The sequence below is a fragment of the Arvicanthis niloticus genome, chromosome 27 (genome assembly GCF_011762505.2).
Source record: "Arvicanthis niloticus isolate mArvNil1 chromosome 27, mArvNil1.pat.X, whole genome shotgun sequence".
Lineage (NCBI taxonomy): Eukaryota > Metazoa > Chordata > Mammalia > Rodentia > Muridae > Arvicanthis > Arvicanthis niloticus.
In genome coordinates, this window is record NC_133435.1 from 10,213,285 (window position 1) to 10,284,982 (window position 71,698).

The 71,698-nt window shown below is 40.4% G+C and overlaps 4 protein-coding genes across 4 annotated transcripts in view; 1 reads left to right on the plus strand and 3 right to left on the minus strand.

Annotated features, from left to right (window-relative positions):
- Positions 1–7,923: 7,923 nt before the first annotated feature.
- On the minus strand, positions 7,924–15,880 carry Mmp10 (matrix metallopeptidase 10). The gene is made up of 10 exons (XM_076926133.1): positions 15,677–15,880; positions 14,784–15,028; positions 14,545–14,693; positions 13,980–14,105; positions 12,634–12,798; positions 12,000–12,141; positions 11,052–11,185; positions 10,238–10,397; positions 9,439–9,542; positions 7,924–8,262 (listed from the first exon to the last, which is right to left on the minus strand). The coding sequence occupies exons 1-10, from the start codon at positions 15,779–15,781 to the stop codon at positions 8,162–8,164; spliced, it is 1,431 nt and encodes a 476-aa protein (XP_076782248.1). The 5' UTR covers positions 15,782–15,880; the 3' UTR covers positions 7,924–8,161.
- A 4,868-nt stretch (positions 15,881–20,748) lies between these two features.
- On the minus strand, positions 20,749–31,839 carry LOC143439703 (interstitial collagenase A). Its single transcript, XM_076926134.1, has 10 exons — positions 31,681–31,839; positions 30,812–31,053; positions 30,571–30,719; positions 30,245–30,370; positions 29,000–29,158; positions 28,781–28,898; positions 22,824–22,957; positions 21,628–21,790; positions 21,024–21,127; positions 20,749–20,849 (listed from the first exon to the last, which is right to left on the minus strand). Exons 1-10 carry the CDS (start codon positions 31,777–31,779, stop codon positions 20,749–20,751), a joined length of 1,395 nt encoding a protein of 464 aa, XP_076782249.1. The 5' UTR covers positions 31,780–31,839.
- Positions 31,840–39,241: 7,402 nt separating this feature from the next.
- LOC143439704 (stromelysin-1) lies at positions 39,242–48,715 on the minus strand. The gene is made up of 10 exons (XM_076926135.1): positions 48,558–48,715; positions 47,465–47,709; positions 47,226–47,374; positions 47,012–47,137; positions 45,172–45,336; positions 44,875–45,019; positions 43,666–43,799; positions 43,099–43,258; positions 40,676–40,779; positions 39,242–39,620 (listed from the first exon to the last, which is right to left on the minus strand). Exons 1-10 carry the CDS (start codon positions 48,660–48,662, stop codon positions 39,520–39,522), a joined length of 1,434 nt encoding a protein of 477 aa, XP_076782250.1. The 5' UTR covers positions 48,663–48,715; the 3' UTR covers positions 39,242–39,519.
- A 17,620-nt stretch (positions 48,716–66,335) lies between these two features.
- Positions 66,336–71,698, plus strand: part of LOC143439570 (interstitial collagenase B-like) — an 8,492-nt gene continuing 3,129 nt past the window's right edge. Inside the window, exons 1-6 of the mRNA XM_076925919.1 lie at positions 66,336–66,434; positions 67,054–67,295; positions 67,389–67,537; positions 67,737–67,862; positions 69,127–69,285; positions 69,387–69,501. Coding sequence (XP_076782034.1) covers positions 66,336–66,434; positions 67,054–67,295; positions 67,389–67,537; positions 67,737–67,862; positions 69,127–69,285; positions 69,387–69,501 — 890 coding nt within the window. The remainder of the gene's footprint in view (positions 66,435–67,053; positions 67,296–67,388; positions 67,538–67,736; positions 67,863–69,126; positions 69,286–69,386; positions 69,502–71,698) is intronic.

The following is a 71,698-nucleotide window of genomic DNA, read 5'->3' on the forward strand; positions in this document are numbered from 1 at the left end:
TTGACTAACCAGAACCTCTGTCATCTCTCCTAACTAAAACACTTAGTTTTGAACCTGGCTTTTTTCTTGGGTTTAGAATGAATGTCAGCTGAAAACCATCCACTCAGATCTTTTCTCTCAAAGAAAATATCCAGGTTGGCTATGAGATTATAGGCCTTTAACCCCGTTAGAAATTCAGAATGACTGAGTTAACTGAAATTATGGGAAGCACTAAGCATAGCTTCTAAAACTTATCCAATTTATAGAGACCGCTGAACACCTGGAAAACCCCTATACTACTGAACGTTAGAGCATCGAATCTTCAGCCTTCTGGCCCAGAATCATTGGACAGACCTTAGTGATGCAGAATTATTAAGGGCTGATTACTCTGTCTAGGCAGATATAATCAGTCAACTATTCTGCAAGTGTGTCCTTTTCTGGACAGCAATTTGTCTGTAGATGAGAAGAGGCAATTCTTGCCTAGTGGCTGTCACCACACAACTGGATTAACTCCAAGGATGCTCAATTTCTTCTTAGAATCCATGACAGGAAGCTGTCAGGAGCAGACAGGTCTCTAATCAAAATGAACATTAATATAGAAATATTTGTAACATCAATTCTATGGTCTTCTGACGTTTTGAAAACTAACTATCCATATAAGGTAACCTGGACTGTTGTCTATTAACTCCTCTCAGCTATTTCTAAATAAAATATGGAAAACATCTGAACAATAAACTCAAAGCCATGAATTTGCTATAGTCCCTTAATTCATAGGCTAACAGTCCCAAATCAGTTAAAAAAGTTTAAGAAGGACTGGGTCTAAGCCTTGTATTCCTAAATGTGTTATACAGGTACAATGCCCACGAGAGTATCAATATTCATGTCACTTTTATATCAATAAGAAGCTCATACCGATGAAAACCTTAAATTTGAAATCAAAGTAAATTCTGTACCATTTAAGAAATTATAACTTCATCTTGATATTAATTATACAGATTGTTCTGTCTTTCTAGGGAAAAGTAGTGGTTTTGTTGGAACAGGGAGGATTAGCTAGGACTCATTGCATAGCCACAACCTATTGGTAGAAATCTGTATAATTAATATTATTGGTACTTTCATGGAAAGGGAAAAGCAGTTTCTCTCATTTAATGACACTGGGTATATCAACCACACTCTAGAACAGACCCTATGTGCAAGAGTAGTTGACTAACACAAAATATACTCCATGGTTTTGGTGTTATTTTCATCTGTACAGCAAAGGACACCGTCCTCTGAGAAGAGCAGCAGCCTACAGAATGGGAAAATAGTTTCTTTAACAATTACATATCTGACAGAAAGTCAGTATCTGGAATATATAAAGAACTAAAACACTGAACATCAAGAAAGTAAATAACCCAATTGAAAATGGCCTATAGACCTAAACAGAGTTCTCAAATGATATAATACAAATATTTGAGAAACACTTCAAAAATATTGGCTTGGTTGGGTATTTTCATCTTAGTGGTTTTGTTAGTTGATTCTGTTTTGATTTATATGATTAAGCTTTGTTTTTGTTTTCCCTTTTAGAGAGAGAGAGAGAAGAATCTGAAGGTGTGATTAGGAAGGGGGACACAATCTGAAGAAGGATGAGAGTAGGAAAAGAATTTGACTCACTGCATTGTTTGAAAAATACATTTAATGAAAAAGAACAGCCAATTTTAATAAGAGAATAACCTTGAAACAGTTTTTTTTTTTTTTTTAAAAAGAATGTTCAGTCTGATAGCTCATGCTGTGCCCATGAATTCAAATCACTAATTGTGCCCAATCCTAGCCTGGGTTTCTGCATTTTATCACCATCATCTTCATCATTACGATTGTTGTTATCCAAAATTCTAGAGAGAAACTAATTTTACCATCTTTATGTTTGTTCACACATAGTAAAGAAGGCTTCCACAGTTGTGCAGTACCTTTAACATTCAGAAGAAAACACATTGTAGTTACACTTATTAATAAAATAAATACTTTTGATGCCATTTTTGGTAAAATAAACAATATGTTCTTTAGAATGGCTATAAAAATGAAAATAGTTGAATGACATAGAACAGTATAATGAGAGTTTTAAAAAGTTGATCATGGCTTACTTATATCAGAAAACTTATTTTTACTTGACATTTCATTGGCACTTTGTCATTAACTTGCATGTTAATTTTAAACTTACATTTTAGTACAGGTGGTAATTCCATGCACTATTACTATTGAATGGTTTGTATCTAATCTCATAACACGGTTATAAAGATTATTAAAGGTCTCTGAAACTATAAAAAAATCATCCAAGGGGAGCCGTGGTGACTCCTGCCTCTGTGTGCCATCCATGTGGCTGTTACTGGGATCATCTGTGGCTTTCGCATTAGAAATTGAGTGATGTTTGTTTCTCCCTCAGCTCACTGCAGTAGGGTTTCAAACACACGTACTCACACCTGTGGAAGGAGAGAGTCTTTTGTTTCCCATTGGATACAAGGTCATGTTATGACCTAGACTAGCCTTGAGCGTGAGAGCCTCTCTTTCAGCCTCCTCAGTTTTCATATAACAGGTATGTACAAACACACAGAGAAATATTTTTTAAAGAAAAATAGTGAGAACAAACCCCAAATGTATGCTTACTGCCCTTCCATGTTACACTGTCCATCTCCAGTTGACTCACTCTCTTCCTGCAGGTGATTTTGCTTTCCTACAACATGTATTTTGCTTTCCTATTACATGTGTTTTGTTGTATTCTCCTTTTCTATTACATGTATTCTGTTCCCCACAGAGTTTCCCACCTCTTTTCAAAATGTCATCCTTCTTCCCTGTCATGAACTCCTTTCTAGCTTTGTGGTACACACACACACACACACACACACACACACACACACCCCACAACTCCCCAAAGTCATAGACACACACACACAATATAACACACACATGCACAAATCATATACACCAATATTCCCCAAGCTCCACACACAGACACATACATACCACACACACATTTAAATAATACATATACACACTACCCATCCATGTACTCCACAGATAATACCATATGAACCACACAGACACAGACATACAAACCACACATACATATACACACACCACACAATACTACAAAGACATACCACACATACATAATACATACATACATACATACATACATACATACACACTTAGATACCCCTACACCCTTACATTCAGATGTACACATACATACACTCACACTACACATTGCACAAACACACATACCACACATGACACACAGATACATACTACACATACACAGACACACAATAGTACACATGCACAGACACACACACACACTCTATACACACATGCACACACAGGCACCACATACACCACACATACTCACAGATTCATAAACACACACATACACACACATGCACATACACACACACACACCACAGACACACACACAGAATTCTCTGTCTCTGTCTCTCTCTTAAACCCAGATTTCCCATATAAGAGAGAATATGTTGCATTTGTTTTTCTGATTCTGGTTTATTTAACATGATGATTTCCTGATTTCCAGTTGTGTCTATTTTCTCACAAATGTCATGTATCCATTTCTCAAAGGCTACACTGCATTTTCTTTTCTCATTTGTCTGTTGATGACCATCCAGGCAGACTCTGTTTCCTAGCCACTGTGAACAGTGCAGCTGCAAACATGGGTGTGTATGTGTCTCTGTCATATGGCTCTGGGTAGATTCCCAGGATTGGTATAGCTGGGTCGTATAGAATTCTATTTTCAGTTTGTTTGAGGGACCGCTGTACAGACCTCCATGTAAGCTTCACAAGCTTATGCTTTGAGTTCTTACCTCACATCCTGCCCAGCATTTGTTCTCATCTGATTACTTGATGATAGCCATTCTGACCCAGGTGAGATGGACTCTTTATGCAATGCTAATTTGCATTTTGTAGCTGATAGCTAAGAATGTTGAACATTTTTTAAAAGTATTTATTAGCTATTTGTAGAGATGTTGGGCTTTTTGTTGTTGGTTTGGTTTGCTTTTCTGGTTTTTGTCTTTTGCAAAAAAGCTCTAGATGTGCAATGGTTCACTGCTCTTCCATCTTATTAGATGAAGAGATGAAATTTTTTGGTCCATATCATGTCATTACTGTTTTTTACACCAAAAAAAGGAGCGTTGGAAGACAGTCTAACACTTATGAATAACTCTCCTCCATAGGGAAGGGCAAGCTCAAAATTATGAGGTCCTTCATTAGGATACACAGAGCAGACACCCCAGTAAGATATTTTGGCGCACCTTTAATGATGAGCCACTGAAATTCAAGGGCTGTTCCGTACCACAGTGTAGCTGTAATAATTAATTACTCCACGCAACAGGTGGAGATCCAACGTTTTCGGCAAGAATCCACTAGAAGTTTAAAATTATTAGAGTGAGAGTTAGAGATTTAGTCACTAGCGAGCAGAGCTGAGATGAGTCATGAGACTCAAAGCATGCACAGGATTCTAAACAAAGAAGCAAGGAAAAAAAATACAGACTACTCTGAGGCAGAAAGCCAGAGAGTAAAAGCTGTCTGCTTCCTACAAGCAGGTAATCCTAGGACAGAATTTTAAAGTGTGGTTTATTTGTTTTAAAAGATAGATTAAAATAGAGATTTTGCCTGAGTCACGTGGAGAATTCGGTTCAGAATTCGTACAGGGAAAAATACACTCACCGACTCCAAGCAGAGAGCAGTGATAACTGCCTGCTAATAAGCAGGTATTAATTTAAGTCTGAAGCTCCAGGCAGAGAGCATAACAGCTAGAAACTGCCTGTTTCCTATTGGCAGATATTAGTGGAAGTTTGATTTATTTATTTTATAGATGGTATTAAAAAAAAAGTCTGCAGGATACACATATTCTCTGAATATGGCCTCCACAGAAACTTTTGGTTAATATCCTGGCATGACAAATTAGGAAAGACCTAAGAATGGGCTCATAAAGTATTTGATTAGTTTACTTCATTTGTTTTGAATTGCTTTAATTATCAAAATGGGTGTGATTTTGAGTTCTGTGGTTGTTTTATTAATCCTCTGGGAGGGAAGTCAAGCTAAAAGTTTTCTGGTTAGTGGCTAAAGGACATACTGATTTGGGAAACAGGCTTTGTCTTTGTGTTTTTTAAAAAGGTGATTAGAGTCTGCACGTCTTCCAGAGTTATATGGATCAGATTTGATAGAGGCAGACCATCTGAAAAAGTAGATTCAAGAGAATCAAACAAAAAAGGGCAAAGATTCATTGTGCCATCCCTCACATGACATGAATGAAGACTTACGATTGGTTATTATTAAAACTGGCTCATAAAAAGACTGTCTTTCTAATGCTCAAAAAATTTCCTAACTAGTCTGTACACCCTACACTGATATAGCTCAAGGCCCATATTCAGCAGGAAGGAGTTATAAAGAGTCATCATCCCTGTTCCCTGGGCTCGGGGATCTGGAGGTGCTATTCTAAGGTTGTCTTTCTGGGGAATTTAGAAATGGTCAGAATTTAACAGGGAGGATATAGCTAGAATTGATTGTGTAGCCATAAACTTATATGGTAGAAATCCTTATAATTGTTACTAAGTTGAAGTTATAATTTTTTACATTGGTACAGAATTTATTTTGATATAGAATTAAGGCTTTTATTGGTATAAATTTCTTCTATTGATACAAAATGTTAATAATACAAAGCTTAGACCCAGTCCTTCTCCAACTGCCATTACAAACTAAATTTTAGATGATTAAGCATATGAATTAAGGGCCAGATAACAAATTCATGGCTCTTAGTTGATAGTTAGGGTGTTTTCAAGGTATCTTAATTAGAAATAGTTGAGAGAATTTAAAGGACAACAGTCCAGATTACTTTGCATAGGTAGATAGTTTTCAAAAATGTCTGAAATCCACAGAATGTGACATTTGATGTCACTTAATCATTTTTTTTTTTTTGTTGAGACGCATCTGCTCCTAACAGCTACCCATTTGTGGATTCTAAGAAGAAACTCAGCATCTATACCTTCAGGTGAGGTTGTACATTGTGGCAAGGTAGCCACTGGGCAGAAATTGCCTATTCATCTACAGACATATTACTGTCCAGAAAAAGGACACACTATGCAGAAGAGTCGACTGATTATCCTTCCCAAGAGAGGGTAGTCAATCCTTCATAATTCTGCATTACAAAGTTCTGTCAGATGATACTGGGCAAAATGGCCACTCTGATGCTCCAACTTGTTGAAATACAGGGGACTATATAAGTAGGCAGCCAATTTGACTCCGTTCTGGAAGCTGTATTAGGCTTCCTATAATTTCAGGTAAATTTTATGTCGCCCAGAATTCTGGTGGTATTGAAGACTAACCATAGTCTCTTAGTCAACCCAGGCTATGTAGCATTGAGAGAATATATTTGAGAGGATGGTTTTCAGATAGTATACAAGCTAAACCAGGATATAACAGATATAGAATTATAAGCCTTTTAAAGTTAGGATAGATAACAGAGTGCTTTATTTAATTGACAAAAGTGATGGACTGGATGTTAGGTGTATCTTATACTTTATAAATTACAAAATGGTAATAGTTATACTCAATTTATATGTGAGAGAAAAGGTTTTTTTTTTTTTTATAGGACAGAAAAAGTGAGATGTAGTGCAATTTCCCCCTAATTGATTAAATAATAAAGACAACAAGAAGCCAATCGATGGGTGAGGAGGAAGCGGGCCTTCTTGGTCTGAGAGAGGAAGAGGGAAGGCAGGGAGAAGGGACTTCCTTTTGGATGGGACAAGATATAAGCTGGGGACTGATAGTTCTGGTGGCATAATCCACTAAGATCTGCCACCAGAAGATTTCTAACATAAAATAGTTGGTGAATTTAGGATGATAGATTCCTTGCCCAGTGATTGTGTTATCTGTTGATTCTAAACTAAGATTGTCTGGTGTTTCCCATTTCACCATTTCCCATTTCATGGTGATTCAACTGAGCTCCAGGGAAAGGTGACCTCAGAGGAGTGTGGGTTTTCAAGAGGGCGCCTGAGGAAATCTGGAATTGCTGAGCAGGTTTGGCAGCAGTCAGCTGTGGGGGTTAGATGACTGGGACTGTGAGCGGGTTTCACAGCAAGTGAACTGCAAGAAGTTGGGTGGATGTCACATGGGGTTAGCACGGCAACTAAACTAAAGGGGATGCTTCTCAATGTTATCCTTTCTCCAATATGCCAGTTCTCTAATAACACCCAGCATTTGTGGTTATACAGTAATTTGTGTTTGTTTGCTTGATTTATGTCCAACTGTCCCAAACAAAAGTCACTGAGGTAGCGTTAAATGTTTTATTGACTCATTTCTGTGCCTTGCAACCATAACAGCAACACGCATTATGTGAATCAATAATAAAGTATCTGGTATGGGATATAATACATCTTAGTGGTGACAAAGCTGCCATACAATCGGAATATGCGTGCAAAGCCATCTGACCCAGGAACCTCTGGGTACAGAAGACCAATGAGAAGTTTTGACGAAAGAATGAAATTGTTATGAGAAATCCAGCCTCTGTGACAGGCAGAAATACCAATAAAGGAATGAAGAAGTGCTAAATCCCCAAATTAATTTTGTTTCCTGCATGTAAAGTCATGAAAGGGACTACCTCATATCCGCAGTTTACTGGTTTCAGTGTTCTAGAAAGCTTCTACCCGAGTCTTACAGGACAACTACTGATGCATCTCATTCTTCTTTAGTTATGTAAAGAATACAATATCTATGAGAAAAAGTAAAGTCTTTGTTGGTACAGAGGACTAGAGGGGGTATGAGGCAGCTGCATAGCCCCATTCGTGGAGTATATGACTCCATTATACGTCATAGCAGACCACCTTTCAGACGTTCACAACACAATATGATTAATGTTCTGAGCAGAAATTACTCTAGGAAGCAAGGAATGGTTCAAAAATAAAGCTCTTTATTAAATAATAAAATACCCACAGGCATGCATCCTCTCACGTACTGCAGTGAGAAGGTTTCACTTCTGTGCTCAGGTGCGGCTTTGTGGCTCATTAAGAAAGAGATCTGCTGGGCTCATCTCGAGCCACAGAACATGCAGGAACAATGAATCATTCTGACACATAATAAATTAGGTGAGAAACCATGAGACTCATGTCACAGGGTTATATATGTCTTCTCATCATGATAATCAGCACAACAGCCAGCTGTTGCTCTTCAGTGTGTGTGTCACACTCCTGGCATTGGGATCAAACTCGAACTGTGATGATCCACGGAAGAAATAAAAAAACCCTGTAAACACAGATGAGAAAGATGATGACACGTCCTTAAATCAATCAAGTTTATGATATGACTAAGAAAGGCCACACATGGGCTGAGGCAGGGGCGTGTGTGTAGCAGGTGACTCTGCCTGACTGAGCAGCATAATTTGCATGATTTAACCCACTGACTGTTTCTTACCCAAAATGCTTGCGTAAAGTGAAGGAGGGCAAACTGAAAATTAGGAAAGTTTAAACATTTCCCTCAAGGCAATAGTCCTAGTAAATGGCAGAGTGAGGATTTCATTTCATTTCTCTGCCTTTGAAGACTGGGGTAAAACACCAGAATATACTATTTCTAAAAAGATAGAATCCAAGAGATTTTAATATTAAAGGGTTTCCTTCTTTCTTTCCAACCTTCCTTCAACCTTCCATTCAACTTAAATCACAGGATGGGAGGCGGCGGACCTAAGAGGATGAGACAATGATGAAGCTCATCCAATGTTCACTTCTTTGTTATGCATAACATAAGAGAGTTGCTTTAATAACAATATCAGTGGTGTCCTAAGTATCGTAACCGAAGCCTTGCAGATCCCCCAGGTGTGCCCTCAGAGGGAACAAGTGAATATTTTGTTTTCTCATAAATCATTACCAGCAATCAAATTTTGTCATTTGAGCATGTGAAAGGAACATGTTATATGTTTTCTAGTGAAGAATGTGAATAATTTCAGACTGCAACAGGAGCCCAGACACAGTTGATGGAATAGAAGAGAAGACTTGGTGGAGAATGCCACCAGCCACCAGCCATCAGCCATCAGCCATCAGCCATCAGCCATCAGCCATCAGCCACCAGCCAGGACAATAGGACACCTGCCCCACAGTTGGCTGTATTTCATACTGACACAGTGGTCGGAAAGACAATGGCTTCACTTTGAGTGTATCTCAGTGTTATAGAAGAGAATCTTCAAAATTGTTTAAAAAAAAAACCAAAAAAATTTAGATAAAATTTGCACCAATTACAAAGTTTTATTTTATTTTATGTGTACTTTGGTAAGTTTTAGGGAAAACTAAAATTTTGTGGACAAATGTTTATTGTCACATTTTTATATAGTAGTCTAGGAATACTTCAAACAGCCCAACTTACACTTGACTGTGATAACATAAAATACCCCCCAAACCCTTGCTGTCAATGACATGAAGTGTTTCTTACCAAATGCGTGTAACACAGCATCAACTTGTGGCTCAATTCCTGGAAAGTCATCTGTTATCAACCTTGGAAAGCCTTTATCCATAAGATGTCTTGTCTCATCAAATCTACAGCAAGTGAAAAAAAATTCAGATCGATACTGTGACAAGTCCTATTGTACAGTGTGATGTGCTGCTAACAGTCCTGTGTGGGGTCCTATGACAACTTTTCAAATTGTGCAATGCTAAATATTTTTTGTGTGAGAGGGGTATGGTAACGTTTGAACTTCCTGGACTTGCAAGCATCTCTCATAGAATAATGAGTGATCTCCTGAAACAGGGACATCGTGCTAAAGTCTATAGAGATTCCACATATGCACCTAAGGTCAATTTTCTAAGCCTGGACACACAGACCACATGAATCTATCTGTCATAAATGCATAGAATTTATATAAACAGAAGATGAGAGCTAAGTTACAACACTTGGCTAAAAATAGACTCTTGGTTTGTATCACACTAGGAAGGACCTGGTAGAGCCTCCAGTCTGCTGCACCTGGCTTTGCACAGTAGCCTCATGATGAGGGACAGTGGCATGAAAAGGCAATGTGCCTGTGAACCTCTGGTTCACCGTTCCTCATGGCAAGTGATACACACTGGAAAAGCCCTTGGCATTTGCCATGTTGAACCACCATACTGTCTTTTGCTTAATTTTTGCTCAAAAAATTTGAGGTTTAGGAACATTAAGAGGGTTGGCAGGTATCCTTAAAAAGAGAAAACAAACTTCTGTAATTGTGCTCTAAGCAGAGTTTCCCAATGTAGCTCACCTCCAGTATTTGTCCCCTACAAAGAAGTACGTCTTCTTCTTCTCCTTATCAAAAACGGCTGCATCAATCTTCGTCACGGTGGGAGGAAAGCCGAGAGTGTGGATTCCCTTTGGGTAACCTGCTTGGACCTCATTTCCTCGGACTGCCCAGAACTGACTTCCTGTTAAATAACCACACCCAAGAAATTTTGCTTGTGTGAAGCTAACTGCTTTAGATATGAGAAGAGTGAATTGTTGTGATAAAGATGGCTGAGGACTAAGTTTTTCATAACCGCTAACTCTATACTCAGGCCTAACTTTAATGCTTAGTTCCTGGCTGAATGTGGTACACAGACCTTTAATGCTGGCACTAGGAAGTCAGAGGCAGGTGGAGTCCTGGGAGTTTGAGGCCAGCCTAGCCTACACAGTGAGTTTGAGACCAGCCATGGCTACATAGTGAAAACTTGCCTCAAAAAATAATATTTCCTGAATGAGTAAATAGTAAATGAACAAATATATGAACAGATTCACTGTCCTTTCTGTATTCATTTTATGTATTTATTCTGTATTTATATCATTTACTTATTTTCTATGAGTTATCTTAAGCAGCTTTAGTCATTTCTTATAATGACCTCTTGGGCTACACTTCTAAGACTTCCCTCATAAGATTTCACCTTGGTCAGATTTGTTTAAAATGCTCATTCACAGTTACCAATTCTGATCTGTACTCCTTCCAATAAAACATCTCAAATTCAGTACAATGAAGATACTTCATAGAGCAAAGGCATTGCAATAAGCTTTCTTTCAGCAAAGTTAAACATTTGTACAGTTTTTACCTTTAAAAACCAGAACACTGTCCTTGTTGAGAGCTTCATAGGCGGCATCTAAGTCTGAAGGAAGAGAGGGCCAAAATGCTGAAATCAAATGAAATTCAGGCTCAGGGTTCCAGTGGGATTTGCGCCAGAAGTACCTGTAATATACGAAAACCACAATAGTCTTTCTCGTTAAAAATACTAAGTACAGAGAAACACAGTCTTCTGCTCGATGCTGATTCACCTGTTTGCAGCACTGTGCACTGGATTGTCCTACATGTGATTCCAGGCAATGGATACAGCCTGGGGTGACAGGAATGTTCACCCTGTTCCAATAAGATTGCTCAGCTTGATTCCCTTCAAAAGTATGCAAAATATTACATATTTTAATAGTCCACTAATATTTTTTAAAATGTCATGTATCTTTTAAAATGTGAGCACCTTGGAAGATGGGACAAAAAAACTGGTGGCAGGAGGTACACATGGGCAGGGCTCTGGGGCAGCACAAAGGAAATATAAATTTCTTATATTCTTTGTTACTACTTGAGTATTGTGAATGCACATGTATCACTTTTTCTAAAATGAATTAATTGAAATAGTAGCACTTTCTAGCAAGGATAAAGATACATGTCTAGTTCTAAAGATAGCCAATACTTTTAGAAGCTCTATGAATTATGATATATAAAAATAGAAAAATAAGAGACAAACTTTCCTGATTATATGGATCTTATATTCTACTGACCAAAAATTATCTTCTGGGAGTCTAAAAGAAATATTCTGGACAATGCCAAGGGGATCTTTAAAAATACACTTTAAACCAGAGCTGAATAATCTTAAAACATGCCAGAAATGCACTATTTATTGTATTATGTTACATTTATTATATACATCCACTATATATAATCTCGAGTTTATTTTTCTTTCTGAACATTGAACATCAAAAGAGTAGCTAGGAAAATGTTTTTTTCTAACCTGCCTTTGAAGAATAGGAATTCCCCTCTCAGGGTGCTGACTGCATCAAAGGACAAAGCAGGATCACATCTTGCTGGGGTCTCAGGTCTTGGAGAGACAGGGGCCACAGGAACCACTATGGCATCAGAGGAGGGACGGGCTCCTGAAGAGAGCAGTTTAGGAGAAGCGAATGTTAGTAGGTCAGGGATGCATATAACAATTTACAAACTATCCAAACTTTTTCATGGTGTTTTGAGACAAACCAGTGTGTAGAATTAAATCCCGGGGTCAGGGAGGAGGCTTAGCTGGTAGTAAAGAAACCAGCTGCAGGCCTAACGACTTGGGATGTCTCATATCATCAGCATGCAAGACAAACATGGTGAAAGGAGAGAACCCTATTCCACAGGTTGACCTCTGAGCTTCACATGTATGCCATAGTGTGCATGCACAGGCATACATAGCTCTCTCTCTCTCTCTCTCTCTCTCTCTCTCTCTCTCTCTCTCTCTCACACACACACACACACACACACACACACACACACACACACACACTGCAATAAAAACAAAGCTTTCCTGAAGACTCACTGTAAAGAGCACTGACTCAAGCAAGCAAGCAAACAAAAACCACCCTAGGCCTCTTTTTCTTCATGCTCACCGTAGAGGGACTGAATGCCCTCTATATCATCTTGAGAAAGGTGGAAGTGGGCTGGGCTTGTGGAGAACTTGTAGACTGGATACATCAGAGATTCTTTGTTGTCTGAGTGAAAGAGACCCAAGGAGTGGCCAAGTTCGTGCGCGGCAACCAGGAATAAATTGGTCCCTGTTTGAGAAACCACAAATGTTCAGAGTGTAACAGTTACTATTCTACAAACAAGCACATATTGCTCATGTCAACCACACAGGGCATCCTTTGGATTACACACGGTGTTTTCCTTCTTTTGGGGCTCACTGGCTGGCATACTGCCTACCAGTCACATGTTCACAGTTGATTTGAAGTCAGCGTATAAGACAGTGCTTCACTAACTGCTTTTTACTAGTCCTCTTGTCTAAGATAGCTCTTCCTGTATCCACAATGCTAAGTCCTATTTGCAAAGAGATTTCTTTGGCTGGGCTAAAATGATTCTCATGCCAAGAAACAGTAATTTTTATTGTCTGGAAACCAGAAACTATTGTTAAGATTTAGTAATAAACTGGGTTTAACCACAGTTTAAATCAACCACCAACTGTTTATATATTCTTCAACCTCTGAAATAACAAAACCATGGAGAATTTCACCACTATTGTCAATGTTTTGATTGTTATAAAAAAACTTCCTAAGAGCCTAAGAGCAGTTAATAGAACAAATAAATTCACAGGACATCACATGCATTTATGAAACTCTCAAAACCTCAATTTTAGAGAAAAAAAAAACCACCCCCTACTGCCATAGGAAGACTACACGCCTCAGTATGAACAGAAACATTCATTACTGGTTTCTGCCATGAACACAGCTGGACTCAGTTGCTTCTCATTCCAAAGGGTTCTGCTGGCATTGAATATCAAATAGGGGTTCATGCAATTAAAGAGAAGAAATGTTCAAACAAAATCAGATCGTATCACACGGCACATGCTGCAGGCCTGCCCAGTTAGAAAAGACTGACTTTAGTTAATGTTTGCTTCTCTGAGAGTCCAGGGCAACTTGTAGGGTCTCAACTTACTCAATGGCTTTCATTAAACATTACTCTTCTATTATGGGAGTGGCAAACAGTGGTGAACAGCAGTGAACAGTGGTGCCCAGGTTACACTCAAACCCTGTATGAGATCCTGAATTGTGGAAAGAATGTCTGATGGCACTCAATATATTGTACTTGGGCCTTACATGGTTCGTTAGTAATGATTAGATGAATAGGACTTCAGGTTGCCACACAGCTAATCAGAAAGTGCAGCTAGCAGAACATTACATTTGAGACTTGCTTTAGACAATCAAGTTATTCTTGGACAACTCATCTGGTCTCATCCTACCTGAGGGTTGTAGTGTCCATTTCTCATCATCATCGAAGTGAACATCTCCATAAAATCCAGGGCCAGGTGGGTAGGCATGAGCCAGACTCTGTCCCGGGCCATCAAAAGGATAAAAGTCTCCATGTTCTGATGGAAAACAAATGTACAGAAATATAAGTATTAGAATTTCCTCTAATCCCTTTTTAGAAAGACAGCACAAGGGCTGAGTGGTTTGACTATTGATTTCTCTTGACAACCAGATGTCTAATGTAATCTTCAGTCTCATGGGAATGCTAGGCGGCCATCACCTTAGAAGATGGTCAGGGCGTAAGTCTCTATGGATGCTTAGTGCCCAGATGAAAGAAGTTGGAGGGACTTCTTGGCTGCTTTTGCCATAGGAGGTAACACAGGTGCTGCCTAAGAACACACCAGCCTGAGTCTGCTTACCTCTTTATTTTATATTTCTCAGCTTCTGGAAGACTGAATGATACTTTTGTGTTGTTTACAGATTTCCCAATGTGAGGTATTTTGTTTGAGTAGCCTGAACAACCCAAACACCAGATGAATGACTATACAACTGCATTACCTCCAACTGCAAAGGAGATCATTATGTCAGCCTCTCCTTCAGAGATCCTGGAGAATGTGAGTGGGGTCACATCCTCCCAGACCTTCAAAGCTTTCTTAATGGCGGAATCCACACTCTCTCTTGGCAAATCCAATGTATAATTCACAATCCTGAATGAGAGAAATCAAAGAAGGGAATCTTTGTTTCTGTGATGCTTCTGACACATTTTTAATGGCCTGTGAATACTCTGGAGGCGTTACCTGTAGGTGATGTGGTTTTTCCTCCATTTGGGTGAACCTGGAAAGGTACTGAAGCCACCAACATCGGGAACGCCACATCTGGGCTTGTGCATTAGCTCCACAGTGTTGGAGTCCAGCTTCCCTGTCATCTCCAGCCCGAGAAACTTCTGCATTTCTTGAATTTTTTGGACAACAGGACTACTGTCCTTTCTTTTGAAAATTTGTTTCTCGTTTTTTCTGAAGTCATAGTATTTTTCTAGGTATTGCTAGCGGAGCAACAAGCATAGTTTTAAAGAGGTTACTATGAAATGTAAACACACAAATCTCAAGATCTATGTTAATTATTCCCAGTTTAGTGAAACACAAGTAGATTTAGTGCTTCATTTGATTTTTTTTTCCTGCTAAGATGCCTCATTTTATTATTTCATTGCAATTTAATTTGCTACCAAAGTAAGGAAGTTGGCATAAATGTATGAGCTCATTAAGTGGATGTATCTAAGTTTTCTGTTTCCATTATTAACACAAACCCGTCAATGTTGAGTGCTGTTGAATAAATTCATTTTTCACAAGTGAAAAATTAGAGTATGCTTTGCTTCTTGAAGTTATAGGAGATAAATATTATCGTGCCCTCCCTCCTAAAGTATTTTAAGTAATATAATTCTAACACAGGAGTGGTCTCATCCACTTCCCAGTCTCCCCATGCATGCTGCTGCTGCTGTTATCCACCCTGAGTAACTGTGCTTGCTTCCTCGCCTCTTCATAGTTCTGTGAAGATGCAGTTTCTACTCTTACACTTTGATATTTTCCAAGACAATTTGTAATTAACTCAACTACTCCTGTTGGAGGACCAAGGGTATGGTTGTGCCTCCCCTTTGGCTCAAGTGGATCCCCCTTTGGCTCAACTGACTGATTACCTGAGCAAGATCCATGGTTGGATGGCTTTGTGGCACTGCCTCGTGCAGAGGATACGCTGAGCAGATGGGCAGGCACAGCAGCACCAGGATGGCCAGCGACTCCATACAGACAGCCTTTCCTTTAGAAAATGATCCTTCTCTAGCACTTGGCTTCTATATCTTCCCTTTATCGGCTCCTCTTTTATAGGGAGTCGGTGTTTAGGCCACGAATCATGACTCACGTGGGTGCTATTTTTAATCTGAATGACTGCAAGTGCATTCATAAGATGAAGAGAGAACCGCTTACATCAGTGAATCCCTCAACCTACTAAACTTGAAAGAATGCTTAATCTCAAGGATGTGGCTTCTGTGTTTATAAAGAGGAAAAGGAACTGGCTGGGTAATTAATGTTTGTAAAATTCTTAGATATTTTGAAAGCAGCGTAATTTTTAAAAACATGCCTTAGGCTCACATACATGCAAACAAGGAGTTTAATGGAAAGAGATTCCTGTGACTGTGAGGACTGCCATCTAGGAAGCTCGTTGCTTGAGTCCTTGGGTAAGAGGTGTTACCTATTTTCAGGTACTCTATGAAAGCAGTCAACACGGAGGAGCCAATGTACAAAGGTGAGAAGCTTGTGGCCCACCCACTCTTTGTTTCAGAATAATCACTACCAGCATATACTGGCTCCATCAAGACTTGTCAAATGGAAATCAGTTAATTGCATATTAAATGAAAATACTCCGACCTCTGTCCTCTGCTTTTTAAGTTTTGCTCTTTTCCCTTCTCCCAAAGTACAAATGAATGAGACTGAGGTTACAATGGAATTTCCAGTCCTTTCTCTCCACATATCATTGCTAATCAAAAGCATTTTCATTTCCACCCTTGACCAAGCAGAGCATTCTTCAGATACAGAAAGCCTGTACTTAAGTCAAACTTAGGTTCTTTTAAAAGAAATATTTTAGTTTTATTTATGTGTATGCATACACGTTTCTGTGTGTATATGCCAGGTGTATGCAAGGGGCCTTGGAGGCTGAAAGCAGGAGTCAAATCCTTTGGAGCTGGAATTAGCACTGGTTATGAGCTGCCATGTGGGTGTTAAAAACTTGAGGAGGTCCTCTGGAGGAGCAGAAAGTGCTCTTAGCCATGGAGCTGTCTCTCCAGCTCTAGAAGCCAGATTCTTAATATAGAGGTTAGAAGGTGTGAACATATTTGAAGCACATTTTTTCTTCCAGGGAAAAGAAAGCAACTCTACGGTATATGAAGTATAGAATTTCAAATTAGTGGGGTAATAACAAAAATGTACTAGTGACGTTTTCAGTACCATCTACCACCTTACTAGAGGTAAGCATGGCAGGAGAGACCTCTGTAAACAGGGAGGCTCTGAGGTCTTTGAGCCACAGCTTGGGTGAGGGATGTGTGCACTGGGCCAGCCAAGTCAGCTTGTGACTTAGTGTAGGTACTGCACAGAGAATATGCCCAACCTAAAAATCAGGGAAGCAAAGAGACTGACAAACTGAGACAAAGTCGGCTAGACTCGAGCAAGTTCATAATTTCATCCCTTGATTGCTTTTCCTATGGTGTGGATAACCCTGCACAAGGTGTTGGTTTTGATGTGTACTTCATGTGGGTGGCAAGTGCCTTTTTATTTTATTCCCGAGTTGTTAACTGATAAGAGTTTGTTAGCCAGGCAGATTCCTAACTGTGCCTGAGGTGCTGAGTTGACTCGTTCTGAGATGCCTCATGTTTGCTTGAGTCATTCCTTTGTTGTTGGTGGCACATCCTGCCGATGGTTCCTGTGGGTCAGAGAGCTATGGTCGTGTCTGTGGTTGACTAACCGTGAAAGGGTGTGCCTGCTAGGAGTGATTTTGGTTGATACATAAACTCTAGGCCACCACACCTGAACAAGATTAATAACTTGGGCCTATGGAGTCCTGTTTATTTTTAAGATATTATTTATTAAATTTACTCATATTTATAGAGTAAAACAAGTAGGCATATGTAGTTCATTAAGGCAAGGTGTAATCCTAGAACAGAGTTCCATATGTGAGATTTTTAACTACATGTTATTTTTAATTGCAGAACAACCCAAGAAGGTTGAGATTAGAGTCATAAAAGCTGAAGAATGATCTCACAGAAGGCTAGCTCACCATACTTATTTGCTGATCAAAAATGTAATGGCTTCTCTGGGTTGTTGGGTTAAGGGGAGACTAAAGAATCTCCCTGAAAGGGGAAAGAGAACATTGATGGACCGGATGCAGGTGGGGGTGGGAACAAAGGGATCAGGTGGTGTTGGAGGAAGAAATACTGGGAGAAAAAAACTAAATTTGGGAGGCATTTTGGGAGTGAAGTAGAAACCTAGTGCAGTGGAAACTTCAAGAGTAACCTTAGCAAGACTGCTAGTGATGAAGACATAGAGCTTGAACAAGCAAATTTCTGTAACCAGGCAAGGCCTCAAGGAGGGACTGGGACACCAAGCCAGTCACAAAAACTTTGACTTACAGTTTGTCCTGCATGCAGAGTATTCTGGAACCAGAGCCTAGCACCAGAGAGACTTCAGCCAGCAACTGATGGGAGCAAAGGCAGAGTTCCACAGACAAACATTAGGTGGCGCTCTGGTAGTCCTGCTGAGGAGGGGTAGGAAGGATCTGAGGAACCAGAGGGGTCAGGGACACACCAGGAGAGAACATAGCCCTCAGAATCAACTGACTGGGACTCAGGGTGACATGTGGAAACCAGGGAGCCTGTGGAGGAGTGACCTGGATCCTTTGAATATATGTTAGGCTGAAGGGTAACTTGGTGTTCTTATGGGAATCCTATCATTTGAAGGGGTGGAAGTGTCCCTGACTCTTGCTTACTTGTTGGACCCTTTTCCTTGTACTGAGTTGCCTTGCTAGGCCTTGATGTGATGGTATTTGCCTGCTCTTATTTTAGCTTGCTACATGGAGTTTGGATGATGTTCCTGGGAGGCCTGCTTTTTCTGAGGGGAGGCAGGATAAGGAGTGGATCTGAGGAAAAAGGGAGGTAAGGGAGAGACTGGGGAGAAGGCAGGGAGGGGAATCTGTAGTCAGTCAGGATGCAATATATGAGAAGAATAAAAAGAAAGGCACACATAAAGCAACCAGGGGGTATGGCAGGAGAGGTAGCTCAAATTACTAAGTCGCAAACTTCAGTTGCTATGTAAAAACACAGTGGTTTGTGATTGTAATTACAGCAGTGGGAAAAGAGAGGAGAATCTTTGGGGCTCACTGGCCAGCCAACCCAGACAATGCCACGAGTTCCAGGCCACTGAGAGATATTGTTGAAAGAAAGGAGAGAAAGACAAACAGAAAGGAAAGAAAGAAGGCACACTAAGAATGAGAACTGAGTTGCTGCCTGAGCCCCAGAGATCTGTGTACTTGGGCCCACAGGCATATGCACCTCAGATACCAGTATGCCCCCTTTTTAGTATATACCTTATACTCTTAGTGAAAACTGGCCTATGGGCCTTCCCAAAGACCAGAGTCTAGTGCAGGGTGCTTCATTTCCATGTAATAAATTCAGTGGAAGTTCCAATCTCCAAGCACCTTCTGGCTGCTAGGTCCACACCGTGAGAACAAAGTTTTGATCTCTGTCATATATTATGGGTCATTGTTGTGTCCATGATGTGAAGTGCCAAGGAAACAATACATTGAAAAAGCTCCCAGATTCCTTTCTGAAATACCGATCCCAGTTTACAGGTACCTAATCCAGTGCTTCCTTCGCTGTCTAGCCTTTTGGCTTTGCCACATACATCATTGTTCAGTGCTCTTAAGATCCACTCTGAGCACATTGCCTTGGCACTTGGTGATAATTAACAAGGATCAAGTGCTGTGATTCCTTTGCTTTATGAGACACATCTTTCTGTAGACATGATTTAACCTATTCCCAGCAATGATCTATTTATTTTCTGAACTCAGTAAGAAGTGGTCAGCACTTTCTGGGAAGTGTGATCTTGGACAAGTTCTCTTAGGGTCAGGGCAGGCTGTGCTCCTCTACACTGTCTTGGTGACCTTGAAGATTCTCAGGTTTGTCTGCACACTATTCAGCTGGGCAGTGTTCAGCTTTGCAGTTATTAAATCCTGAATTGATTTTCATAGCGACCATCTCTCAGCTCTCACTTGGGTCTTGACCTGGAGACTTGGGATTTCTCACTTCTGCATACAGCCCGCTGGCTGCCTGCCACCCTCAACCCCAGCAGTATCCAGAAGTACAACTTTGGGAAAAAGTCACTCTCCCATTTGCCTAAGCGATGAGGCAGCATCAAATTAGAAAAATCTTTCCTGCTTTCACTTACTTTGCCTTTAAGCCATGTTTAGACTTCTGGTCTAGGACAAAGAAAATAGAGAACCCACTCATCTCTATGTAGAACAAACTATAGAATTGTAGAAAATTCAAAATTTTGGATAGACTCATTTACTCATGAGAACTTTTCATACTGTTTGTTTTTTATTATAAATGAGAAAAATACCACTTTACAATCAAAAAATAACATAATGAAATAGAGATCTTATAAAACATTAAAGACAGGAGTGGCTTTATTTAAGTATCAAATACTTTTGGACAGGAAATGTCTCTTAGCTGGGCACAATAGGCATTACCGAATGCCAGCATGTGGGAATAAGAGGTAGAAGAGTCCCGAGTCCACTGGGTTGTAAGATCCTGTCTTAAACACCACAACCAAAGCAGCAATGTATTTCCTCTTGAGTCCCTGTTCCTGTATTCAGAGCCACATTCACTCTGGGAAGAGCTTCTCTGTTGACCCTGCTCTCTGGAAAGGAGATGCCTAGGATCACAGTGAGAGTCATCCACTGTACAAATGCCCTTCTTCAGGGACTCTTCAACCATGACGTGAACTTCTTGTGTCAATTGTGGAACTAAACTGTTTTAGTTCATAGAATATTATACTATAAATTGTTAAAGCTTGTGAAATAAAATTAATTTGTACTTGGTAGCTCTGTGTATCAGCAATTCTGGAAGGTAAAAAAAATCATAACAATATTTGGCTTCATAAAGAATCTTATTTAAAAGATCATGGAATATGTATTTCCATTAAGTTAGAGTTGCCAATATTTTTAACAGTTGAACCAGGTACTAGAATCACGGGAATCATCAACTCTTCTTAGTTGGAGGTTAAATCTGTGTTGAACTGATTGGTGGAAGAAATAGAAATTTTCTGCAAATAAAAAAATATTTATTATATAATACATGAAGTTTCCAGATTTTGACTCAACCCTGACTACTGTGTGCCATCCTCAGTATGCATAATTTTTTTCATCTACTGTTTAAATAGCAATGCTATTACTTTTAATATTGTGACAAAATAGAGAAAATGTATTTATACTCTTACCGCCTATTTGGAAAACATCATCAACTTTATCATTAATTCCAGGGAAGTCTTCTGCTGTTAATCTAGGATAACCTGGATCCATGGACCGGGTATTTTCATCATACCTGATTAAAAATATGGTTAAATGTATCAGCATCTTTGACCAAACATGAAGACTGCCTAAAAATGTTTATAGAAAATACAAGAGTATGAATGGCATAGAAAATTTTAATTCTTAAGATTAGAATGGAGAGAATCGGGTGAGGAAATATAGAATGTTGGCTATACCAAACTATGTATAAAGTCCTTCTAAAATCCAATGAACCACATGGATGTTCTCTTAAGGTAAAATGCTTTATGAATCAGGGTTATTTAGGTGAAAGTAGCTCAAGAAGCTGATTGCTCTTACGCCCCCACCTTTCCATAACACAGAATAGCAAGACAGGCTCATTGGATTCCCTTACAAGCACCTTGTGGTGCTTGTTGCTCCACAGACTAATGGACGCTCAATGGCTACAGCCATTCATATAAAAGGCAGTTTGACAATGCCTTTTGAAATTCATTTAAAGATCTTTCTGTATGGAAACAACTGGCACCCTAACGTTACTCATATTTTAGTCTTTACCTCCAGTACATGTGGTCAACAAAGAAATATGTTTTTCCAGTCTCTTCCTCACAAACAGCAGCATCAATGTGTGTCACGTCGCTAGGGAAACCAAAGAAGCTGTGGATGTCTCTGGGGAATCCTCTCAGTACACTTTGTTCTCGAACAGCCCAGACTTTATTTCCTGCCAATCAAATACCACATATGAATGTCCTTGTCTATGCTTTCAGCTAAGCTTCACAAGCTAGAACAAGCTACAGACTGCAACCGTGCTTGGAAGAGCTTGGTGTCTTCTCTGTTGAATGTTGATATCAGGATCCAATCTCAAAGCAATTAAATGAGTTTGCCTTTTGTTTGTTTGATTGTTGTGTTTTTGAGACAAAGACCTTACCCTACAACCTAGTTTGGTCTAGAATCCACTATGTAATTTGCAGCAATCCTTCTGCCTCAGCCTCTTAACTGTTAGAATTAAAGGCATGTGTCACCAAGCCTGCTTTACATGAGATATTTTTTTCTTTCCGGGTCATTCCAATCTGTAACATGCTTTGAAAACTATCTCTTGTTCTCCTCCTCCATTGCAGTTGAAGTTTCTTTCCAAAGCTAGACCCTCAAACAACTCTAATTTCTATTCTACTTCTGTAGTCACAAATTTCAACAGCATTCTCCAAAGTAGATGTGTAAACGTCTGCAGATTCAAAACTGTTATACACAATGATATCAAGGAAAAAGCCCTGGGATGTCAGGCAGGGGAACATGTTACCACTTTAATAGGAGAAATCAGTCAGCAGTGCCTGGTCTGCCTACCTGCTAATGGTTTTCTCCTCTCTCAAGATGGTGCTTCATATCACAATGGGGGTCTAGGAAATTGCATATACAAAATCTTTCTGTGTCATATTTTGTGGAATTGGCCCACGACTCTCAATTTTATTTCTGAGCACTCCTAAGCATATAGAGGAAGTTTAAAACACAGTAATTGCTTACAAGGTCTTAAACAAGTCTAAATAATTAGAACTCTAGTCATTTATGTCTTAATAAAAATGATGCTATATATACAATATAACTTTTAACTAAGCTGATGGGCTCCCATGAACTTACTTGGAGAAGCTTGAGCATTCAGAAGACTGTGCAGTGAATGTAGCTAATACCCTTGTATCTCACTACCAATCCGAATGAAAATTTAGTTTATAAATACAAAGAGAAACAATTAGAAACATTACCTTTGAAATAGCGGACTTGATCTATCATACTGGCTTCATAAGCAGCGTCAAGTTTACCTGGCAGATTTGGCCAGAGAATACCTATCAAATTGAGCTCAGCTTCAGGCATGAATTTATTTACACGAATGTAGAACCTGATGCAAAAAGAAGAGAAAGTGCGGCTGTCAATGGGTCTCCCGTCAATCTCCAGCTTCTTCTCACTGAAGCGCTCCTGTGAGCTAATGTGCGCTGTCTCCCTGAAGGAGGGATCTGGCATGGCTTCTGTTTGACTTGCTTGTTTCTTGATGGAAATACTCATGCTGTGGCAAATTGTGAGACTGGTAGTAACACAGCACATGGGATGCTGATCATTTGGAAACACAGACTTAACCAAACTCAAGAATATAAAGAGTAAAGGTATTGTGAATCGGAGTGGGCTAGAGCAGAGCGGTGAAGTGCTGGCCTGGCATGAAGCTGGGCATTTGAGGCTCAGTACTATCAGCTAACTCCAGTACTGTCAGTACTTCAGTGAAGGCGATGACAAAGCAATGCTTTATTTCTATTACTGGTGGTTCTAGTACAATTTAATTTAACTTTTATATTGGCTGTGATTCACAAGCAATTGCCATAAACTGTCAAAATACATGGTCAGCTTTGGTGAGCCATGAGGAGCAGGCTGTGCCATGTGACCAACTGCAATGCAGCATCCTGTGCCAATATCCTGTATTTAGTGAAGGTCATTATCTCTGAGTATGTGAGGGTACATGGATACTCCTGTGGATACCCAAACCCAGGAAATATTAAATTCATTATATGGGGTATAATTTTTAAGATAATTTATGAGGCTATCACCACAGGCCCCTCTATGCCCATCCAACTTCTCCACTCAGCCGGATCTTCCACATCCTTCACCAGGGTCTAGCCCAGTAAGTCTCCCTGATTCTCTCTAACTTCTTAGATCTATTCTGGGTCTCATATCCAGCATCCCAGATTAGTCCGCCTGAACCACAAAATTTTAGGCTTTTGCTACAACTCTACCTTGCGACCCACAGCCCATAGGCCCCACCAACACTACATCAAACCTTTCCACCAAACCAGGCCTGCTCTTATACTCCATGCTTAGACCAAGAGGTACAGGACATCATAGTTAGAATGCTAAGTGTACATATCAAAGAAAGTGTCCTGAAACTTGCCAGGGAAAAAGCACAAGCCACATATGAAGGAAAACATATTAATAACACATATCTCAATGGAAACTTTGAAAACCAGAAGAGCCCACACAAATATAGTCCAAGTTCTAAAAAACTATTGCAGGTAGTCTAGGTTAATACAACCACCAAAACTATCCACCTTCATGGAAGGAGAAAGAAAGAGGTTTCATGATACAGATAACCTAAAAAAAAAAACCATTTCTGTCTAAACCCCAAATCTAAAGAAAATATAGGAAAAAGTATTTAAGGCTGAAGAGAGATGTTGGAAAAATATGAAGCCATAATTATTAAAATACATCACACCAGTGAGGATACAAACAACCATACATATCAACAACCTGAGTACAGTTAACACACACACACACACACACACACACACACACACACACACACAAATTACACATAAATACTCTTGATAAATATAGACTCGGAAATACTTAATGAAATATTTAAAAGCAGCATGCAGACATACATAGAAACAGTTATACACTACAATCAAGTTAATTTTTATCTCTGAAGTGGAGAGATGGTTCAATACATGTAAGTCAATAAATTCAATAAACCACATAAGTGGACTTAACAAAAAAATCACATGATCATCTGAATGGCTACACAAAAAGCTTTGACAAAATTCACCATCATGAATTGACAATTATCACCCTCATGATAAATGTCCTAGAGTATGTAGGACTACAGGGAATACACCTAAAAACAATAAAATGTACATATAAAAAGTCTACACCATTCTATATAGAGACAAGTGTGAAGCAATCCCACTGAAGTTGGGACCAAAACCAGGAAGACCCACCATCCCTATCTAGTCTTTCTCAGCATCATGTTCACAGTACTCATTAGTGTTAGTGTGTGGTTCCTGAATGTGCCCATGAGAGAGTCTCTGCCTGTTGTGCCTTTTCTTGGGCTCTTTTGCTCCTGTTTGCTTATCTGGCCCAACTCTGATGTTTTTTGTTTTATCTTTACTGTATTTTGTTGTATTTTATTATTGTTCCTTAAAATCCTGTTGCTCTCTAATAAGAGCTAGAAAGAGAGTGGATCCAGATGGGAGAAAATCTATGTCAGCTTTACATATGGCACAATATTAATAACCAAAATAAACAAAAACTCAAAACACTAACACCAACAAAACCCAAATGACATATTAAAAGCTGGGCTTGGGACCTGAACAAAAAGTTCTCAAAAGAAGAAAAGAGATGACTAAGAAATATATCAAAAAACAGTCCATTGTTTCTAGCAATTAGGCAAATTCAAGTCAAAATACCCTTGGGAGTTTATCTTAACCCAGTCAGAATGGCAATGATCAAGCAAAGTACAATGAACGCTGCGTGGGGGCTGGGAAAGGGATCAAACGGAATCTCATTCACTGTTGGTAGGAGCTGCAAACTGGGGCAGTCATTACAGAAGTCAGTGTGAGCCCAGCCATAACACCCCTTGGCATATGCACATAGATTCTTGCTCATCCATGGTCATTGCTGCTCTATTCACAACAGCTAGAAAATTGAATTAACCTAAATGTCCTTCAACTGATGAATGGGTAATGAAAATGTGGTTCACATACACTATGAACTATTATTCAGCAGCAAAGAGAAAAAGAAGCTTATGAACAGTGAAGAGAAATGGATGTGACCCAGAAAGACAAACAGCACATGTTCTAAGTTGTTGGAGGCTCTTAGCTGCAAATAGTCAGATGTGATACGTACTCTGGAGTAATTACAATAATCAGAAAAGTAAAAAGGGGACATCGCCAGAGTAGGAGGGTTGGGAACAATACCAGGGAAAATGGTAGTGCACAAGTGATTTGATCAGAAAAAGGGGAAAGGGTTAGCTCTATCTAGGAAGGGGGATCCAGATAAATACAGAAGGAGGGAAGAGATGTCTAAAAAGTAATAAGAAATTATACTAATAACTAACTTTCTAAGAAAAACCCTACAATACACATGAGTCTCTATATAAATAGACATGTATAGTTTTAAGTAAGATTTTTTCATCTGGGCTAACAATGATCTCTCCAAGAGCCAAAGACCATCCAATAAAACCCCACCATTATGTATGAGAAGTCCTCTTGTAAGTTCTTGGTCAGGGTTGTTCAAGAGACTCCTAAAACATTATGGGCTATAGCTAATATCCTTGGTTACTCTCTAGAGGTGGAAGATAATTCCTCCATTACTAAAGATGTCATACACTTCAGACACAGGGCCTAGAGGCTCTTGAGCTGAAACTAGCCTGAAAGCCTCCTTCCTGAGGACTAGCTATCATGATACCAGAATGTGCCATTCAAGCTTCCAAAGGAGGGAGGCATGCAGCACTCCTACCCAGCTATGGCAGCTATGAACTTCACCAACAACCAGCCTGGTACTATAACCCTAAGGGTCCAGTAGTGGCATGCATACATTGAAGGTAACCAACAGCTCTCTTCAGACATGTGTACTTCAGACATGCTCAATAAGAGATAAACTATGCAAGAGCTACTGGTGTCATGGATCTTGGCCACTTGACTAAACTTCCATGGTCCCTAACTACATTCTAAATATTTGTTGTTTTACCCATAGATCTGCACCCCTCAACAAGGAAACTTTGCAGTAGATAAAAAACCCTACAGAAAACCACAACAGATCCAAATGTAAGGTTGTAGAGCTTAGTCTAAGTTGATATTTCTAAGAAGCACTCCCATGTGTAAGGCTCAGGGATCACTGAGGAGGTGGAGAGGGTATAAGGGCCAGAGGACAAGGGAGTTTGCTGTGAGATTGTGTCTCCTAGGAATGTCAGAAGCTACACCTTAAGTCTCACCAATATGACTACATAAACATGTGCTGAACAAGGACAACAGACTTAACACAGCAGACCAGTAAGGCCTACATAAGCTAAGCCCTACACAAAGAACCACAGGGAACTAAGAGATGCTGTGAGCATGACAGATAGTACTCTCTAGGGAAAAGTACACCAATTGGTTAACCAATACCAAATGGACAGCCCTAAAAATATACATACAAGTAATAGGATACAGAGTGAGCAGATTATATTTAGGGATTTGCATCTATGTATATACATAGATGCATGTAAAAACAATGATAAAAAGTCCATGAATTTGAAAGAGAGCAAGGAGGGGTGTATTGAAGGGATTGGAGGGAGGAAAGGAAATGGGGAAATGATGCAACTATATTATAATCTCAAGTATTATAAATGATATGTATGTATAATCTACGAGCATTTTGCTCTGCTTTAAATCATCTAAGAGTATTTACATTGCTACTTACTCGACTATCATAAAATATTATTTTGGCAGAATAGCAAGAAAACTTGGTACAAATGCAGTTTTCAAAGTACTATTTAGATTCATAGATCTGTGATTAATTGAATGCATGCACGTGGAAGAGAATACAGAATACTGACTCCACTCACAGTGAACAGGGTTACCTATGTCATGCTTTCCTTTTTTGAATTTCCCAAGACAGTAACCCAGAATAATGACCTTGAATGTGTTTAAAAGAGTTTTTTTATTCTTCATCTTATTTTATGTGTATAAGTGTTTTGTCTACACAGATGTTTGCACATCATTTGCTGACCCAACACCCAAAGAGGTTGTGAGCCAAGATGTTGGTGCTGGAGCCTAAACCCAGGTCCTCTGCATGAACAACAATGCTCTTAATTGCTCAGCTGTCCAGTCCAACCTTGAACTATGGAAGCTCCTAGGTCTTTCATGTGCTGTGATTACAGCCGTGTCCTACCATGCACAGTTTTATTAGATGTTTCAGATCAAACCCGGTTCTTTGTGCATGGTCTACCTACTAAGCCACATTTCCAGTCCTTGAGATTTCCTTTAAGGCTATGTTTCAGAACTTCCCATCATGCAGGATTCAACCTTATCTTTCATTCTCATAAGCAGTAAAGAAGATCCTAGAAAGCACTTGGAGCCAATATCTGGATGTGGATGTAGATACCGCCACAGCATAGCCAGCCAGGGCTGTGGCATTCCTATGCTATGCTCACTTTTCAGTGGGGAGCGTCAGGCATGTTACTATGTTTCCTGGACCTTTAGAAATTCCTGTGGTGTGGACACAGTGTGGTCCTTCCATGGAAGGGGACCGGCACGCTTTCAGGTCCACACACTGACAGGGAATTTTACTTCCCTCCTCTGAGGAGGTGATGCACAGCACCCTGGCTGCTCTTCTCTTCCTGGGGGAGGAGCTAAAGACTCAGAAGTCTCCCAGTAATGGCTTCCTCCCTCCTCTTCCCTGAGCCTCTAAAAGGCACAGAAACCTTTCAGGAGCATACATACATACATACATACATACGTACATACGTACATACATACATACACATATTGTTGGGAAAGTGTATCTTAAAAGGACTTCTCCTTGTAAAGCACCATCATACTCATCAACACACAGATTAATATGCCTAAAAGAGGTCTGAACTGGGGCCCAAGAGACTAATATACACTATGCCACTCATGAGCTGTTTCCCCAGAGGAACTGTCTTTTTTCCCCTGCCCTAATGTACATATCCATAAAGTGAGATTATAGTTTCAAGTTTTCCATACAGTCATACTGTCTCTGAAGCAGTTGACTTAATGCATGTGGAAAATCAGTCATTATAAGTTGTAAAAAATGAAGAAAAAGAGGGATGAGAGAGAGAAAGAGAGAGAGGGAAAGAGAGAGAGAAAATGTAAGGAATTGCTACCTTGTCGTGTGAGGCTAACACATGGCCTACAATAGTAAATAAAGAGCCCAGGGAAAAAAATAAAGATCTTACCTGCCTTTAAAGAACATCACCTCTCCCCTAAATGTAGTTATAGCATCAAAGGTTAGATCACCTTTACATGGATGTGGTGTTGTTGCACCTGTTGGCTGGATGGGATTTGGTGAAGGTCCTAAAGAATAGAAGAGAGCTGGAGTTAGTTTCCATGGTTCTGAAAGGCCACCTGGAGGATGAAAATGCCTTCGACTGTGCAGCTAAGAATGGTTCACTTACCATATAAAGCCTGGATGCGATTAATATCGTCCTGGTTTAGCACAAAGTCTTCAGTGTACCATGTGTAGCTGGGGAACATTAGTGCGCCTACATCTCCAGAATGAGTAAGTCCAAGGGAGTGGCCCAGTTCATGAGCCGTAACATAGAACAAGTTGAAATCTGGAAGGACAAAGAGTTCCATCTAATTATTAACAATGGGTTTGAGGTATTATAAAGGAAACAATCTTCCAGGGTAAATGTTCACATCTTCTTAGTCACATTTTGAACTACACATATGTATATACAGTCTTTTCCTGATGGTGGAGGTCTGCATCTATTAATCATAAAGAGGTATAGTCAAGCCTACACTCTGGGATTATATTGTATAATAGAGCTCTCACTGACACATTTTTAAGTTTTATTGCATCATTCCTGTAAGGGAAATTCCAGGCACATAAGAAACACATTAAATGTTCAATACCTCATTCCTTTTGAGCAGAAAATTTTTATTTGATTTTACTATATCTTTGTTTGTTCATGTGCACATGTGTGCACAAGCGCACACACATATGTGTGCATGTAAGCACATTGTGTATTGAGGATGCCTTTGTAGAAGGTAGAGAACAGCTTAAAGGACTCAGTTTTTTTTCCATCAAATGGGTTCTGAGAAACAAAATGAGGATTTCAGATGTCACGTTTCACCAGTCCTCTGAATTTTCTTTTTTCTTTCTTATTTATTTTTTATTCTCTCATATACTATATCCTGACTGTACAGCAGCCCCTCTGACTTCCACTCCTTCTAGCCTTTTCTTCACTTCCTGTCTCCCCCATATCAGGAAGATATGGGGCTTCCCATTGATATCAACAGCATAACAGGTTTGCGTATAGTGTGGAAGACTATACACAAACCCTCATATCATGGCTTGATGAGGAAACCCAGTAGGATCAAAAAGCTCCTGAGCCAAGACAAAAGTCAGAGACACACCAACAACCACTCTTAGGAATCCCACAAACATCTCAAGCTAAAGAACTATAGCTCTTATGCAGAGGACCTAGCACAGATAAGAGAAGTTTTAGAACGACACATTTGGAATGGGGAAGATGCAACCAGAAAATACTCCCGTGCTTCTCAATGTATTCCTAATTCTCTTGAGAGGTGATAGATTATCTGCTTTCATTAAAGCATTATGTCCACTAAATAAAACAACCCAGCAAGGAACTAGGAAGGGCCAGGTGAACTGTGAGAAGCAAGGTCAGTGAACTTACTTTCACTGTTGTCGGTCCATGTCTCATCAAGATCATAATGAACATCACCTCCCAAACCTGGGCCTGGCTGGAAAGTATGAGCAAGTCCATAATTAGGCCCATCAAATGGGTTGTTGTCACCATGGTCTGCAAGAAATGAAAATTCAACAAAAGGCTCACTTAGTTCTCATGTTGCTTGGCTCAGAGCTTTGTTGAGCAGTCAATGGACTTCCATCCAATGTGATATTTTCCACTTCAACCCCAGAAAATGAATAATGTTCTTCAACAAAGAACTCTTCCAGAAAAGCAGGTGAGATTGAAGGGCAAGGTGAGGTTGAAGAGTTTACCTCCTCTGTAGAAGGAGAACACAATATCTCCTTCCTCATCAAAGACCCTTTCGAACGTTAGTGGTGTCACATCACTCCAGACTCTAAAGGCTCTCTCAATGGCATCTTCCACAACTGCTCTTGGCAAATATGGTGTGTAGTTTAAAATGCTAAGAAAAAATAAGATGGAGACACAGTGGATCTTGTTTCCTTCTGTTCCATGGGGTAGTTATGCCCCCATTTTGATGCCCCATCTAGTTACCTGTAAGTCAGATGTGTTTTGGTCCAACGAGGATTGTTGTAAGTAATGGCATATGGGGCCACATCAGGCACCCCACACCTGGGCTTCCTCATGGCTCTTAGGGTTTCAGAATCTGAATTTCCAGTCACTTTCAGCCCAAATAACTGCTGCATTTCCCTCAGCTTTTCAGCCATGACCTCCTTTGCGTTCACGTTTTTAGCTTGCATGTCTTTGCCCAGGTTGTAGTACTTTTCCAGGTATTTCTAATAAAATATAACATTAATGAACCACTAGAGTCTGGAGAGATGGTTCAGCAGTTAAGAGCACTCACTGCTGGCAGAGAGCACAGACTCAGGGGATCTGAAGATTCTGTGGGCCTCCACCTGTGATGGATGCACACATGGCGCACACACACTCATGAACATAAATAGGAAGAGATGAATATTCAGTCATTGAAACACTGAAAAGAAAAACGGCTCTCATATTTTAAAAATGACATCCTGACATTTTAGCCAAAATAGAGAAATACTTTTCAAGCTTTGATTAGGCTTTCCCACCCTCATTACCCTAATTGTTTTAGAGCAGAGGTTCACCCAGCATTAACTACTGAAAAGTGCAATGTTTGTGCTAGAACAAGATTTGTAGGACAGGTTTGCACTCTGTTACAAATCCATATCTATAGAGGGAGTTGCCCATCCTTGCTTGGGTCCTCTCATCCCCAACCAGAAAGAGGTATCTAGATTTGACTATAAACATTTTTGAGAAGGTCACATTTCTAGCAAACACATTTCCAACATTTCTCTTAGACAGAAATCCATAGGTAAATACCACCAAGCTAAAATAGAAAGATGCAAACTGAAGACTACATGTGTAATGTAGTATTCATTTACCCAGGCTGTCTCCACATTTTGCCGGCGTCCGTCCTGAAACACAGGGAGACTGTATGAGCTGGTAACCCAGAGAAGCAACAGCAAAGGAAGCCTATGCATGCTGAAGCTTTTCTCTGAGCAAGATCACCAGTGGCCTCCTTCCTGCCTGCTCCAACTCCTATCCAGGTACTTGCATCTTTATATAGAGACTTCTTCTACTTCTAGAAAGCCAGAGGCTGTCTGACTCATGGTTGACAACATCCTCTTCAGTAGCAGGGAAGGAATCAGACTCCTTGACCCTAGCAGATGAGTTAGATTAGTTTGGTGCAGCAATCCCAGGATTATATCTAGTAGCACGTGTGAAAGAAATGGTCTTCAGCATTTAAATTATTGTTTTCTCTGATTCATATCTATTGTATTTGAAAAAGATTCTGGCCTATTAATCCATAGAGACAGTATAGTCCAAGGTGATCTCTGTCTCTGTCTCTGTCTCTGTCTCTGTCTCTGTCTCTCTCTCTCTCTCTCTCTCTCTCTCTGTGTATGTGTGTGTGTGTGTGTTTGTGTGTACATTCATATGCTTGTGTATGGGTACATACTTGAGGCCAGAAGATGGCCTTGGTGGATCTTTCTCAGCAGCCATCCATTTTATATTTGGAAATATATAAAATCCTCTGTGGTCCTTACACTAAGCAGACTTTGCTCTTAGGATGGACAGTGGATCACTGACCTGAGTGACAGGCTATGTTCAGTGCCCACACTTTTGAAACTCTAGGCCATGCTGAATTTACTAGGTTTCCGAGGTCTCCTTCTGCCTTTCAAGAACTATGGCCACAAGATTGCAACAGTACCATGGCCTCTCTTTATCTTTATTCAGGGTTAGGCTGTGAGAACCTGTCCAAGAAGAATTCTCATCCAAGCTGGGAGAGGAAATATTCAGACTCATATAGATCCTGGTTATCAGCATCACAGGACCAAAAGACTCCATCTCTGAAATCTGTCCGAATGTAGCAGGTAAAACAGGCTAGTAAGAAACCAAGTGTGATTCTAGGGTCTTTGCTCACTGGAGGTAGGTAACATATGTTAATACCACACACACACACACACACACACACACACAGAGAGAGAGAGAGAGAGAGAGAGAGACAGAGAGACAGAGAGACAGAGAGACAGAGAGACAGAGAGACAGAGAGACAGAGAGAGAGAGAGATACACACAGAGAGAGACACACACACATCCATGCACTTATATGTTCATGCATTGAGTAGGTCTTTCAGAACCTCTTGCATAGCAATTACATGGATCACTGTGTACTGAAAGGTGCATTCAAACACTCATGTTTCACATACAATTGAAGTGGGTGCTGACTCATGGCATCTGCATCCCCATTAATGAGACAAGGGGATCTGTCTCTAGGCTATCCCTTCTCTCCTGAAAGGGGCTCTACCCTATATAGCACTGGGCAGCACTGACCTCCTCCACATGGTCAGCTCCCCATGGTGTCACTCCCATCTTTGTCATGGCACCAAGGTCTGGGTTCTCAGGACTAATTCCATTTGTGGACGTCTGTCCTCATGGAGAAACCAACAATACCTTTTCCATAAATAATGCTTCGATAGATTTGGATGGTTGGATTGATTTGAAAGCACTCATTTCCTCTCTTCACTTAACTACAGCTTCCTTGTCGAAGAGGAGTAATACACGAGTCAGTCAGCATAGGAGGAAACTGAGTGAAGAGCTCACAAAGACAAACCCCTGTCTTCATGGGCATCAGATTGTGGTGACCTCAGCTCAGGCAAGGAACACAGTGAAAACATTGCCATCAGGAGCTGGGCGGGGCGGTTAAAGGATGAGGGGCACCTAGAATGCTCTTGATTATTTTTTATTTAAAATAAGGTTATTTTCATAGAATATATTCTGAACATAGGTTCTTTTCCCTCATACCCTCCCCACCTTCCCACTTTCCCTTCTAACGCCACACCTTTTTCCTGTCTCTTAAGAAAACAGACAAGCAAAAAAGACAAACAAGTAGAAAGAAAATGAACAGACAGAAAGAAAAAAAACAAGCATCACACACACACACACACACACACACACACACACACACACACACACACACACAAACAAAAAAAAAGAAACCAAAAGACCAGTCAGTAATATTAAAAAAAAATGGCCAACCAAAGTAATATAAGACCCTCAAAAAATTTCTAAAAACACCATTGGTTGTGTACTGCTGGCTATGGGGCCTACCTTTAAGTGTGATTTGTATATCTAGTTCTGCTCTCCTGGACAAACTAATTTTCCCTTGGGAGCAATTATCAATTGGGGGGTCATTTCTTGGTTGGTGATAAGACCTTGTGTCTACTTCTCCATCTCAGCACTGGCACCCCATCTGGTTTGGACCTTTGTAGGCCCTGTGTATTTTATCACAGTCCATGTGAGTTCATACTGTGTCAGTCCTGTGAGTGTGGAAGGTGTTGTTTCCTTGCTGTCATCCATCCCCTCTGGCTTTCACACTCTTTCTCCCTCCTCTTCCGCATGCACAGTTCCTTGATCCCTGAGGGAGGGATTTGATGGAGACATCCCAGTTAGAACTAAGTGTTTCCAAGTCCTCACTCTCTGCCCATTGTTCACTTGTGAGATTCTGTATTAGTTTCCTTCTCCTGAACCAGAGTGCTTGTTTAATGATGACTGAGACATTGATCTATGCATATAGCAGAGAGTCATTAGAAATCATTTTATTTCTATATTCCTTTAGCAGAATGGTAGTGTTTGGTTCAACCCTAGGTCCATTATCTGTCTAGTCTCAAGTTCTTGGCCACAGTGATGTGTCAGCCATGAGTTCCCCCTCATGGAGTGAACATTAAATCCAATCAGATTGTGGTTGGTTACTCCCACTATATTTGTGCCACGAAACCAGCATATCATACAGATAGGTCACCATTGTAGATCAAAGGATTTGGAGCTGAGTTGGTGTTAGCTTTTTCCTTTGGTGGTATACACAGTACATTCTAGTACCATGAACACTAGTCAATAGGTGTCAAGGATCTAAGAAAGCATCAGTTGAACTTCTCTGTGGTCAGTGAAGTATGGAAATGTCTCCAGCAACAGGGTTTTCACATCAGTTTGTGGAGAGCAAACTATAATGTTGGTAATAGTCTGAGTTGTTTTGGAATTTCTATCGGGCCCTGTCATTGTTATTGTTTCATTGCTGTGAATGGACTACATGGCCAAGCCAACTCTTAAAAAGGCAAATGGGGTTGGATTATAGTTTCAAAGATTTAGTCCATTATCATCATGGTGGGAAGCATGGTGAACATGCATCCAGACATGGTGCTGGAGGATCTAAGAGTTCTACATCTTGATCTGAAGGCAGCCAAGGGAGTGTGTTAGGCTGGCAGCTGACTCTTCAACACTGGGCAGAGCTTGAGCTTCTTCAAAGCCCATCTCCAGAGTGACACGTTTTCTCAAACAAGGCCACACCTCTCAATAGTGCTGTTCATGGTGGGCCAAACAATTAAACACATGAGGCTAAGGTGGTCCAACTTATTCAAACCACCACAGATCCATTTGATAACAACTCAGTTAGATGGAACCCATTCCTGGTACTCACTGGAGGTTTCATTTAATTGATAGTAATGTCTAGTTGGGGCTCTAGTTGCCTTATTATTTGTTGATACCACTTAGATTTCTTTCATGTATGTATTTATTTTAAGAGATCTCTAATGTATGTTTTTGTAGGACCCCTCAAATATCCCATATTGTTATCAGTTCCTCTGCATATTTTCTCCCTTACCCTCCTCTTCTGTCCTCCTCCCAGTTTAATCCTTCTGTTACAGTATTCCACCTGTTTCTCCCTAACTATATAGGGTATTTCCCCTCCCTTGGGAGATCTTCCTTCTCCACCAGTTCCTTACTCTATACCTAACCTCTGTAGTTATTCAGAGAGCAGCATGCCTACCAAAGACGTAACTGCAAATGTGCACATACAAGTGAGTGTGTGTGTCTTTTGGGGTCTGGGTTATCTCACTCAGGATGATTTTTTTCTAGCTCTGTCTATTTGCCTTTGATTTTCATATTTAAACAGTTAAATAGCATTTCTTTCATTAATGTAGTACATTTTCCCGATCCTTTCATCTGGCGATGGGAACCTATGTTGTTTCCAACTTTGGGATATTATAAATAAAAGACGAATAAATAAGTCTGAGCAAGAGTCTCTGGGATGTAGAGTCCTTTGGGTATATTCACAAGAGTACGATAACTGGATCTTGAGGTAGAATATGAAGTTTTAGAGAAGTGCCCTTTCCTGGCTCCTGGGGACCTAGAAAACAAGAGTTACTAAACTCACTTAAGAGAGAGGATAATGTAACCACTTGGAATCAATGTGGAAACAGTTGCATACAGTGTGATCCTCAAAGAAGCTCAGAAAATACCTGATCTTGCAGGAATTTATGTATGCTATATCCCAGAAGCTTTCAAACTTTAATAAGTTATTATCCTGTATTTAAACAAAACCCTGAAGCTAATTCTTGAAAGTGTATTTACTTGAGCCTGGTGTGGTGTTGCAGAACTTTAATCTCAGCATTTAGGAGGTGGAGGCGGGCAGATCGCTGTGAGTTCAAAGACAGCCTGAACCCACCAAACCCAAGCCCTAGCCTTGGGTTAGTAGGTAAGGGGCAGAATCTTTTGGACATGGACATGAGTCTTTGTGATTGCAGTGCAAGCATATGCACATGCTGGGCATAGAAATTGGGTTTGAACCAGTGTCTGAAGACACAAGGGCTGTTTTCTTAATTTCCTCTTGCCTCCCTGTCATGGCTCTGGCCTTTTGGACTGAGAAATCATCCCTACTCTCTTCTAAGCTACGATTTAGTTTCCCTTACCCTTTTCCTGATTGAAAGCAGAAAGGCAGTGATGGCTTCCTCCTGCCTTGCTTGCTCAGTATGATGGGACAAGTATTTCCGTCTGCCTAAACTTCTACTCCTTTATCAGTAAACTACAGAGACACTCTGTTTGTTGTGGCTGTTGATTTCTTGGATGAGCAAGGATTTGAACCCAGGACATGGAGCACACTAGGCAAGTGTTGTTCCCCAACTCACACCCCTGATTCTTTCTGCTTTCCACTGAGTTTTTATCTTCCCAAATTTCTACTCTAAAGAAAGTGGCTCATAGTTTTTCTTGTACATACGTACGTACATACATACATACATACATACATACATATCCTATAAAAGAGACATATTATAGGGCTGGTTTTTAATAACAGGAATGAATTCTATACTCATAGCAAATAATCTAGTTTGAATGTCTCATTTCACAGGTGAGGAATTCAAACCTATCTATCCCTTTAACTCACATATTAAGTACAGCACCCTCCCTGCCCCAGCCATCAACTTTCCTCAAATCCACCCTGTATACACGTGAAAATATCTTGTAACTGGGCATGGTAGTACCCACCATTCATCCCAGCACACGGGAGGTGCTGGGATTAACTATAATATGTGTAATATTTATATTATATATTTTATATATATCATATAATTTCACAGACTGGTGAGGTGCTGGGTTTTTACCTTCTCATCTGCATCAAATCCATTCTTCTGTTGGTTTATTGGTAACTTCTTGGCAGATCCCCAGCATCTGCTCTCCTTCCCCTACCCTCAGGTGCAGACACTCCTCACTTCCTGTAAACACAGAGTACTTGACCTTTTTAGGCTCAAAGGCTCTGAAGGCAATAGATACTAAGCCATTCTGGAGCCTTTCGGTAAATCTGTAGAATAGAATCAGGATAGCAGAGTGGAAGGGCCAGAAGCCAGATCACAGCAAATTCTACAGCCTTCCTTAATGTTGACTGTCCTCTGTGTAAAACTGCTTAGAAATTTCTTCTGCTTAAAATCAAGGACTTCTCATTTACCAACCTTCCCCCACAGCCAGATTCTGTTCTGTGGTTTCCCCAGCCCTCACATCTCCCCCTGAAAGAACATACTTCCAAGAAGAGCCTCCTAGAAGGGTACTCAAAGTATTTTCTTTTATAACTTTTTAACATTATAAGTGTTTCTCCAGATTTGTGATTATTTGTATATTTTTGCTGGATTTTAATGGTAATTATAATAATCCCAACAAAGCCAAGAATTGTGTTCATAGTTTTGGATTTCTATGCCTCTAGTCTAGCAAAATGCCTGGCATATGGAATATGATTAATAAATTATTGTCCAGTGGATAGATAGTCTAAAGGTGACTGAGAACCCACTATATGCTATGCATTGAGATTCAAGTGCTACGGACGGGTGAGAAATCCGTTTTGAAATTGTCCTTTGCCTATGGACTTTACCCTGTGGCACATATAGATACACAATGAGCACAAGGTGATTTGTTGTTGTTGTTGTTGTTGTTGTTCTTGTTCTTGTTCTTGTTGTTGCTGTTCTTCTTGTTGTTCTTGTTCTTCTTTTTCTTCATCATCATCTATATATGTATGCATTTATCATCTATCTATCTATCTATCTATCTATCTATCTATCTATCTATCTATCTATCCATCCATTTATCTATCATCTATTCACTTATTTATTTGAGGCAGAATACATTTTCTTTCTTTCCTTCTTTCTTCTTTCTTTCTTTCTTTCTTTCTTTCTTTCTTTCTTTCCTTCCCTCTCTCCCTCTCTCCCTCCCTCCCTCCCTATCTCCCTCCCTCCCTCCCTTCCTCCCTTCCTTCCTTCCTTCCTTCCTTCCTTCCTTCCTTCCTTCCTTCCTTCCTTCCTTCCTTCTTTCTTCATTCCTTCTTTTCTGTCTTTTTTCCTTTTTTGAGAAAGCACAAGATGATTTCTTTTTGTTCTTGAAATCAACAGGCAAACTACCATGATTAAATAAACGACACACCATCTTTATTAAATAACGTAAACCATCTACACAGAGACAGTCACTTGTCTGTGGCCCAGGAGTGTCTTCCCTTCTCTCCTTGGAACACAGTGTAAGCTAAGCAGTGTTTCTGAATGTCCTCAACAGGGTCCCACTATACAGCTCTGGCTACTCTGGAACTCACTATGTGGATCAGGCTGGCCTCAAACTCACAGAAATTTGCTTGCTTCTCAAGTTCTGGGATTAACGGGGTGCATAACTATTCCCATACAAGATGATATTTTCATGTATACACAGGGTAGATTTGAGCAACATTGATGGTTGAGGCAGAAACGAACAGTGCTGAGGAAATATGTAAGTTAAAGGGATTGCCTTGCCTCCCTCATTTGTAAAATAAGGCATTCAAACTAGTTTGCTGTAAGTATATGGTTCATTGTGGTTATTAAAAGCCGGTCCTACAATATCAGCTTCACCTTTAGTTTTTTCCATTGGGACTGACAGAAGACATAAGAAGTCTAGGTGGGGAGAATACTCATTTTGTATTTTCCTGTTTGTATTGGTGCATTAGGCAAGCAAGTGGTCTGTTTTCTTTATGAATAAACCCACCATGAAGACAGCAGACGTGCTACCTCTAGTCACCCAGCATCTCAAGTGATGTATTATTGCTCAAACCATCAGTGCCCAAACTGCTGAGCACTTGTTCTGGAAATCAACAGGTAAACTGCCATGATTAAATAAATGACACACTATCTTTATTAAATAAAACAAACCATCAACACAGAGACAGTCACTTGTCTGTGGCCCAGGAGTGCCTTCCCTCCTCTCCTTGGGACACAGTGTAAGTTAAGCAGTGCTTCTGAATGTCCTCCGACAACTTGAGGTTGAGTGGTGCCATCCATAGCCCCCACTTGGTTCTGCCACAGCACATGCAAACCACTTCAGTTCACAAAGACTCAGAAGAACTACCAACATGAGTTAAAACACATGATGCCTTCCTTGGATCTCTTTTTAACAATTAAACCAGCTGTTGCTCTTCAATATGTGGGTCACTTTCTTGGCATTTGGGTCAAACTCCAACTGTGAAGATCCACTAAAGAAGTAGAGGAACCCTGTGTGTAAAGACGAGAGAGTCTTTGAGTCATTTTCTTCAAAGTGGGAAAGTTAAAAAAAACAAAACTCAGTGAAAGGTAGGCAGAAAGAATCAGGAGTGTGAGTCAATGGACCAACACTTGCCTACAGTGCTCCACATTTTGGGTTCAAACCCTTGCTCATCCAAGAACAAACAACAAAGTGTCTCTGTAGTTTTGCTACATGCCAGGAAGAATATCAAGCATTTAACAAAATTACTATTTTTAACAATTTGGTTGGGGAAGAGCTCTGTTAAGGAAATCTAATCACATCTTTCTGATAAAGGAGTTGAAGTTTAGGCAGAAGGAAATACTTGTCCCATCATACTGAGCAAGGCAGGAGGAAGCCATCACTGCCTTTCTGTTTTCAATCAGGAAGAAAAATCCTTCTTGTTTAAATCTATGATCTATTTCCTTTCCTCTTAACCTCTCCTTCTTCCTGTGCCAGTAGCCCAAGGCTGTTCCTGGCCCTGGAGAAAAGTAGTCACCACACCCTTTCCGGGTCTGCACTTGTAGCCTGCACTGTCGGTAAAGATCACCAGCTTTGTTCGCTTAGTCTTGCATAGAAAACACATCTTTTAACCTTTAGTGAATGCAATACAGGTAAGTGTTCACAAGGAACCAACGTTGTCTGTCATTAACAGAGTCAGGAAAGACAAAGTCTGAGACTGAGTGGTGGAAACCGGTTGGGTAGAGAAGGCCCATCAGCCTTACCAGGGCGCCATCACTGATAGGAGCTTAGGAAGCACATAGCTCAAGAAAGGCTCGTAAAGTGAGGCAGCTACTTGCCAACCTTGGGTCTTCCACTTGTGCAGAAGATAGAAGAGTTTCGTTAATCACTTTTATGAGTCACCCGAGGAGAGGCACAGCAGCCACAGAAGCAAAGGCATTGAAATTCTTGGGACAGAGACTACGGAGTTGGCTTTTTTTTTTTTTTTTTTTTTTTCTGTGTTATTAAAAATTATTTCTCTTCTGTTCTCCCATACCACAGAGCATTTCAAGGGCCCCATTGCCAACAGACTTAAGCGTCCTCTTACCAAATGCTTCAAAGACAGCATCCACCTTTGAGTCAACACCTGGAAAGTCCTCAGCTATCTTCCTGGGAAACCCGGGCTCCATGGATTGTTTCTTCTCATCAAATCTGCACAAAATGGCAGAAGTTCAGCTCAGCAGCACATGGAGGGCATGCTCCCTGCACTGATGAGCACTGTGCGGCTCTACTAGCCCTTCCAAGCTCTGCACATAAATGTCGAGTTTACTTAGTACCATGTGTTTTTAATAAGCTAAAGCTTAGCTCTTAAAATCATAGCTGTGTTTCTCCTCTTCCTTCTCTGTGTGTCCACCCGTCCTCTCTTTTTCTCTCCCTCTCCTCCCCACTTTCCCCTTGGCAACTTCCCTGGTCTCTGACCTCTGAGTCAGTTAACTGGTCAGCCCCCCAGAGCAGCTTCCCAATAAACCTGCCTTTAATATGATCTTAAAAAATAGATTCAGGAGGAACAGGAACAACCGCCTACTACAGGGATACTGCTTGTTACTGTTTTTCTTGGGCCCGGATAAGAGAACTATCATCTTCTTTCAACTACAAGGGTATGATCATATGAATATACAACCATATGTATTCATGTACATATGCATATCAGTGCACACACATGTGTGGACTAAGTTACTGATCAGAAATACAATTCCTATGCCTAGTGATGCCTTAGTGGTTAAGAGCACTTTTGCTGTTGTTTTCCCAAGACTAGAGTTCATCTCCCCATACAAATTCAGGTGACTTACAGCTGCCTGTAACTCCAGTGTCAGAGGAACTGATAAATTCCTCTTCTAGCCTCTGTGAGCATCTGCATGTATGTGCAGATATTCTCATATAGAAATAGCCTCATAAATAGAAATGGAATAATTGGGGCTGTAGTAATGGCTCAGTTGTTACGAGCACTAGCTGCTTTTATGAAGGTTCCAGGTTAGGTCCCCAGAACCCACATGGTGGTTCCCAATCATCTGTAACTCCTATCTCTGAGGAATTCCATGTACATTTCTGCTTCTAAGGGCACAGTAAGCGTGTGACACACACACTCTCACACACACACACAGAGAATATACACAATACACACACAATATACACACATATACACAAAAAACATTTTAAAAATAAAATATACTTTCCATTTCACTATCATAAGTAGGTTGTTTATATCTTCTTTCCTTATCCTGTGCATTCATTTTTTTTTTTTTTTTATTTAATGAATGCTCCCATAGCAAAAGAGACTGAACAAGAAGCAAAGTACTGTAAGTGTGGTTTTGACTCGTGGGCTGTACACTGGATGGTCTATCCTGATGTTTCAACATCTAGCCTAATGGCCTAGGAATCAGTAATTCTATAAGGAAGAAGTCCTGAGTGGGAGCCATGAAACAGGTCTGATGTAGTGTCTCTTCTCTATGCAGGTTAACTGAATGTGAGCTCAGCTGAAGTCCTAGAGAGGAAGATCAGACCCACACATGAGAGAAATTGAGAACTCTGGAACTCTGGGAAAGGACCAGATAACCGAGACTTGGGCTCTCAGTGAGGAAGTAAAGACCAGCTGGACTTGTTGTGGACAGCCCTGGCCTTGTATTTTGATACCAATTCCCCTTTCTTGTGAAGGACTGCAGAGGAGGTGTGAGTCATTACACAGGTGATTTCTAGTGAACCTTCTGCCCATCTTAATGTGTAAAATAAAGGCTGGAGCCAGTGATTGGGCAGAGGAAGGGGAGGTGGAGAAATAAAGGCTGGGGAGAGAAGAGAGAGAGAGAGAAAGAGAGAGAGAGAGAGAGAGAGAGACAGAGACAGAGACAGAGACAGAGACAGACAGGGAGAGACAGAGAGAGACAGAGAGAGAGAGAGAGAGGGAGGATGAAGGAGGACAATGACTGGGAAGCAGGAGGTAGAAATACAAACGCAGGGTCTGGAAAACCCTCAAGTTATAAGGGTCTCATAGCTGGGGAACAGAGTAGTGTAGGGGTATCTGCCCAATCTAGGCTTACAGACTGTATTCATAATTACTGAGTTGTGTTTTCATTGACCGGTCATATTTGGGTTGGAGATTTAAATATCTCCCACTACAGAGGGACATAAGCCTGAGCTTGAAGTGTATGTTCAGGATTGAACAGGTAAAGAAGAGGGGCTCTCAGTAGGTGGGGGGAAGGAAGTACTACTATACTTCATAGGGGTTGGGGAATAAGGGGTGGGATGTCAGGGGTGGGGCTCTAAAAAAAAAAAACCACTTAACTGCCTTTTGGAAGCTGCTGCTGTGTTTCAAAGCCCTTCCCACAGTTGTCCAAAGCTCTTGTCCTTTCCCAGAGAGAAAGGCAACAAGCCCACCCCTGGGGGCAGGGCGTGGTGGTGAGGTAAAAGTGTTTCCTCAGGGGGAGAAAGTAATTCTCCACTTGTTCTCTAAACTAAAGCATCCCCACAGCATCCTACCTCCAGTATTTGTCCTCTACAAAGAAGTAGGTCTTCTTTTTCTCCTTATTAGAAATGGCAGCATCGATCTTCTGGACAGTTGCAGGGAGACCCAGAGTGTGAATGCTTTTAGGATAGCCTGCTAGCTCCTCGTGCCCTCGGATAGCCCAGAACTGATTTCCTACACAAAAACAAAACAACAACAGAAACACTGATAGTATTAAAAGGTCCAAGAAGTATGGCTTGTGGTTCTGGAAACCCATTCTTAGCACTTTTGCTTTAGTAGTGAAGAGGGAATCCGAGTTTTAGTTTTAGGCCTTAGGTCTGTGGTGTGCATGCAACAAAAATGTTCACATGGAAAGACTGAGCAAAGACCAAATGAGAGAATTTTCAACTCAGACAATGTCTCTCCTCAAGTTAATTTGTTTATCTGTAAATTATAAATATGTTGGTTTTATGTTTTCCTTTCTTCTCTTTGGCTACTTTTTTAATTATACAAAATTTGACACAGTGGAGAAAAGTCCATTTGTTTACTTTCCTGCCAGAGGCTTGTTTCACTAAGTTAAAGCAGTATTATGGAATAATTACCTTTAAAAATGAAAACAGTGTCTCTGTTAGTAACCTCATATGCAGCATCCATGTTGGATGGAAGGGATGGCCAAAATGAAGAGATCAAATAAAAGCCGGGCTCAGGGGTCCTGAGAGATTTGCGCCAAAAATGCCTAAAAGCAGATGTTAAAAAAAGTGATCATTGAAAAACAACCATTGTCTTTAATGTTATGTCTCCTGCCCAAATTCCAATTTCACTCACAATCCCTTCATTTTCTTATCCTCTAGGTTGGATATGCAAAACATAGGAATGATATTACTGGAAAATTTTCTCCCCCTCCCCCTCTCCCTCCCCCTCCCCCTCTCCCTCCCCCTCTCCCTCTCCCTCTCCTTCTTCTTTTCCTTCTCCTCCAAAAGAAGATGGCAGCATACCTTTTGTCATAGATTTATAGAGGAATATCTGTGAAAGCAAAGTTTCTCACTGTGTCAATTAATTAGTTCAGCATAAGCTTGAACTACATGTAATACACATGAAACAGTATGTATCACCTACAGTTCCCCAAAATGCACATGTGTATGCATGCAGGAGTGTGATGTATTAATATTTTCCTGTACACTCACAGAAAAACCTAGAAGGATGCACATGGGGTCTTGAAGTAGGCTGTGGTGCCATGAGTTTTGGGAAGAGGCAAGAGCTGACAAGAGAGGTACAAGCTGACAAGAAGTATGAGCTGACCACAATTTCCAGGTCATTCTGGGCCTCTTAGAAAGACCCAGTCTCTTAGATTATTTACTGTTCATGTACAGAGAGGGCTGGGAAAGGAACTTCTCAGTTTCTTTCGTGCAGAATGGATGTTTTCTCACAGGCATAGTTACCCAGGGGCAAGCGAACTAACTGATAAAACTCAGTGCTTCTCATGCTGCCATTTCGAAAGAAAGTAAAGAGAAAACTGAATATAAAGATTACTTCTACTCTCTGAAAAATAACCCTGGCCTAGGAGAACATTTGGAACAAAAATCAAATTATGATACAGGCCCTTGAAAATGAACTTGCCCATTTTAGGAACACACGGAGTGTCCAGTGCCAGATCTTGAAGCTCCAGAATTTGTTTTTTAAAAAATGTTTTTATATATATATATATATATATATATATATATATATATATATATATATATATCCTGATTGTTGTCCTTTCTGAGATTTTTTTCATTGAAAATAGATAGTGATTCAGAGCTCTTTGGTCTGACCTGTCTTTGAAAAACAAGACTTCTCCCCGCAGAGTGCTGACTGCATCAAAGGACAAAGTAGAGCTGCACATTAGTGATGTCTCAGGTTCCAGAGAGTTAGATTTGGTGGGTACCACGAGGACATCAGGGGATGCTGTGGGAGGTCCTAAAGGGAACAGATTAAAGGAGGCAACATTAGGAGAAATATGACCTGCCTATCAACTCTGTGCTTCCCAAATGCCCTCCAGAACTCTGAATTTAATCACAGATACTCGTTTGGGCAAAGCCACAAGGGCTCCTTTTTTCAGTTTCTCTCACCATAGAGGGTCTGAATACCATCCACATCATCTTGAGAGAGATGGAAACGGGACAGGTCTGAGGAGGACTTGTAGACTGGGTACATCAAAGCCTCAGCCTTGGCTGAGTGAAAGAGACCCAGGGAGTGGCCAAGTTCATGAGCAGCAACCAGGAATAGATTGGTACCTATTGAAGAAATCATACATACTAAGTTTCTTATTCCTTACCTCCATATATATATCATATAGGCCAGCTGGACACTGCATTTATTTACTTCCTAGAAATGCACAGGCTCTTATTCAGTTTGTTTGCTGATCATTGAAGAGTGGACTGATCATACACTCAGCAGAGAAACAAATGTATTTAAGAACTCATGCTTGAGATAAATCTAAAGTATCCAGACACAGCCAGCAGTTCTCTGGCTTCAAGAACGTCTGAATACCAGATTTTGCTTATTGTTGTCAGAAATTGAATGAAGATTATTACTTATTGTTAAGCATATCTTTTGTCTGTGAAAAACTTGACACTGGTCAAGTATGTAGTTAGCACTTGACAATTTCAGTATCAGTCAACTAATCACATTTCAATTAAAAAACCCACAATTCCGTGCTTTCTGTTGGATCTTGCTAGACCATTTTCCAGCCTCATCATCTTATTACATATCAAGTCCAAAAATATGACTAATGAGAGATGTCATAGGTTTTGTAAAATTAGTTTAAAGCCTGGCATGCCTAATCATTCTGAATGAGATCTTGGACATGGATTGTATGCATATTCTTTTCAGTATAATACCTGAAACAAACCTCTCAGTGCCGACATTGGGAGTATGGGATGGTCATGATTGGCATAATTTTTGCAAATGTTATGTGTGAATATTGTAGACCTGAGGGTGTTCTTATTTGAGCATCAGCAATAAAGTTCTCTGAAAAAATTGCTAGTACTTGAAACCATAAATTTTATCCAGTGCAAAAGTTAGATTTGTATTTTTTATGGATATCGGTTTATAATTTCTTTGTGAATCCCAGTTCGGTCCTCAAAATAATACAATTTATTTCAGCCACGGTTTTGAAAACTTTGAAAGTCAATCCCCAAAGTTCTGAACTAAGAACCCTTCCTACTTACATAGTTGGTACTTGCACTTCAGTGCTAGTTCTTTTCTTTCAGAAGCTTATAAAAATTCATCTTAACATAGAAGTCACAAAAATATGAACTCAATCAGATCAACAAAACTAACTAACCAAACAAAAATCTCCCTCTAAAATTTCTGATATTTAATTTTAGCTCCTGGTTTGAAAATTACAAGAGTCAATGAGTAATACTTCCCTATTGTGTTGCTTGAATATCTACAACTTGATATTATTGCAAATTTTAGTAATCATGGTCTTACATCATAAAAGATTGATAACTTAAAAATTTAATGCTTTTTCTCCTTTTGTTTTATTTTTTCTATTTTTTTGAAAATAGGTTGTTTGCTTGAACAATATGTTCAAAATAGTTTTCCCTCCTTCTACTCTTCACAGTTTCTCCCCACCTCACCTCGCATCCAGATCCACTCCCTCTCTGTCTCTCACTAGAAAAGAACAAGCTTCTAAGAGATAACAAAACACACCGAAATAAAATATAATAAAACAAAAACCATCTCACCGAAGTTGTACAGGCCAAACATTTAGTGATATATTTTGTTGTTAATATCAGGAAAATAAATGGTTTCTACACATCTGAAAGTACTTTAGCAATGACTGAAACAAAACATTTCATTAGAATCCAGAACATACTCTATCATTAGTACTGCTGGTTATGAAGACTTCCCTAAATACGAAAAGAAATGAAACTAAGTCATTCTGTGAGCTGCAGCACCAACCTGTGACATCTTCTGTCCATTGTTCATCATCGTCAAAGTGGGCATCTCCATTAATCCCTGGTCCAGGTGCATAGGCATGAGCCAAGACTGTTCCAGGCCCATCAAAAGGGATAAAGTCTCCATGTTCTTAAAAAGAGTATATATATTAATAACTGGTAATTTTCAGTAAAATACCATCTGGCCATGAGTATTTCAGGCAGTTCTTGGCTTTTACCTCCAACTGCAAAGGAGATCATTATGTCAGCCTCTCCTTCAGAGATCCTGGAGAATGTGAGTGGGGTCACATCCTCCCAGACCTTCAAAGCTTTCTCAATGGCAGAATCCACACTCTCTCTTGGCAAATCCGGTGTATAATTCACAATCCTGAATGAGAGAAATCAAAAAAGGTAATCTTTGTTTCTGTGAAGCTTCTGACACATTTTTAATGCCTTGTGAATACTCTGGAGCCGTTACCTGTAGGTGATGTGGTTTTTCCTCCATTTGGGTGAACCTGGGAAGGTACTGAAGCCACCAACATCGGGAACGCCACATCTGGGCTTGTGCATTAGCTCCATAGTATTGGAGTCCAGCTTTCCTGTCATCTCCAGCCCGAGGAACTTCTGCATTTCTTGAATTTTTTTGACAACAGGACTACTGTCCTTTTTCTTAATAAACTGCTTCACATCTTTTGCAAGGCCATAGTAGTTTTCTAGGTATTTCTAATAGAATAAATATAACTTTTATGTTACAATTCTGATTTTAAGCTATTGTTACTTATAGTAACAATAGTAACTTTAATAGACAGACACTGACCCTTCCTTCCTTCTTTCCTTCCTTCATTCTGACAGGATCTTATTATCCAGCCAAGAAGTTTCTTAAACTCACGACCCTTCTGTATCTGCCTTTTGAGCTCTGAGTTTACAGGCTCGGACAGCCGAGCCTGATAGTCACTTACTTTTCTCAGTCTTTTTGACCTATTTCTCTAATTTGCTGAAATTCTAAGTTAATGTTTCATTTAACTTGTCAGCGATGGCCCCTTCTGTACTTCATTCTGAAACACATTGTCTTTGTAGTTTAGTTTGCCACTAAAGCAAGGATATCAATGGGAAAATTCACAACTATTTAGTGCAGAGAAAAGCAAAAAGAAGAAATAAGCATATATGCGAATATTTGTCTGTTCGGGGTAATTTTATTTAATTTCCTCAGTTTTCCACTTTTCGAAAGGATTTAGTTTACTAGGAAAAATGTAGACACACCTCTCTTGTACTAACAGTACAAGTATTCTATTAAATTGCATTGGACCAAAGCAAGGCACAGTTTATGTGCCCTTCCCTTGGCATTCATGTGCCTCCTGTACCAAAGTTGCCACTGCCTACACGCTGTGTGACCTTGAATATTCACCCAATGGCCTTTCTTTTACATAGGAGGAAGAATCATGCGATATTGAGAACCAATAACTTCTAACTCTCCTCCATTGCCAAACCACATTTACACAGGCAGTCAGAACCGGTCTTTGGAATGTGAAGCTGTGCCTGCCAAAAGCCTGGAGGCCATTTTTATCCCTTACCTGCAGAAGCTCCATGCCAGTGTCATCATCCCTTGCGCTGCTATGCAATGGGTAGGACGAGCACACAGCCACACACAGCCACAGTAGGACCAGGAGACCCTTCATTTCCACTGGCTTTCCACAACTCTGCACCGCCGTCAGGGAGTTGTCTGCTGCCTCCTTCTAGGTCCACCTTCCTGAGCCCAACTTTTATAGAGTGGCAGTGTTTGCAGAGTCACCCAGAAACTGACTCATAATTGCTTCCATACAAATGGGACCACTTCCAAAAATTAAAAATCAGAGTAGAGTGATACAATCTTCTTTACTAAGTTCTTCAAACCTTCCTAATTTTGCAAGGCAAATGGTGATTAATCTCCAGGAAATGCTTCCTGCCTTGGTAAAAGAGAAAACTGGGGCATTCTTTTTCCACTTTGGAAAATTTAACGATCCTTCAGAAGCTGTAATGTTTTTGACTTGGATAGTAGTGGACTAAGTTGGTTAAAAGTCCAAGTTGTACAAAGAACTTCCAGGAGCCAAAGCTGAGGCCAGTGAGAGGAGGTAAGGAAAATGTGTACCTATGTGGCTGCAGCCCACACTACCTGTCACTGAAGCCCACTTTCCATACCCATAAATTAAAAGACGATGGGCCTATAATAGCTTTTTCTATAAAGAATCATATAATTGATATGATTTACTCAACTAGAATGCCCTGGTTTTATCTTATATCTTTTCTTTTTGTCGGTATTTTTCTTTTGTCCTTAGAACTAAATAAGCAGATGACCTGAGGTTAAAAAATATCACCGAAGAGTCTTTGCTTATGCTTTTCTTTAATTTGCTTCCCCTCTTCTCTCTTTCTCCTCCCCTATTCTCTCCTTCCCTCCATTTGTCTCACTCCCTTCCTCTCTCCACTTCCCTCTTCTCCCCAGTAGAGTCTCGCTTGTATTTTCGGTGTATAATGCAGGACAGTAGTTATTAAACATTTTATAGAAGATTTTGCTAAACTTAACCACCCTTGCCCCTTTCCAACCTCCTTCCCCAGTCTTCCCATCAAAACACACTGCTTTCTTTTCGTTTGCTTGTTTGTTGGCCATTTGCTTCCTAGGGAGTGCACTGTGCTGGAGATGAGAGTGATGTAATGGTGAACGACATATTGTACACATATAGAGTCTGCCTTCTCCTTCCCTTTGTTCCTCTTTTACACTTTTTTTTCTGTGTGATTTATGTTTTCAGTTGGAAAGATATACAAAAATCAGACAGGATTACTGTTTTGTGGAATATATCTCCAGTACTGGAGATGCCTGACAGAGCCAGTCAGCCAGAGACCGCACATCACGTCACATGAAGGCATTCATTTCCATCCCAAATTTTCTTTAAAGGCCACTCAAAACCAGAGGTCTATAATTCTCTATTCCTTAGATGAAACAAAATCTGTGTTTTGTCTTGACTGAAAAAAGGCAGGAATATTTGTTTATGCTGGTATGAGAATAAGGGTTGGGGTTGGTGACAGTCCTTAGGAGACAGAATTCAGGAAGGGGCGGGACCAAGCAGAGAAAGTGAGGTAGAAAAGTCAGGAGAGTCTCAGGCGGCCATAGTTCCTTCTCGAAGAAGAATCCCTTCTTCAAATTTTTTTCCCTGAAATTATCACTAAGATATATTTTAGTGTGTTTAAAGCTTAGGGAGAAGCCTAAAAGATATGTGCTTATGTTCCCAATTGTTCAGATGTGATTGGCATGATGTTCTTGAAATAAAAACAAACCTGGCAATATGTAACAGAACAGTGCATTAGACTTCCCTGAGAAATATTTTTGAGTCTCAGGCTCCCATTCACCGCTTCTCAGTGGCACCCTGTGTGCTTCTGTTACTGCATCTTTAGATCAACCGTGGTGCAACATATCTCCCATAACTCAAGTGGTTCTTTACTCACTTGATTCTGTGTTCGCCATACTTAGTATAACACTTAACATATAGTACACACTTAGAATATTGTGTTAATGTATTAATCAAGAGTGAAAGGCACATAACAAAACAGCATTTATAATTCTTACAGATAATTCTGAATTCTTGGATCCTATAAATAGTCAAAGAACTGATTTTTAAATTTTCCTAAAAATTAGTTAATTTATTTACAGTGTGCATTTCTTTGTGTTTCCTTAGGTACTTCTGCAGGTTTGTAGCATGGCATATGTGCAGAGATCAGAAGACAACTGTCAGGAATAGGTTCCTTTCTTTCACCATGTCGACCCCAGGGGTCAACTCAAGCCATCTTTACACTGTAAGCCATCTCACCGACCTTCCAGTAACTAAAGTTTTAAAAGCCTTATTGACACAGAAAAAGTTTAAGCAATCACCTCAAGTCCTTCTATTAAAAGAACCTTGAATGCATATACTTGGATGTCTTCTGAGTTCTCAAACTAAAATCATAGAACCGACTACTTTTCTCATGATGAGAGAGACAATCAGATTGTACTCTGTTGATTTTCAAATGTGTTTCTTTATAGAAAGGGAATAGATAAAATAACAAAACTAAGTGATGGGGGAGGTGGAAAGGAAATTTAAAAAGGTGGGGAGGGAAGGGAAGAACAGGAGTGAAAGGGAGGGGAAGGAGAAGAAGAAAGGAAGAAGAGAATCACCATTTTGAATGCAGAGCAATATGTGAACACCCTATATTGTCAACACAGAAATGAGAATGATGGCCCCACAGAACAGTCTCTTATTGCATGGGTTAATATGGGCAAGGATCTGGTAGTAGCTAGTTTTATAAATCTGACCTCTCAGAGCTCAGAGACTTGGAGCTAAATTCAGTCTGATCTAAACATCTCTGCAGAAGTTGCAGCTGGTCCAAGCAACACCTAATCTGATAAATCTCCACTTCCGCTTCCTGTTGCTCATACTCCTTCCTGACTAACCAGTCATGAGAGTACATAATCCTTGATCTGACCAGCAGATAACATCACTTAGCTATATACTAATTTATCAAGTATCAGAATATGAAGTGCTTCAAAATACCCAGACTAAGAGTTCACATTGCTTAATAAAATTTTAAAAGAAATTTAGGGGAGGAAGAGTAGCAAATTTAACTGAAGATAATAGTTCAACTTTTAAAAGCTTTTTATTGGTTCTTTGTGAATTTCAATCCCACTCATCTCCCCATCCATCCATACTTACCCTTCACTTGTACAACATTCCCCCTCAAAAAAAAAACCTAAAACTAAAACTAAAAACAATTTTGAAAAAGACAAAAAAAATAACATTAAAAAAACCTATCTTGCCATGGAAACTACCGTGTGTCACAGGGTGTCACACAGTCTACCCTTTTGCCTAAACATCTTTACTTGCAAATGTTCATTACAATGAGTCACTGGTGTGGGAGGAGGCCTTTGGGTTCTGATACACTATCAATACTCGATCCTCACCGGGACTCCTCTTAGATATCCTGTTATTTATTGTCCTGTGTCATGGAGATTCTGCAGCTTTGGTTCTGCAGGACTGGCCTCTTTATATACTCTAGCAGTTCATAGATGGGGGTAGATGTTGTGGAGGGTTAACTCAAAGCCCTGAATCTGGATCTGGATGGCAGCTGTGTGGTTCAGCCTGCCAGCTTTCCTTCCGCTATGCCACCAGGGCCAGTTCTCCTGCTTTGCCCAGGCGAAGGATGGAGCCAGCTCTCCTGCTTTGTTCAGGTGAGGGGCAGGGTCAGCTCTGCTGCCGTTGGCAGTGGCAAGAGGTAAAAATGGCTCACTCCATCAGGATCAGCTGTCCTGCACCCATGCCACCAGGGCTAACTCTCCAGCACTGCCTCAGCTAGGGGAAGGGCCAGCTCTAATAAGTTAATATTTTAAATGGAAATAAAAAAGAAAGGAAGGAAAAAATAGTGGAAAGGAGGCTACAGTCCAGAACAGTTGCTCCTTACACATCAGCTCTGTAAGAAATAAGGTAAGAAGGAAGAGTTAAATGGAAAGTGCTTAAACATAGATAAAACAGCAAAAGCTGTTAGCATGTGAGCAATACAATGATTTGAGCATAAAAAAAATTCAGGTGTCAAAAAATTATCTAGAGAAGTAGTAGTGGCAGAGAACTTGCTGAGAATGCATGCAGCTTTGGGTATGATTCCCAATGCCAGACAAAGGAAAAATCTAGAATCTCTGAAAACCAGATGGCAGTTACTTTTCATTGAAATGTAAGGAGCAGTAATGAAATATAAAAATCAAATTTTGTGCAGGTGAGCACAGAAGATCATAAGCCTCAGTAGAGGAGTTTAAAGCTCGTTTTATGATAAGGAAGCCTTGCTTCTACAAAGCATAAGGAAGTTTAAATATTTATTAGGCATGTTTGGAGCACATACAAGGAAATAAATCATTCATAGTCCTGTTACAAGGAGGAATCTTTCAAGACTATCAGTTGTGCAATTGTATTTTTAAGATTTTTATTTGTGAGGATAGGTGAGTGTTTGCATGTATACATATATGTCTGTGTACCCTGTGAGTGCCTGGTGTCCATAGAGGTCCTACAAAGGTGTTGGATCCCCTGGAATTGGAGTTACAGATGGTTTTGGATTGCTATGTGGGTGCTGGGAATTTAACTCAGGTCCTCTGGAAAGTCAGCCAGGGCTCTCTATCATTGAACCATTTCTCCAGCCCTGAATTTGTATTTTTCTACCTGTATGTTGTGTGCATACCATGCTGGCTATGCAACTTAGGGAATTCAGTTATCAGTTCTCAAAATTCTGAATCTTGCTAGTCAGAGAAATCTTGATAAGCCTATCAAACTCAATCTGTATGGAAGGAGACATGGTCAGTACAGAGCTTCTGATGTCTATGTTTCAGTCAAAATTGCACTACACATGTTGACTTTTATGTCTGTTTACTACAGAAACACTCAGATATTCTAACTTGCAGATGAACTAGAATGAGAGGAATGAGGTCTAAGTTGTAGTTCAGTGACAAACATCGCTTAGCTTGTTTTAGACTCTGGATTTCAGCCCCAGCTTGGGGGAAAAGAGTTTTTGGACTTATGACTTTGTTGGGTTTTGCTCTATAAAAATTTTATAAGAAGGAGCTGGGGAGGTGGTTCAGTTGGCAAAGTGCTTGCCTTGTTACACAAACATGAAGACTCAAAGAGATTTTTTTTTCCTCATCTTTTTATTAGTTCTTTGGGAATTTCGCGAAGTATACTTTGATCATGTTTACTCTCTGGCCAGACAGTCCAGTCCTATCAAGTCAGTGAGCTTCAGGTTCAATGAGAGATGCTGTCTCAAAAAAATAAAGTGGGGATCAATTAAGAAAAACATCTGACATTGGCCTCTGGCCTTCATGTGTGAACACATATACACATGCATGTGTACCTGCATACATACATGAGCACACATGCATACACACATGCAGCTTTCAAGATTCCTGTTTTGTCACACAATCTTCACCTTTCATGTGTTATTTCACCATGATGCCATTTGCCATGTAGTGCCCCAACAGGACTCACATCAGAGCTGATTTATATCGACCAACACCATATTCTTGAGTCTCTAGAATAAATCTTTACAAAATAGTTCTGTTCCAGATAGCAGGAATAAAACAATTGCTTTTCAAAACAGAAACTTTTCTGAAAGACTGTTGAACAACCAAACCCACAAAGAAGCGTTTCCTTCAGTTTGAAGAATTGGCCGGTAATATAATGAACACCACATGAGTGGTGAGGTGCCTTGGGCATCAATGTTCAGTTGAAGACAACAACAAATCTGAATTTCTACCAACACTACCAAGTTATCATGTCCTTAGATTTTAAGGGAACATTACCAGAAAGTTGTTGGTTCCAAACTAGCACCAGTGCCTTCTTTCCCAGATCAGTACCATCTGGACTTGAAGTCCATGACAAAAGAAATCCTTGGTCATGTGTGTGCTATCTGAAGTGCTCTGCCTCAGGGACATGGCGACAAAAAAAAAAAAAAAAAAAAAAAAAAAAAAGAAGAAGATTCTTCCAGAATACTCTCCTCATATATAAGTTGAATAGTTGGATGCAGAAAGGAGATTGTGACCCTGTTCTTATCTCAGCTGTTGACCACCTCCACCCTCCTCTCCTGGAGAATTCTTTTTTTTTTTAATTGGATATTTTATTTACATTTCAGATGTGATCCCCTTTCCCCATTTTCCCCCAACCCAGGAACCCCCCTCCTCCTGCTTCTATGAGAATGTGCCCTCACCCACCCATTCCCACCTCCCTACCCACAAATTACCCTGCTGAGGCATCCAGTCTTCACTGGACAAAGGACTTCCTGTCCTACCTATGCCCAACAATGCCATCGTCCCCTACATATACAACTAGAGCCATGGGTCCCTCCCTATGTGCTCCCAGGCTGGTGGTTTAGACTCTGGGAGCTCTGGTTGGTTGGTATTGTTGCTCTCCTCATGGGGCCACAAACCCCTTCAGCTCCTTCAGTGTTCTCTCTCACTCCTCCATTGGGAAACCCATGATCAGTTCAATGGTTAGCTGTGAGCATCTGCCTCTGAATATGTCAGACTCTGGCAGACGTCTAAGGAGACAGATATATCAGGCTCCTGTCAGCATGCACTTCCTGACATCCACATCAGCAGGTAGACACTGATGCGGAGAATTCTTTATAACTGGTTCTTCTGTGAAGGTGACAGAAGGTCTCTATGGCAAACTGCTCTTGTGAGAATTCTTTTCTGGTTAAGTATTTTGTGTCTTCTCTGCTTAGTTCCCTGACATATGAAGCCTCCTATACTTCTTGGCCAATAGGAGTCTTCAGTTTCTAACAGAATATCAGCTATGCGATCAGGATAACCTTCCCCCATGTGAGAATTCCTTTTAGAAAATTATAGAGTGGAGAGGTGTTTGAGCTCCCTTATGTTGATGTGACAGACATCAGAACCAAAAGCAACTTGGGGAAGAAATTTGGTTAACATGACCCAGGATCACAATCTATCACTGAGAGAAATCAGGGTGGGAACTCAAAGTAGGCTCCTGGATGCAGGAGCTGTTACAGAGGCCATGGAGGAACAGATTTCTAACTTCTTCTGCCATTTGTTATACAGCTTATAAGCAATCTGCCCACGGCAGGCACTGGCCACCAAGTGGGCTAGGCCTTCTACATCAGTCATTAATCAAGAAGATATCCCCCTATAGACTTTCTTTATAGGTCAATCTGATGGAGGCATTTTCTAAATCAAGGATAATTTTTTTTTTCAAATGACCGTATCTTGTGTCAAGTGAACAAACAAACAAACTAACTAAAACACAGGGAGAACCATGGGAGTCATGTCTCTCAATAACAACGTCTCATGACAGCCTAGTAACTTGAATTTAGAGATCATAAACTTCTAAGAGCACAGGAAAAAACTGATGGGGTGACGTAGCAGGTGATTCAGATTAACTGTGGGCCATGGGTTGATTTCTTGGAGTAAGAGGAGATTGGAAGTTGTTTTTTAGTCTTGTGAAACAGTTCTTTTGAGAAAGTCTCTCGGGTACCACAGGCTGGCCTTGAACTTGATGGTAGCCGACAATTATCTTCACCTTGATCCTATTGTCCCCCGCCCCAGTGATGACATGGCAGGTTTGCACACACACCCGGTAGATACCTTACTGGGAACTGAGCCCAGGAATGTGTGCATGCAAGGCAAGCACTCTATCAGGTAAGCATCAGCCCTGGCCACTGTCTTCTCCTCTTGAACATTTCTTGGCGGATGCTGAAGCCCACTGCCACTGCTCTAATTGGAAATGCCCTTGAATCTAACAGTAGAATCTAGAAGACAGGAATTGGAAAAAAAAACTTGCAGTTGACCTGATCAGTGTGCTTTCCTTGGTATTATGTAGCAGTTTTCAAGTTAAGAAAGTGTGCCTTTCACCCATTCCCACTCTGAAGGTCTCTTCAGAATGGGATTTTAATAATTATTTCATATCCAACTCCTAATGGGTGGGGGTTTTCAATATTTCTCAAACTGTTTGGAAATTGTGAAAATACACAAATCAGTCTTACTTGCTGATGTCTGTGTGGTGAAAAAAGGCAGGTCAACTTTTAGTTTCTGAAATGACTTGAGATATTGATTAGGAAGCAGACGTGACTCATCCGTTTCCTTTCGATCTTTTGTCATATTTGTGGGGAGTCTGGGGATACTATTTGCTTGGGATCATGTAAAAATATGAAGAGTATAGAGAGTCTGTATCCAACTTGAAGACAGAAGCAGGCTATTTAGAACGGACAGTAATGCCATTGCACTTTATGATGGAAGTGTGAAGAGAAGCTAGAGCAATCGTTACATCTTAGTAATTTTTTTCAGGGCAATGGAAGGTGAAAATACACCACTATTCTGATTTTAAAGTGCATAATGATTCAGATGACTCCTTTCAGTGGTAAACAGTGTTGTGTCCCGTCATTCAGTGTCCTTGGTGCCAGCAGTGGCTTTCATGTGATTTCAGGCACCTGACTCTAAGAAAGGAAGAAGGACATTTTGTAACATTTATTTGCACAAATTTTCCAATTGGACAAAATAGAGTAAAATAAATCAATGATCACAGCAGTAGTTTAAAAAATGGCATGTCTCATCTGATTATGCTGTGAAAGAATTGCTGCAGAAAGAATTCATCTGCAGATCTGTATAGAAAGAGAAGGAATGATCAAGAGATATGTCAGGGCCAAGCTCAGCTCTAGGGTTCAAAGCTCACCTGACAAGCTTTCAATCAGAAAACTGTCTCTCCAGGACATGAAACATAGACGACTCTAGGAAAGTTCTTGTGGCCTGACCAATGTGTTCTGTTTCTATTGACCATGCCTATGTGAGAGCTATCATGAGTGAGAAAGAAAAACTAAAGAAAACACATTTTCTCTTCTACGAGCAGTGTGTCAGTGGAGTCACAGATTTGCTGTTTTCTAATAATGAGGACAAGTGGGTCTCATCTCCAGTAGGGAATGAACCATTTATATCTGCTGAAACCAATGGTTAGTGAGCTTTTGCCTAAGGCAAATACAAGTAGGCTCCCGAAGCTTCTTTCAATACAACTTCATTGTTCCTATAGCTAGTGAGAAAGTTCATTTGAGAAAGCAAGCAGCCTTGTTTTTAGTTCCATGGTTTTTTTCTCTTTTCCTTTTATAAGCTCTATCGAAAGTTTGGGGGGATTTCCCCTCCCCTGACTACTAACCAGTTGTTTCTTAGATGGAAAAGTTTCCTGTTTGCTGTTTTGGTCAGGCATTAACTGTGCCTATATGGTGCTTATGCACACTTAGGATGAAGATTGTGAGTTCAAGGCCAATCTAGGCTACATAACAAGATTCCTTCTCAAACGTTATATATTTCATATGTGTATATAAGTTGCAGGTATATACATCTACACATTATGCATATACACACAATCTGGAGGACTGCAGATATAAGTTAAAAGAATTGATAGAGGAAAGAAATGCTATGGAGAGAAAGGCAAGGTGAGACAAGTAAGACCTGGTATGACATCCTGCATGTGGAAAAGAATGAAAGCAACCATCCACAATAAAGGTTGGGCTCCTTGGGGCCAGTGAAATGGCTCAGTGAGGAAAGGCATCTACTCTTAAACTTCATGACCTGAGTTTGATCCTCAGGACCGATGTGGTGGACGGAGAGACCTGCTCCCATAAGTTGTCCTCTGACCTCCTTACACTCACTGAATCTTGCATGTGCCCACACAGATGCACATAAAACAAATTAAAATTTACTTTTAAATTTAAAAAAAAAACAATTAAAAAAAGCTATGTTGGGTTGTTTTCTTTATAACTTGTGAGACTTTTCCTGATGTGGAAGTAAGCAAAGCAAAGTAGAAAAGAAAAGACTATATCAGACAGATGTACCAGCCATGGCCACTTGAGTTCTGACAGACACCAAGGTGGCTGGAGAAATAGGAAAACTTCATGGCAGAGAAATGGTAAGTATGAGACACTTCCAATAGGAATCTTGGGGGAAGTTGTATGTAGTTTACTTAGACATGTGGAAACTTTGGCTAGTGGTTTGTATGTATGTTGAGGATAATATTTAAAATGGCATGGCCCCATCTGGCTTGTTCTTATGGGGCAGCCACATTTCCAACTAGACAAATCCTGAGGCCAAGAGTAGCTTCATGCTCTCGCCGCTGCTCAGCTCAGACTAGCCAGAAGCACCAGCCCTGGCACCCACAAGACACCAATCTCCCACACTGTCTCCACAAAGCTTGGCTGAACCCCAGACAATACCCGCCATCCACGCAGTACCTGGTAGAAATGAGACTCTAAAGCTTAATTATCATCCAAAGGCTTTATACATTTGGAAATGCTCAATTAACAAGATGCTCACACAATTAGAATTGTAAACCCAATTAACTAACTGAGATATGAGTAACTACCTTAGATTGCTAAAGACACACAGATGTCTCCAGCCATCTTCTCTCCTGCTCCTCCCTCCTTTGTCTCCTCACTCCTCCTTTTCCTTCTCCTCTTCCTCTCCTCCCTTCTCCTACATTAGCTTCTCCCAAATTACCAAGCTTTATTGTAAAATAAATATCTTGCTACATATGTATATTTAATGATTTTCATTTATTGTTCCTAAGTTGAAAGGTGGGACAAAAAGTATGGACCTACCAACTATCAATAAAATCCTGGCCACCTGGAGACAAATGATAGAAGAAACTGTGGTTTACAATTCTGATGTGCTGTTGCAGTTAACAGTTCATCTTCCTGCAAGCCTGAACATATAGTTGCTGTTTTTTATTATAGATGAAGAAATTGATTTCCTGGGAATGTTGCTATAGGCTGGAGATCAAAATTCTACATACAACCTGGATTTTATCCATGTTGTATATCCAGTCTCTCACTGACAGAGGTATGTATTAACTGCATACCACTTTTCACCCCTACCCCACATAAAAGTCTGAAATACTCCGTTGGCCGAGTGATAACATTTTAAATGTAATTCATAATTGTCTTACTATAGGGATTGGTTTTCTTCTTATTTTTTATTTCCTTTCTCAGTTACCTGTAATCGGTACTGTTTATTGATTGACAAATCTTACATACTTCTTTGTCATTGTTCTGAGGGACCTCATCTTCTTTTGAGTCATGATTTTGTTAATTGTGACACATCCTTTGAATGGATCACATTATATAAGAATGACAGAATGGAAGTTTGTAAGAACATCCAAAATTAGCCTTGGATGTATCCCAAAGCATAGCTCACTTTCAAAACTACAGTGACGCGATGTGTACCAGCCTGTTCCTCATTAAACCCACACTGTGTGAAGAATGGACCAGGACCTAGGACATTCATAATCCAATAACTTCATTGTTATTCATAACCATCAAATAAAAAGCAAAGCTGCTTGGTTTTTTGAATAAGCTTTTCCATTAGCTAAAGGAAAAATGAACTTTTAGGTGATAGCTGACTCTGAGTCTCACGTTCATAAAACACACAAATAGCATAATTATTCTTTAAGAAAGGAGAAAAGTGTTAGAGATATAACTCAGCTTGTAGGGTGCTTTCTTGGCTTCATGAGACCCTAGGTTTGATCCCCAGCACAGAAAAAATACCAGGTATGGTGAGTCATGCTTGTAATGCCACCACTTGGTAGGTAAAATAGAAAAATCACAAGTTCAAGGTCATCCTTAGTGTGGTGGTTTGAATATATTGGCCCATGGGAAGTGTCACTATTAGGAGGTGTGGCCTTATTGGAGGAGGTGTAGTCTTGTGGGAGAAAGTGTGTTACTGTGGGGTGGGCTTTGGAGGTTTCTTCCTATGCTCAGGTCCCACCCAGGGTAGAAGGGAGTCTTCTCCTGGATACCTTGGAATTAAGAGGTAGAACTCTCAGTTCCTTCTTCAGAATCATGTTTGTTTGCATGCTACCGTGTTTCCCACCAAGATAATAATAGACTAAACCTCTGAAACTGTAAGGCAGCCCCAATTAAATGTTTGCCTTTGTAGGAGTTGGCTTGGTCATGGTGTCTCTTTATAGCAATACAACCCAAACTAAGACAGGAGTCAGTACCAGGAGTGGGGTATGGTGTGCTAGGACTGACCATGCTTTTTTTTTTTTTAAAATAGAGACTTTGGATTTGGAAGGCAGTGGACTGTTTTAAGTGGGGCTTAATGGATCATACTAATAGAAATATGGAAGACAATGGTGCTGAGGGTGACTTGAATTCTGGGGTCCTGGATCTAGGTGTTCAGAAGAGAAGAATTTTAGTATGTGGCCTAGAGACACTTCTTGTAATATTTTGGTGAAGAATGTGGCTGCTTTTTGTCCTTGTCTGAAGAGTCTGCCTGAGGTTAAGGAGAAGAGATTCAGATTAATTGCATTGACAAAGGAAATCTCAAAACAAAACAAACAAACAACCCAGCATAGACTTTGTCCTCTAATTTACTCTCATGAAGACCATTTTGATCAAGAATAACAAGCTTAGAAAGGAAAAATACAAACTGGATGGTTCAAGTATTAAAGAGGCACCAGGAAATGCAATGGAGCTAAATCCTGTGTTCAAGGATATTAAATGGAATTAAGGGAGTGGTGACCTCAGGGTAAGATCCTACCCAGATGAGCTTATTAAATATTCATTTGCAGTTGAACAATGGATAGTTATATCATGTTATGTGTTATTATGACCTGGTATTTGTTTTCATTTGGACATGAGGAGATATGATTGTGTGTCAGATTAACAAGGGCTTGATTGTAATGGCTGTTCTCAGTTGTCAACTTGACTATATCTGGAATGAACTACAATCTAAAATTTAACAAGATCTTTGAAAAAAATTAAAGGAAAGTTTAGGTACAGGCATGGTGGCACAAGATTTTAATATCAGGAGACAGAGGCAATCAGATCTCTGAGTTTAAAGCCAGCCTGGTACAGAACAAATTCCAGGTAGAGAATAGCTTAGGTCTAGGTGTGGAGGTACACACATTTTATCTCAGCACTCAGGAGACAAGAGACATGCAGATCTCTGAGTTCACAGTTAGTCTACAGAGCAAGTTCCAGGACAACAAAGGTTAGTCAGTGAAGGAAACCATGACAACAGAAAGCTGGTGAAGATATGTTAAAACAAGGGAGCCATGTTCCAGCCCAAGCAAGAACTTGGCAGTTTCAGCCATGTGGCTCTGGCTTTAGAGTCAAGAATAGAAGAGGTTACCAGAATAATTGATGCTGATTAGCTGAAGCTAAGAAATTAGCTGTGATTAAGAAGAGATCAGCATTATTGAAGTTTAATCTTCTGGGAAGTATTTTCTAAGAACACAAAGAAATTGTGTTCCAGAAATAAACATTATTCTAGTAGTTGGACTTGGTAATATATAAGAATTACCCAGGTGGTCCTGGTTTGACGGCATGAAAACGGTCATGGAGAGCATCGGAGGCTTGGTACTGTGAGAGGACCAGAAAGGCCACTGGTGAAAGTGCAGCCTCAGTGGCAGTTGTGACTGAAGAGATCATGCAAAGAAATTGAGGCTTGGCTCCATGAAGTGAGACTATGAGAGGCTATTGGTGAAGCCTAGTTGTATCAGAAGATTACCCCCCCACCCCATGTTGGAGATGCCAGTACCATGAAATGATGACCAAGAACAGTAGAAGCAGTGGAGTGGAGTCCACCAGAGGCTAGAATGCTACAGAGCGCAGAACTGGAGAAGTGACCCAAGCCATTTGGAGGATCCCAGAAGATCATGTGTGGATTCCAGATATTGGAACAAGAAATTGTGAAGTTGAAGTTGCCTTAGGATTTTATTGTTGTGAAGATACACTATGATCAAAGCAACGCTTATAAAGGACAACAGTTAATTGGAGATGGCTCACAGTATTAGAGGTTGAGTCTGTTATCATCATGGCAGGAAGCATGGCAGCAATGGTTTTACATCTTTATCTAAAGGCAACCAGTAAAGACTGTCTTCAGCAGGCAGCCAGGAGGAGGTTTTTTCCTGCACTGGGCTGAGCTTGAGTATATGTCCTCAAAGTTCACTCCCCAGTGATGCACTTTCTCCAACAAGACTATACCTACACCAATAAGGCCACACCTTCTAGCAGTAGCACTTTCCATTAGCCAGGCATATTCAAACCAGGACAAGATCCCAAGATGTTAGAAATGAGAGAGCTATGGGATACTGGGCAAGGAAAGCAACTAACAGGGGGTGAATTCAGCCCAAGAGAAGGAATTGTGTTGCAGTCAACAAAGCTGAAAGGGGATGGACGTCAGATATGGAGGTGCAGAATTTAGAATTTTCTGGTCTTGCTTTGGTCTAGTATATCCTCACTCTGTTCCCATTCCTGTGATTTGAAATGGTAATGTATATCCTGAGATGTTGGATACTTGTGACCATTTTGTAAAATTTGATTTTATAATGGTTTATAGTTAAGAGGTTGCATGACATCAGAAGATGCTTTGAAATTTGGACTTCTATACATCGGTAAGACTGTGAGGACTATGGGAACTCGGGAAGTTGGACTAAATTCAATTTTCATTATGTTATGACTATAAACCTATGCTGGTCATGGAGTGTAATATGATAAATTCAATAGGTTTGGTTTGGCCCTCATAAACTCATGTGTTTGATTGCTAGCCTTTATAAGAGTTGGCTTGGCCATGTAGTCTATTCACAGCAATGAAACAATAATTATGACAGGGCCCAATAGAAATTCCAAAACAACTCAGGCTATTACCAACATTATAGGTTGCTCTCCACAAACTGATATGAAGACTCTGTTGCTGAAGATCTTTCCATACTTCACTGACCACAGAAAAGTTAATCTGGTGCTTTCTTAAGGCCTTGACACCTATTGTCTAGCGTTCATGGTACTAGAAGGTACTATGCACACTACCAAAGGAAAAAGCTAACACCAACTCAGCTCCAAACCCTTTGATCTACAATGGTGACATGTCTGTATAATATGCTGATTTAATAGTGGAACAAGTATTGTGGAAGTAACCAACCACAATCTGATTGGATTTAATGTTCACTCCATGAGGGGGAACTCATGGCTGACACTTCACTGTGGCCAAGAACTTGAGACTAGACAGACAATAGACCTAGGGTTGAACCAAGCACTACCATTCTGCTAAAGGAATATAGAAATGAAATGATTTCTAATGAATCTCTGCTATATCCATAGATCAGTGTCTCAGTCATCATCAGAGAAGCACTCTCATTTGGGAGATGGAAACTAATACAGAATCTCACAAGTGAACAATGTGCAGAGAGTGAGGACTTGGAAACACTTAGTTCTAACTGGATGTCTCCATCAAATCCTTACCCTCAGGGATCAAGGAACTGTGCATGCGGAAAAGGATGCAAAAAGATTGTGAAAGCCAGAGGGGATGGATGACACCAAGGAAATAATATCTTTTAGACACAGAGGACTGATGCAATATGAACTCACCAAGACTGTGATAGAATATATAGGGCCTGCACAGGTCCAAACCAGATGGGGTCCCAGTGCTGAGATGGAGAAGTAGACATGAGACCCATCACAAACCAAGAAACAACCTCCAATTGATAATTGCTCCCAAGGGAAAATTAGTTTTGCCAAGAAAGCCACTCTAGATATACAAATTACATGGCCAGCAGTAGACAACCGTTACAAAATGAATTCAATGGTCTTTTTAGAAATCTTATGAGGGTCTTATATTACTTTGGTTGGCCATTTTTTTTTAAATTACTGGTCTTACTGTTTCTGATTTTATATTTTTTGTGGTGTGTGTGTGTGTGTGTGTGCATGTATGTGTGTGAGATGCTTGTTTTTTCTTTCTGTTCATTTTCTTTTCTACTTGTTTTTTTCTCTTGTGTGTTTTCTTAAGAGACAGGGAAAAAAGTGAGGCATTAAAAGGAAAAGTGGGAAGGTGGGGAGGGTATGAGGGAAAAGAACCTATGTTCAGAATATATTCTACGAAAATAACCTTATTTTAAATAAAAAATAATCAAGAGCATTCTAGGTGCCCCTCACCCTTTAACCGCCCCGCCCAGCTCCTGATGGCAATGTTTTCACTGTGTTCCTTGCCTGAGCTGAGGTCACTCCAATCTGATGCCCATGAAGACAGGGGTTTGTCTTTGTGAGCTCTTCACTCAGTTTCCTCCTATGCTGACTGACTCGTGTATTACTCCTCTTAGACAAGGATGCTGTAGTTAAGTGAAGAGAGGAAATGAGTGCTTTCAAATCAATCCAACCATCCAAATCTATCGAAGCATTATTTATGGAAAAGGTATTGTTGGTTTCTCCATGAGGACAGATGTCCACAAATGGAATTAGTCCTGAGAACCGAGACCTTGGTGCCATGACAAAGATGGGAGTGACACCATGGGGAGCTGACCATGTGGAGGAGGTCAGTGCTGCCCAGTGTTATATAGGGTAGAGCCCCTTTCAGGAGAGAAGGGATAGCCTAGAGACAGACCCCCTTGTCTCATTAATGGGGATGCAGATGCCATGAGTCAGCACCCACTTCAATTGTATGTGAAACATGAGTGTTTGAATGCACCTTTCAGTACACAGTGATCTATGTAATTGCTATGCAAGAGGTTCTGAGAGACCTACTCAATGCATGAACCTATAAGTGCATGGATGTGTGTGTGTCTCTCTCTGTGTGTATCTCTCTCTCTCTCTCTCTCTGTCTCTCTCTGTCTCTCTCTCTGTCTCTCTCTCTGTCTCTCTCTCTCTCTCTCTCTCTCTCTCTCTCTCTCTCTCTCTGTGTGTGTGTGTGTGTGTGTGTGTGTGTGTGTGTGTGTAGTATTAACACATGTCACTTACCTTCAGTGAGCAAAGAATCACACTTGGTATCTTGCTACCCTGTCTTACCTGATAAATTTAAACAGATTTCAGAGATGGAGACTTTTTGTTCCATGACACTGATAAGCAGAGTCTATGTATGTCTGCATATTTTCTTTCCCAGATTAGATGAGAACTCTTCTTGGCCAGGTTTTCATAGCCTAAACCTGGATAAAGATAAAAAAGAGGCCATGGTACTGTTGCAATATTGTGTCCATAGTTCTTGAAAGTCAAATGGAGATCTCGGAAACCCAGTAAATTCTGCATTGCTTAGAGTTTCAACAGTGTGGGCACTGAACATAGCCTGTCACTCAGGTCAGTGATCCACCATCAGGCCTAGAAACAAAGTATGTACAGACAGCTGGAGAACTGAGTAGCAAAATCTGCTTAGTATAAGGACCACAGAGGACTGTAGGGCTGGCTCAACTGAGGAGGGGCTGGCTGTGCAAGAGAAGAGGAGGTTGAGTTTGATGCCAGAACTCATGTGAAACAGTGAGACCTGATGGTATGTATTTGTAATCCTAGCACGGGGAATGTGTGACCTGCTGGGTGACTCCAGAACAATGGGAGACCTTTTCCAAATATAAAATGGATGGCTGATGAGGAAGATCCACCAAGGCCATCTTCTGGCCTAAAGTATGTACACACACAAGCATGTGAATGTACACACACACACACACACACACACACACACAAACACCCACATGGCCTTGGGCTATGCTGTCTCTACGGATTTATAGGCCAGAATGTTTTTCAAATATAATGGATGAGTCATAGAAAACAGCACTTTAAATGCTGAAGACCATCTCTTTCACACAGGTGCTGCTGGATACAATCCTGGGATTATATTGCATTACAAACCCAGCCTTAATAGCCTCCTTGGGGGTCACACTTTCTTATTTTTTTCTCTAGCATTGAAGAGGATGTTGTCAACCATGAGTCAGACAGCCTCTGGCTTTCTAGAAGTAGAAGTCTCTATATAAAGAAGCAAGTTCCCGGATAAGAGTTGGAGCAGGCAGGAAGGAGGCCACTGGTGATCTTGCTCAGAGAAAAGCTTCAGCATGCATAGCCTTCCTTTGCTGTTGCTTCTCTGGGGTAGCAGCTCATACAGTCTCCCTGTGTTTCAGGACGGACGCCGGCAAAATGTGGAGACAGCCTGGGTAAATGAATACTACATTACACATGTAGTCTTCAGTTTGCATCTTTCTATTATAGCATGGTGGTATTTACCTAAGGATTTCTGTCTAAGAGAAATGGTGTTTGTTAGAAATGTGACCTTCTCAAAAATGTTTATAGTCAAATCTAGATACCTCTTTCTGGTTGGGGATGAGAGGACCCAAGCAAGGATGGGCAACTCCCTCTATAGATATGAATTTGTAACAGAGTGCAAACCTGTCCTACAAATCTTGTTCTAGCACAAACATTGCACTTTTCAGTAGTTAATGCTGGGTGAATCTCTGCTCTAAAATAATTAGGGTAATGAGGGTGGGAAAGCCTAATCAAAGCTTGAAAAGTGTTCCTCTATTTTGGCTAAAATGTCAGGCTGTCATTTTTAAAATATGAGAGCCGTTTTTCTTTTCAGTGTTTCAATGACTGAATATTCATCTCTTCCTATTTATGTTCATGAGTGTGTGTGCGCCATGTGTGCATCCATCACAGGTGGAGGCCCACAGAATCTTCAGATCCCCTGAGTCTGTGCTCTCTGCCAGCAGTGAGTGCTCTTAACTGCTGAACCATCTCTCCAGACTCTAGTGGCTCATTAATGTTATATTTTATTAGAAATACCTGGAAAAGTACTACAACCTGGGCAGAAACATGCAAGCTAAAAACGTGAACGCAAAGGAGGTCATGGCTGAAAAGCTGAGGGAAATGCAGCAGTTATTTGGGCTGAAAGTGACTGGAAATTCAGACCCCGAAACCCTAAGAGCCATGAGGAAGCCCAGCTGTGGGGTGCCTGATGTGGCCCCATATGCTATTACTCACAACAATCCTCCTTGGACCAAAACACATCTGACTTACAGGTAACTAGATGGGGCATCAAAATGGGGGCATAACTACCCCACTGGAACAGAAGGAAACAAGATCCACTGTGTCTCCATCTTATTTTTTCTTAGCATTTTAAACTACACACCATATTTGCCAAAAGCAGTTGTGGAAGATGCCATTGAGAGAGCCTTTAGAGTCTGGAGTGATGTGACACCACTAACGTTCGAAAGGGTCTTTGATGAGGAAGGAGATATTGTGTTCTCCTTCCACAGAGGAGGTAAACTCTTCAACCTCACATTGCCCTTCAATCTCCCCTGCTTTGCAGGAAGAGTTCATTGTTGAAGAACATTATTCATTTTCTGGGGTTGAGGTGGACAATATCACATTGGATGGAAGTCCATTGACTGCTCGACAAAACACTGAGCCAACCAACATGAGAACTAAATGAGCCTTTTTTGACTTTTTATTTCTTGCAGACCATGGTGACCCTTACCCATTTGATGGATCTATATATCACTTTGCTCACGCTTTTCTGCCAGGCCCAGGTTTGGGGGGCGATGTTCATTATGATCTTGATCAGAAGTGGACGGACAACAATGAGAGTAAGTTCACTGACATTGCTTCTCGCAGTTCACCTGGTCCTTACTAGTTCTTTTCAGGGTTGGTTTATTTAATGGACAGAGTGTGTTAATGGAAACAGAGAATCTATCACCACTCAAAGGATTAGGAGTACATTGAGAAGCATGGGACAGGAGTATTTTCTAATTGCATTTTATCTTCCTGGTGTCAAACAGTTCACTCTGAAACTTCTTTGTGCTATATCCTCTGCATAAACTCTATGGTTCTTTACCTTGAGATGTTCATGGGGTGCCTAACAGTGAGAGTTGGTGTGTCTCTGCCTCTTTTGTGGTTGCTCAGGAGCTTTTTGTTCCTACTAGGTTTCCTCATCAAGCTGTGATGTGAGGGTTTGTACCTTGTCTCACTGCATCTTGTGCTGTATTCTGTTTATATCACTGGGGAACTTGTTGTTTTCTGAAGGGAAAAGGGGAGGTGAGGGAGAAGCTGAGAGGAGTGGAGGGAGGGAAGGCTGCAATCAGGATATATTTTAGAGAGAAGAATAAAAAATAAGATAAAAAGAAAATACTAAAGGCTGGTGAGATATGACATCTGAAATCTTCATTTTGATTCTCAGAACCCATTTGGTGAAAGAAAACTCAGTTCATTAAGTTGTTCTCTCTCTTCTACACAGGCATGCTCAGTACACGACATGCTAACATGCATAGGTGTGAGCATACACACATGCTTACATGTGCATGTATACGAATGCACATATGAACAAACACAGATACAGTAAACAAAGAAAATAACAAATTTTCTTTTCAAAAGAAAGAAAATGTTGAATGTCAATGTCATACTTATGAACCCAGAATTATCCTTACAGAAATGCTGCAATAAAACTTAACAAATTTGATATTAAACTTGGAAGACTGAATGATAAATGTGTTTTTTTGTGCTTTAGAAGTTTCACACACTGCGTGTCCATCAGCTTTGTAAATAAGTACTAACTGTTGGCAGATCTTCGTTGCTCCTCTGAGAAGGAACTTGTCCCAGCTCAGAGTTAACTTGGACTCATCTGAGCTGGACCTTAAGTCGGTGAGAGCTCTATTACACAATATAATCCCAGAGTGTAGGCTTGACTATACCTCTTTATTATTAATAAATGCAGACCTCCACCATCAGGAAAAGACTGTATATACATATGTGTAGTTCAAAATGTGACTAAGAAGATGTGAACATTTACCCTGGAAGATTGTTTCCTTAATAAATACCCCAAAATGATTTTCAATAATCTCTTTGTCCTTCCAGAATTCAACTTGTTCTATGTTACGGCTCATGAACTGGGCCACTCCCTTGGACTTACTCATTCTGGAGATGTAGGCGCACTAATGTTCCCCAGCTACACATGGTACACTGAAGACTTTGTGCTAAACCAGGACGATATTAATCGCATCCAAGCTTTATATGGTAAGTGAACCATTCTTAGCTGCACAGTTGAAGGCAGTTTCATCCTCCAGGTGGCCTTTCAGAACCATGGAAACTAACTCCAGCTCTCTTCTATTCTTTAGGACCTTCACCAAATCCCATCAAGCTAAAAGGTGCAAGACCAAATCCATGTAAAGGTGATCTAACCTTTGATGCTATAACTACATATCGGGGGGAGGTGATATTCTTTAAAGACAGGTGAGATCCTTGTATTTTCCTGTGTTTTCCTTGTGTTTTCACTATTATAGGCCACAAATATGGCTCATATGTTAATTGTAAAGTATGTAGTAGCAAATGCTTTTCTCTCTCTCTCTCTCTGTTTCTCTCTCTCACTCAGTCTCTTCATCTTTACAACTTATAATGATTCTGGTTTTCCACATGATTTAGTTTAACTGGTTAGAGACAGTATAACTGTAGGAAAAACATGAAAATATAGTGTCATTTTATAGATCTGTAAAAAAAAAAAAGTTCCTCTGAAAAAGAGAATTCCTCTGAGAACAGAAGTTCATGGCTGGTATAAGAGATATTAGTGTCCTGCCCCTAATTTGGAGTTCTTTTCAGAATGTCAATCTGTGTGTTGATGAGTAGGATGGTACTTGACCAAGAGAAGTGGGTCTTTTTAAGATCTATTTTCTGAACAATATATCCATCCAAGTCTTTTACTCTTGAAGGGTTTCTCTGCCCTTTAGAGGCTCAGGGAAGAGGAGGAAAGAAGCCATTGCTGGAAGAGTTGAGTCCTTAGCTCCTCCCCCAGACAGAGAAGAGCAGCCAGGATGCTGTGCATCACCTTCTCAGAGGAGGGAAGTAAAATTCCCTGTCAGTATGTGGACCTGAAAGCATGCTGGTCCCTTTCCACAGAAGGACCACACTGCGTCCACACCACAGGAATTTCTAAAGGTCCAGGAAACATAGTAACATGCCTGACGCTCCCCACTGAAAAGTGAGCATAGCATAGGAACGCCACAGCCCTGGCTGTCTATGCTGTGGCGGTATCTACATCCACATCCAGATATTGGCTCCAAGTGCTTTCTAGGATCTTCTTTACTGCTTATGAGAATGAAAGATAAGGTTGAATCCTGCACGATGGGAAGTTCTGAAACATAGCCTTAAAGGAAATCTCAAGGGCTGGGAATGTGGCTTAGTAGGTAAACCATGCACAAAGAACCGGGTTTGATCTGAAGCATCAAATTAAACTGTAAGGCTATCCTTTGCAGTTTCTAGTTGAGTCACAGTGTTATTCAATTCCATCTTGATTTCAGCTTGAGTTCTTTAACATTTCAGTTCACTTTATGTTCATGTTTTTTTGGGTAGCACTCAGGTGTTTATACTCTATAAGCTCCTTTTCCTTTATTAAATTGAGCTGTTTCTTTGTATCTTCTTAAAATACCTTTTATTCTTTGATGAAGTTTATGATTGTTCTTTTAAAGTCTGTACTTTAGACTCATCAATAAATTCTCACTAGCAAACATTTCTATAGGAGTGGTGGGTTTTGAAGAGAAAATAATGGTTTGAGCTTTCATTTCTATTGTTAGTATGTTTTCAGTGAGATCTGGGGATGTAGACATCTTTTGATAGTTCTAAACCTAATATGGTAGAGGATGGAGGAGAATGTGTGAATGGGTTGGGCCTAGAGGTTATGAGGGCTTGGGGAATAAGTACTGAAGACACTGGGCTGATGGACAGGATGTGACTCTTGGTCTAAGGGTGGAGTATTGGAGTAGGTCTGGTTGGGTAGAAAGGATGGGCCTGTGGGTTGGAGATTGGTAGATAGAGTTGTCTGAAAATTTGTTGTTCAGGCCGGGGTGGCCAGAATAATCTGGGATGCTGGATATGGGACCAAGGCTAGATCTGAGAGGTTGGAGAGAATCAGGGAGACTTACTGGGCTAGACCATGGTGAAGGATATGGAAGATCTGGCTGGATGGAGAGGTTGGATGTGGCATAGAGGGCCTGTGGTGATAGCCTCATAAAATTATACCCCCTATAATGAATTTAATCTTTCCTGGGTTTGGGTATCCACAGGAGTATCCATGTACCCTCACATACTCAGAGTTAATGACCTTCACTAAATACAGGGTATTGGCACAGGATGTTGCATTGCAGTTGGTCACATGGCACAGCCTGCTTCTCATGGCTCACCAAAGCTGACCATGTATTTTGACAGTTTATGGGAATTGCTTGTGAATCACAGCCAATATAAAAGTTAAATTAAATTGTACTAGAACCACCAGTAATAGAAATAAAGCATTGCTTTGTCATCGCCTTCACTGAAGTACTGACAGTACTGGAGTTAGCTGATAGTACTGAGGCTCAAATGCCCAGCTTCATGCATGCCAGGCCAGCGCTTCACCGCTCTGCTCTAGCCCACTTCTATTCACAATACCTTTACTCTTTAT

Bases quoted from the DNA above. Each gene is read 5' to 3' on its own strand.
- Mmp10 (XM_076926133.1), bottom strand. From the start codon at position 15,781: ATGGAGTCGCTGGCCATCCTGGTGCTGCTGTGCCTGCCCATCTGCTCA. The intron at 10,398-11,051 runs GTAAAAACTGTA...GTTATTTAACAG, and splicing joins CAGTGTTCTGGTTTTTAAAG to GAAGTCAGTTCTGGGCAGTC. The intron at 8,263-9,438 runs GTAAGAAACACT...CTGTGTTTACAG, and splicing joins TGCTGTGTTACACGCATTTG to GGTTTTTTTATTTCTTCCGT.
- LOC143439703 (XM_076926134.1), bottom strand. From the start codon at position 31,779: ATGCATAGGCTTCCTTTGCTGTTGCTTCTCTGGGTTACCAGCTCATAC. The intron at 30,720-30,811 runs GTAACTAGATGG...ATTTTTTCTTAG, and splicing joins AAAACACATCTGACTTACAG to CATTTTAAACTACACACCAT. The intron at 29,159-30,244 runs GTAAGTTCACTG...TTGTCCTTCCAG, and splicing joins ATGGACCGACAACAGTGAAA to ATTTCAACTTGTTCTATGTT.
- LOC143439704 (XM_076926135.1), bottom strand. From the start codon at position 48,662: ATGAAGGGTCTCCTGGTCCTACTGTGGCTGTGTGTGGCTGTGTGCTCG. The intron at 47,375-47,464 runs GTAACGGCTCCA...TCTCTCATTCAG, and splicing joins AAAAACCACATCACCTACAG to GATTGTGAATTATACACCGG. The intron at 43,259-43,665 runs GTAATTATTCCA...GTTTTTGTGTAG, and splicing joins CACTGTTTTCATTTTTAAAG to GAAATCAGTTCTGGGCTATC.